This window comes from Glycine soja, chromosome 10 (genome assembly GCF_004193775.1).
Source record: "Glycine soja cultivar W05 chromosome 10, ASM419377v2, whole genome shotgun sequence".
NCBI lineage: Eukaryota > Viridiplantae > Streptophyta > Magnoliopsida > Fabales > Fabaceae > Glycine > Glycine soja.
Genome location: NC_041011.1, coordinates 31778774 through 31850477, shown reverse-complemented (window position 1 = coordinate 31850477; position 71704 = coordinate 31778774). Strand labels below are relative to the sequence as shown.

General features: G+C 33.5%; 3 protein-coding genes and 1 long non-coding RNA gene across 4 annotated transcripts; 3 read left to right on the top strand and 1 right to left on the bottom strand.

Annotated features, from left to right (window-relative positions):
- The first annotated feature begins 13535 nt into the window (after positions 1 to 13535).
- Positions 13536 to 18598, top strand: LOC114370722 (cucumisin-like). The gene is made up of 10 exons (XM_028328116.1): positions 13536 to 13659; positions 13854 to 13945; positions 14250 to 14344; positions 14441 to 14675; positions 15379 to 15898; positions 16412 to 16515; positions 16670 to 16891; positions 17046 to 17157; positions 17410 to 17623; positions 17889 to 18598. The coding sequence occupies exons 1-10, from the start codon at positions 13573 to 13575 to the stop codon at positions 18410 to 18412; spliced, it is 2205 nt and encodes a 734-aa protein (XP_028183917.1). The 5' UTR covers positions 13536 to 13572; the 3' UTR covers positions 18413 to 18598.
- A 3325-nt stretch (positions 18599 to 21923) lies between these two features.
- LOC114371633 lies at positions 21924 to 22828 on the top strand. Its single transcript, XM_028329007.1, has 2 exons — positions 21924 to 22237; positions 22633 to 22828. The coding sequence occupies exons 1-2, from the start codon at positions 21924 to 21926 to the stop codon at positions 22826 to 22828; spliced, it is 510 nt and encodes a 169-aa protein (XP_028184808.1).
- A 17818-nt stretch (positions 22829 to 40646) lies between these two features.
- LOC114370862 (cucumisin-like) lies at positions 40647 to 58082 on the top strand. Its single transcript, XM_028328263.1, has 10 exons — positions 40647 to 40790; positions 41545 to 41636; positions 47716 to 47810; positions 47908 to 48142; positions 49640 to 50162; positions 55838 to 55941; positions 56038 to 56259; positions 56467 to 56578; positions 56674 to 56887; positions 57471 to 58082. Exons 1-10 carry the CDS (start codon positions 40704 to 40706, stop codon positions 57995 to 57997), a joined length of 2211 nt encoding a protein of 736 aa, XP_028184064.1. The 5' UTR covers positions 40647 to 40703; the 3' UTR covers positions 57998 to 58082.
- LOC114370863 lies at positions 43384 to 46826 on the bottom strand. Its single transcript, XR_003657937.1, has 4 exons — positions 46668 to 46826; positions 46130 to 46334; positions 44321 to 44477; positions 43384 to 43510 (listed from the first exon to the last, which is right to left on the bottom strand). It is a non-coding gene; the product is annotated as an uncharacterized LOC114370863 (long non-coding RNA).
- Positions 58083 to 71704: the final 13622 nt, after the last annotated feature.

Sequence of the window (71704 nt, the reverse complement as noted above, 5' to 3'; positions counted from 1 at the left end):
AATAGTACTTTGATTCAATGTGACAATAATTCTACTATACAACTATCAAAGAATTCTGTTTTTCATGGCAGAAGCAAACATATTGATATAAGGTTTCATTTTCTTAGAGATTTGACCAGAGACAAAATTGTGGAGTTGAGTTACTGTAATTCTCAAGAACAAGTTGCAGACATAATGACAAAACCTCTCAAGTTAGAACAATTCTTGAAATTACGGAGTATGCTGGGAATGGTTGATGCGTCAGTTATAAACTAAATGTTTGTTTTTCTTTTTAGTTTAAGGGAGGGAATGTTGATGTGAATAGAAGTTAGTGGTAGTTTCTTGTAAATAGGAGTTATGTGGAGTAGTTATATGGAGTAGTTATATGGAGTAATTTTAAATATATTGTATCTGCAATAGTATATATATTGTAACTTTTTAACTGCAGTGGTTGAATTTGAAGATTAAGAAAAAGAACATTCTCTCTACAACTTGTATGTCATTGTTCTTTTTAACAATATGATCATGAAAATCTTATAAAAAATAATTGGACTATTCTTTTGAACTATTTAGATAGAAATTACATTACATAATATGAAAATGATAAATCCTAAAATTCTATAGCTTCAATTCAGAGGAGAAGAGAACGATCATGCACACTCGCATGTTCCTTATTTTGTTAGTAGTTAAACTACAAATATATGATCAAATAACTAATAAGACAATTTCCATTTTCGTGAAACTGGAGAATTATTATGCCTAGCAAACGAATATTGTCCTTTTTTTTTTTCTAATTAGAGGCAAGAAATTAAGATTAACAGAAAAAGAAAAAGGACATTATACATTATCTACTGTGTCTCTTGACGTGCACGCGAGGGGTGGGGATTGAATTCTGAAAATGGAATGGTGTGATGTTGTGGCCGCTAACATGATAAATGATAATGGCTCTTTTGAATCTGTGTTGCCAAGCTGCCTACAACTACAAGCAGGTTGGTTGGTTGCAAATGTGTGATTAACACTGGAGTATGAATTGCAATTTGCTTACTTTTTTTATCTGCTTCTAGGATTTAATAATTTCTGACTTGTTTTAATTTTAAATTTTTAGAATTGAAGTCTCATCTATTAACATAGGTATTTTTTTTAAAAGATTGATTTGGTCTTTTTAAGAGATTAATCCAACGTAAAATTTTATAAAAAGTTATTTTATGATTTTTTAAAAAATAAAAAAATTACCTCAAATAGTAAATAGTCTGACGAGTGTAAACTGGCATGTAAATTAGTGAGATTAAATCATTAGATATACTAATTTTTAAACTAATATAGTTTATAGGAGTTTAATTACTGTAGGTGTAAATTTTTTATATTAAAAACTAATTATAATGAATTATATATGACTATTATGGTAATATATATGATAAGACTCAATTTTTGTAAAGATTGATATTTTATGACTGGTTAATAATTTGCAAGAGAAATTTTTTACAAGAACGAAAAAAAAAAAAATATATTTTGAATAGTAAAATAATATTTTAAATAATAAAAAATATTATCTAAAATATTTTAAGAAAAAAAATATTTTTACAAGAAATAAAATAAAAAATTACAAAAACGAAAAATAAAAATACTACATTTTAAGAATGAAAAATGTATTTAATTTTTTATATTTTTAGAGAAAAAATTAGTTTTATCTTATTATTTAATTACAAATCACCACATAAAAATTATCATAATATTTATCTTAAAAATTATATAATAATAAATTATAATTAAATGATAATATAAATTAATTTATATTAATATAATTATTAAGCTCATATTTTATTATATAAATTTAATAATCTCTAGTAAGAGTCATGCAATTACAATTGTTTTTTTTTTTTTTGGAGGGACAGACAGAGCAAGTAGGGGATGAAAAGCAAGTGGATGGAGTAATTGGAACTTGAGCTTGTATAGGGACATAGTTAGACACCATAATCAACCTCGCTCGCTCGTACCTAAATTCAAAGGCATTGATTGAAGACTCAGTAGGCTATTTGTTGTCACTGTCACGTCTCATGGTCAATGGCTCAATGCTCATCTTCTCCCTCCCTCAAGACCCGCACGGAACTTGATTTATGGCCCTTCCACCCATTTTTAAATCTCATGTGAAATCAATTCCTCCACTCAAATTATGAAGTATATAGTCTGACAAGTGACAACTTATTTATTAATTAATATAAATAAAGCTATCATACATCTTATCCTAACTATAAGTTGACATCTTCTGAAATTTAATACCATGCCAGGTGTTATCATAAGGAACCGAAGTCAACCTTAGTCATATATGCTAATTATCATACATCTTATCACAACTAATTCAATCACAAGCTGTTAGATATATAAAAGTAGAAATGATAGAGTATATATGTATTAAGATTTTTTTATTTTTAATAATGATGACATATTAAGTTAATACTTACAAGACAAGCCTTTGCTTTCTGAAATTTATTTTTACGTATATTTGGATTTAGATAACTTTGCACGGTGCTATAACTTGTCACTGAATTTGTGCTGTTTGTATATATGTATCTCTTGCCTCATACGTTTCCATGTTACTTTACCGAGTATCCGCTCAAAAAGTTTTGATGTGTTATGGTTCTGACTTCTGAATGAGAAAGTTCTGAAAGTAGTACCATCAGATTGTACAGTAATTATGCTACACACGTGTCCTTTGAAGTGGGTCAGTCTCGTGAGCGCAATGGACTAGCTTGTAGCTTCAACTGAGATTATTATGCTATCAGATTGTCATTTGTTATATATTTTAATTTTTAAATAATGTCACTCTATTTAAATTTGGTGTAAACTAATAGTAAAAAATAATAAATAACTTTTGCAAAGTAAAAAGTTATTTAAAAAAACAGAAAGCTAAAGCACCTGATCATATCCTGCAAAATTCAGACTAATATGTAAATTTACCCATTATTATCATCCAATAATACAATGAATAATGGATCGTTAATTAGTAGGCGTTGCTCCCTTTTCTAACCCAAAAAATTCAAAGTTGTTTGCATGTGTTTTCTTTTAATTAAGAAACATATTTAATTAAAAATATGCTTAAAATTATAGTTTTTTTTTTTTAATTTTTAAACTAATAAAAAATCTAATTTTATATTAAGCTAAAAAAATCTTCTTAATTAGAAAACCTAAAAAATTCGAAATTATAAAAATATTTATATAACATAAAAAAAGCCATCATTAGTTAATAATAGTATATAGGTGCCGAGTAATAATGAGTTTTTGAGTGATTATGTATTCTGTGTTCCTTGAAATTTTTAGTTTTCTTAAAAGATGACTTCTCACTTATATATTTTTATATGAAACTAGTTTTTTTCGATAAGTTTTAACTGATGATTTAAAAAATCAATGTTCAAATCACTGTTCAACAAGGGAAAAAAGCAAAATCAAATACTATATAAGTGTGTTTGTACAACCTTTGTCTGAACGTAGCACGGCACGTGCATGGTTACAGAAAGTTTTTGCAGCTGAGATTAAACTTAACAAGCATGAATCCCAAGCACGAACCAGACACCAGACAAATTTTTTACCTTCTCATCGTTCATTCGCGATGGGAAAGGTATTTGGTCATAGACAAAAAACAATGATGATTAATTAGTTGTCTTAGTCACGTGATCAAACACATAACGGTAGAAAAAGGGAAGTAGCTACTTGGTTCTCACGGGCCACGGAGTAAAAATTCTAGTAAAACTTAATAGAAATCACAGTTTACTTCTAGTACTATTAGCTTAGAACAAAAAGAATTCTAGTACTATTAAAAAAATTCTGTTGGTTAAAGTTCACACACTATTAACTTGAACAAAAAAACAAACTTAAAAAATTTACTGTAAGTTGAAAAAAAAATTCTTCGGTGAATATTTTGACATATTTTGAGTACGTTGTGGAATTTGAGTTCGAGGTTGTAGAGGTGACAGATATGCCTGTCTGGGTAATTATAAGGTAGCAGAAGGCTTTGATAATTTGATTCTTTTGGTTAGAAACAAAGTTAGGGTACTAGAAATCAATTTTATGCCTGAGAAGGCTTTTATATATTTCACATGTGGTCATGGCCACTTAATGTGATGAAAGTTTAGTGAATGTGGCTAGGGATGAAAAATACTTATACAACAGTGGAAAGTGTGGAGTATGTGCTGAGGAGTGGAGTGATGTGGGCTTAGTACAGTGCAGTAAGGTGAAAGACAAACAGTATTGCCTCTGCTGGGACCTCTCTGGCCTGCAGAGTTAGTGTTGTGTGAAATAGTTTGGTGAACAAAAAGTTTTTTTTTTCTTGCTAGATAATTGTGTTCTATACACAGTTTATTTGATGACAGAATTTTTTTCTCTGCTGGAGTATTTGATGACATACTTTAAGCTAATTTATAATTTTTTAAAATTAATTATTTGAAGTTTCCTCTTTAATAACTTTTTAGCATTTTCCAATTAATTATTTTGTTTGAGTTGTTATTTTCAGTAGCTCAATACCGACTCGAGGAGTCCAATGAACTACATGAGCAGGTGGAGTTTTTCCTATAAATTTTTTGAATCGGACGTTGCTTTTTAAGAATGCAGCCAATTTAAGTGGCATATACAATTATTATTAGATTTTAGATGCTTGTCGAATGAGTGTAACTTTGTTGGCATCATATCTTAGTTTGTTGGGGAGAACATCTGTTCTATTATCTCAACATATACTGATATAGAGTGAGACGATAAATTTTAAATGTAATTTAATCTTGATCAGATGATTAATCTCAGACGGTTTAAAGAGTCGAAAATTATAAAAATATATTATAATTCCATTAAGAATTTAAATATCCTAATAGTTAAAAAATTTTAAATCCTTTTACAGAGTCAAAATATTATAGTTTTTCGCATATCAAAATGTTAAATCAGTTTGGACTTTTTCGCATTTGAGTCTTTTGGGTCCACAAACTAAATTTGGGTTGATGTGCCTTGGGCACCTCTGCTTTTAAGGAACACCCCAATAAAAAGGTGGCTGATGCTAGATGCACCCAATAATATTTTTTAAATATGTCAAAATTGTTTATGTGTTTCTTCGCATTTGTATTAGGTGTGCGTGAGGATGGTCCGTAAATCGTACAGATCAAGTTAATCTGTAAGATTAATACGAATAAAATTGATTCATATGTTGATATTAAGCATACAAATCAAGTTGATCCGTAAAAGACTTACGGACTGTAAGGTTTCTATGGATCAACTTGATCCGTAAACCTTTTACGGATCAACTTAAAAGGCTTACGGATCAGGGATATTTCTGTTGGAAATAAGACTTTTATGTTTAGGAAAATGTTTAGGAATATTGGAGACTTTGAATAGAAACTTGATAGGAAGGAGAATTCTTTATGGAGGAGAGAACTTTGTATTTTTGCTTGATACAAATGTGTAGGATTACATATCTATTTATACATACTCTAAGGAGAACTCTAGACACACTAATTCTAGAGAGTTCTCAACTCTAGAGATCCAAAGAATATCTAGAGAATATTACACCATAAGAAATACCTAGACACTCCAAACACTACAAGAATTCTCTAGAAACATGACCCATAATTACTTAAGCCCAAAATAACTAAGTCCAAGGAACCCAAATAATTAATTTAGGCCCAAATCAAGTTTATATTTCAACATCCCCCCTTAAACTTGATTTGTGACTCCAAGCATACTCCTTAGCTTCACGAAAGTTTCCAACTTGAGTGGCTTTGGTGAAAATGTCGGCAGCTTGATCTTGAGACATCACATACTTCAACTTTACCTCCTTCTTCTCAATGCATTCTCTTATGAAGTGGTAACGGGTGTCAATGTGCTTACTTCTTTCATGAAAGACTGGATTCTTTGCCAAAGCGAGTGCTGATTTATTGTCAATACATATTTCCGTAGGTTCTTCTTGTGGCATTTTTAACTCTTTCAACAAGTTCCTTAGCCAAATTGCATGACAAACACATGATGTGGCAGCGACATACTCGGCTTCACAAGTTGATAGTGTGACTATTGGTTGCTTCTTTGACATCCAAGTGAAACCAGTATCTCCCATAAAGAACACAAAACTAGTAGTGCTCTTTCTATCATCCAAGTCTCCACTCCAATCGCTATCACTATAGCCAACAATGTTATAATTGTCAGAAGAGTAATAGTGCAAGTCAAAGTTTGTTGTACCTTTGATGTATCGAAGGATTCTCTTTTGCCGCCTTGAAGTGAGTTGTGGTTGGAGCTTCCATGTAGCGACTTACTACTCTACAACATAGAGAATATCCGGCCTTGTACATGTCAAGTAACGTAAACTTCCAACCAAACTTTTGTAAAGAGTTGGATCAACATTCTCTCCTTTTTCATGCTTGCTCAACTTGCTGCCACATTCCATCGGGGTGCCAACTGGATTGGCGTCATCCATCTTGAACTTCTTAGGACTTCTTTGGCATAGCCTTCTTGGGTGATGAAAATTCCTTTGTCTTCTTGTTTTACTTCGATGCCGAGATAATATGCCATGAGCCCCATATCCGTCATCTCAAATTCATTTGACATATCTTTCTTGAACTCTTTGAACATGCTTGGATTGTTCCCTGTAAAGATTAAGTCATCTACATACAAACACACAATCAAAATATCACCACTTTGCGCTTGATATAGAGTGCATGCTCATATGGACACTTGATGAAGTTCTGTCTTGAAAGTACTTGTCGATTCGAACATTCCAAGCTCTCGGTGCTTGCTTGAGACCGTACAACGCCTTCTTCAACTTCAAGACTTTTCCTTCTTGCCCTTTTACTTCATAGCCCAGTGGTTGCTCAATATAGACTTCTTCTTCGAGAAAACCATTCAGAAGGCTGACTTCACATCCATTTGATAGATCTTCCATTTATTTTGGGCTGCCAAAGAAATGATCAGTCTAATAGTTTCAAGACGAGCAACAGGAGCAATACCTCATCATAGTCAATTCCTTGTCTTTGACTATAGCCTTTAGCCACCAATCTTGCTTTGTATCTCTCCACATCTCCTTTAGCATTCTTCTTTGCCTTGTACACCCATCTTATTCGATTGCTTAGTGTCCTCGGTGGAAGTGTAGTAAGTTGCCACGTATCATTCTTCGTGATTGACTTGATTTCTTCGTCCATGGCGTCTTTCCACTTTATGTTTTCCGCCGCTTCTTGATAGCTTAGAGGCTCACAATCACCAAAAAGACAAAAGAGGTTAATGTTGTTTAGGTTTTTGGTTACCTCATAAATCTCTTCAATGCTCCTTAGTCGCGGTGTCCTCTCACTTGAACTTGTTTCATCCAGCCTTGGTGTCAGTGAGGCAGGTGGTGTAATATGCTCCTCTATGATTGGTTGTTCAATTTCATCATCTTCTTCAAATAAGGAAGAAAATCATACTTATCTTCTGAACACTCCAATCCCAACAATTTTCTTCGTCGAACTCCACGTCGCGACTCATGACGATCTTTCTACTATTTGGATTATAGAGCTTGTACCCCTTGGATCTTGAGTCGTAACCCACAAACACGTACTTCTCCACTTTTATCATTGAGCTTTGTCCTCTTTTCGTCTGGAACATGGGTATAGGCAATGCTTCCAAACACTTTGAGGTGAGAGATCCCGGGCTTCCTTCCACTCCATGCTTCTTGTGGTGTCTTCTCATGCACGCTTCTTGTTGGGGAACGGTTTGTTAGGTAAACTGCACATGCCACTGCTTCAGCCCAAAACTCCTTCGACATCTTCTTGCTCTTGAGCATGCTTCGCACCATTTTAAGTATGGTCCGGTTCTTTCTCTCTGCTACTCCATTTTGTTGTGGCGATCTTGGCACTGTCAGTGGGCGACGGATTCCATGGTCTTCACAATATTTGTTGAACTTATTTGAAGTGAACTCTCCTCCTCGATCAGATCTCATGGCCTTGATGGAAATACCACTTTCTTTCTCCACGAGGGCTTTGAACTTCTTAAAGTTTTCAAACACTTCTGATTTCTCCTTCAAGAAATAAACCCAGATTTTCCTGGAATAATCATCAATAAAGAGGAGAAAGTACTTATTCTTACCAAATGAATTGGGTTTGATTGTCCATAGACATCGGTGTGTATGAGCTCTAGCGGCTTTGTTGCTCTTGTTGTTGATTCCTTTGGAAAACTTTTACGAAAATTGCTTCCCAATTAGACATCCTTCGCAAAGTTGGTCTGGGTGGTTAATGCTAGGCAAGCCTCTCACCATCTCCTTCTTCGCTAAACGTTCTAGACCGTCGAAGTTGAGGTGCCCGAATCGTAGATGCCATAGCCACGAAGAGTCGGTATAGCAAGCCTTGAGACACTTTGCCACATCATTTTGAATGTTCAAGAGGAACATTCTATTCTTTGACATAGGCACCTTAGCAATCAAGTTATGTCTACAATCTCTTAAGAAAAGACTACGTTCTTTCAAATGGATGTCATAGCCTTCTCTAATAATTGTCCCAAGCTCAAAATATTATTCTTCATGTTAGGCACATAGTAGACATTGGATATGAATTGATGACTCCCATTCTTCAAACGTATGAGAATTTTACCTTTGCCTTTGACTGGTATCTTTGAGTCGTCTCCAAATGAGACATCGCCAGTTGCCGCTTCATTGATCTCCACGAACATGCTTTGATCGCCGCACATGTGGTTGCTTGCTCCGGTGTCGAGGTACCACTTGTTTCTTTTCTCTTCAAATTTGTTTTGGCACGTGAGTAGCAAAGTTTCTTCTTCTCCGCCTTTTTCTTCTACAAAGTTAGCTTTCTCTTCAACCTTCTTCGAGAATCTACACTCGGATGCGTAGTGACCAATCTTGTTGCAATTGAAGCACTTGATTTGTGATTTGTCATACCTCGACCATGAATTTCCTCTTCCACGATCTCTTGTTACTTGTGGATTCCAACTTCTTTCTCCATTGTTGAATTTTGTTGGAGTGGTTGTTGAACCACTCTCCTTCTCCTCCATGTCCTCGTCCACGTCCACGATCTTGGCTGCGACCCTCGTCCTCTTTGGCTCTTGTAATTTGCATAGTTTGCTTCCTTTACGTTGAGTTGTAGTAGTTGCTTCGTAGCCTCCTTTTGTTTAATTTTTCCTCTTTTGTTTTTCTTCGCATGCTTGTAAGGAACCCATGAGTTGCTCAATAGTCATGGTCTTTAAATCCTTGTTTTCTTCAATGTTGGTAACAATGAAGTCAAAACTTGGATTTAAAGTTCGAAGTATTTTTTCCATGACCTTCACCTCATCAACATCTTCACCATTTCTTTTAAGTTGATTGACTACGGCCAATACTCCGAGAAAAATAATCAGAAATTGACTCGGACTCCTCCATAAACAAACGCTCAAAGTCACCTCTAAGAGTTTGAAGACGAATCTTTTTTACCTGCTCAACTCCTTTGTTTCAAGTTTGAAGCTTATCCCATGCTTCTTTGGCCGTCGTTGCGTTGGATATCTTCTCAAATGTATCTTCATCCACCGATTGATAAATGAGAAAGAGAGCTTTCTTGTCTCTCTTTCTTGACTCCTTCAACATCTCTTTTACACCTTGGCTTAGCGAGGCTTCATCTTGCTCCTCGAAGCCATTCTCTACGATATCCCACACATCTTGAGCTCCTAGTAGCGCCTTCATCTTGAAACTCCAATTATCAAGTTTGTTCTTTGTAAGCATTGGCATTTGGAAAGGAAAACCTCCATTCGCCATCTTTTGAGGATCTTGAAGCTCTGATACCACTTGTTGGAAATAAGGCTTTTTATGTTTAGGAAAAGTGTTTAGGAATATTGAAGACTTTGAATAGAAACTTGATAGGAAGGAGAATTCTTTATGGAGGAGAGAACTTTGTATTTTTGCTTGATACAAATGTGTAGGATTACATCTCTATTTATACTACTCTAAGGAGAACTCTAGACACACTAATTCTAGAGAGTTCTCAACTCTAGAGATCCAAAGAGTATTCTAGAGAATATTAAAACCATAAGAAATATCTAGACACTCCAAACACTACAAGAATTCTCTAGAAACATGACCCATAATTACTTAAGCCCAAAATAACTAAGTCCAAGGAACCAAATAATTAATTAGGCCCAAATCAAGTTTATATTTCAACAGGTTCTTTGTCATGTTTCTTTTCCAGTGGCTGGATAAGAGAAAAAGAACAAATGCCTTGCGGTTTCTTGAAGCAATTAATCAGTAAATCTCTCTACACATATTTGCTTCCCCGTTTCTAATTTTGTGTAAATGTAGTGTTAGTATGTGAAATGGAAAATTTATGTGCTACAACTTTGTTTTGCCAAATTGTAGGAGACCTGACATTTCAGATGGATTAATTGGTGCTATTAGGCTGCTATGAAGTGGCTTGATGTGCATGTTTATATATATTATATATATATATATATATATATATATATATATATATATATATATATATATATATATATATATATAATATATATATAATCTTAAAAATAGACAAAAAAATAATTAAGGAGAAGAAAGAGTAACTATTAGAAGTACTGAATACTTATTATTTTACTATGGCATTGCAGTTGAACCTGAATGGATCTGGAGCTGGAGTTTTAGCTCCTAATTCAGCCTTCTTTGGGAGCAGCTTGAAGAAGGTTATTGCCTCAAGGGTCCCCAACACCAAGATCCCCTACGATTACATTAGCACTGGACTTCGCCAGTAATCACTAGTCACATATTTACATATTTATGATCAATTTGTATAAACTTAAAATAAGTCATTTTAAAAATAAAGACGGCTTCTGCCTCTATATCCAACTATAAATTTGACGTACAGTAATCACTGAGTCGTTTTAACCTTCACATTAATTTGACGTACAGTAAAGTTTTATTTTCATATTTTACTTTATTTTCTTTAATTAGTTACAATGGGGGAAAACTCAAAATTATAAGGAAAAACTATCCATTCTAACAATTAAAATAAAACCAAATAAATTAAATTTAAGTAAAATTTACATGTACACAAGATAAATAAATAATAATTTAAAAATTATAAATTTCTAAATAGTTATTTTCATATATAAATTTTAAAAAGTACATACTATTGTATTTTACTACTATATGTTGACCTTGCGCTATAGTTGACCCTCATTTATTCATTTTTTTCCCAATAATAATAATAATAAACTATATGTTGACGAGAGGGATCTGTTGATACATATGTCATTATAACACCATCAGCCATACATTCAAAAAGGATAATTTAGGGAAGAATATGTTGGGAATTTTTGGATTAATATTAAATTATTGAAAATATTAATTATAGAAATAAATGTTATTTTAATTAAATAAATATTTTAGATTAGTTATTAGATTTTTATGTGAATAAGTTTATAACATATCAAGCTTTCAATTAATATTTAAACGAAGAGTCTCTGCTTTCATATATGCAAATTATAAAGTTATTATTCTAGTAAACGGTTTTGTACGAACAATATTGTAGGAAGCGTTACTTGGCATATAGATTGTTCCTCCATTATTTTCATTATTTGTGTTCAATCGAAGGAAAAAAAATGGATTCAGGCTCTTATTTAGATATACCTTTTCTAAATTTCTTGAGTTTGTGATATACTTGGATTGTGTCATAATCATAAACATGCAACATATTGCACATCATTATCATGTCAAATTAATTTATAATTGTAGGAGATTTCCTACTTTGACCGTTTTTTGAATTGGTACATACACAAGGGTAGATATTGTGAAAACTTTACACGGCATTGAAATCAAGAAGTTTCAAACTGAAGAAATTTTCAAATGAGACCTTTTCTTTTCTAGGAACTAGAAACAAAAAAGTAACCTTGCTATATGCTATATTATTAATTTCTACATCCTACACCTTCACACTTCACATCCCCGTATTAAGTGATAGGTAAATTAAGAATTAATAGGATACATGTAAAACTTCTTATATTTGATTTATTTTGTGGGTATAGCATTTTATATTAGAATAACATTAATATATATTTTTTATGTGAGTTATGGTTGGTTCATTGTAAAAATAAATAAAATATTTTAAAATTTTGTAAAAAAATAAAATTGGTTGGTCAAAAAGTACATTCAACATCGATTTTTTCAAAAAATGATATTATATATAACTTTTAACATCGGTTTTTATAGAACCGATGTAGAAAGTATTTTAGAATATATAATTAAATATTGATTTTTCGAAAAAATTGATGTTATTTTTTTGCATTACAACATCAATTTTTCTAAAAATAGATGTTGATTTTTGCATGATAACATTAGTTTTTAGAAACATCGATGTTGTGAGCCTCACAACATCGGTTTTGTTAAAAATCGATGTCGATTTTTGCATAATTTATATTTTTTTTAGTTTATTTCTTTTAATATAATATCAATTTTCTTAGAAACTGATGTCATATAATGTATATTAACATTGGTCATAACCGATGTTAATGTTCATACTTTTAAAGTTGATACTTTCAATATCACACGATTTGAAATCGGTGTTGAATGTTCAAAATAACCACTGTTAAAAGTGTTTTTTCTAGTACTGATGAGCTTGTTCAAAGCAAAAGAAGAAACAACACTCCAAGAAAGAATTTCAAAAGAACAAAACTATCTCTCATAAGAGATTTTTGAGTAGGAAATACTGGGACAAAACTTCAAGCCTGGTGGAAGGGAGCTGTTGAGAAAGGTCACGGTGACTTGAAAGACAAGCCATGGTGGCCTAATTAAGTTGAACACTTCCAAGCCTGGTGGAAGGAAGCTGTTGAGAAGGGTCACGATGACTTGAAAGACAAGCCATGGTGGCCTAATTAAGTTGAACACTTCCAAGCCTGGTGGAAGGAAGCTATTAAAAAGGATCACGGTTAGTGACAGATCTAAGATCCTCAGTTAATGGGAACAATTTTAAATATATAAGACAGTGAGTTCAAATATATAGAATTAAGAGGAAAAAAAACAACATTTAAAATAATTAATAATAATTTTACCAAATTAAGAGAATGCACCTCCACACTTGCTGCATTATTATATGGACTGCTTCAGCACTCCATGCAGCTGTGAATTTCGGACAAATATATATATATATATATATATATATATATATATATATATATATATATATATATATATATATATATATATATATGAAAAGTGGGTCAGAAATGGTCGAATGAGGTACAGTCAATGGAGCCGTTTATTCACTTAAATTTTTGGTACGAACCGTCTTTAGAGTCTAGACACCCACATTTTTGTAGAGGCACAATTTTTTTATTCATTAATATATGTAAATATATTTAAAAATTGAGCCGTCATCAGTCGATCAGAATGAATTGATCTTTTCTTATCATTTATACTTCAAAATAATGAAATATAACTAACGACAAGGTAAAGAAAAAACACGTGTTAGGAAGAAACCATCCAATTGTATGTTTTTATTTTATACGTATTCCCATAGTAGTGGCCAAGTCTCAATTCTTCATCACATTCTTCCCTTATAAATATACCCTAAAGAAAAACTTTGGAGAAACATAGATCATTTTCATCTAAATTCAATTCCACTGACAATAAAAAATATGATCTCTCTAAACTCGTGGCATCTCCTCCACATATTTGCATGCATTCTTCTTCTGACTCAGACATATTCTAAGGATGACAGAAAGGTAAATAATATATATCTATCTCCAACTTAATTAATTACTTTTGTTAAAAAATAGATAGTAATTGTGTTTAGTCAAGTTTATTTAAAAGAAATAATAAGCATGACCGACAGGTAAATAGTATATCTATCTCCTATTTTTTTAAGTAAATTTTTTTCTAATTCATTTTGCACCTTGAACATATGCTATGCATACAGACCTACATTGTTTACATGGGTGATCATCCCAAGGGAGTCGTCCAATCCACAGAATTACTTCACATTAGTATGGTTCAAAACATCCTCGGCAGGTTTGTTCATTTTCGTTTGAGTAAAAAGAAAACAATATAGTTTATTATATTAACCATATATATATATATATATATATATATATATGATATATCAATAATATAATTTATTTTCAATACTACAATGAAATTGTCTATAATGGTTACATTAGTAGACGTAAATACAATGTATATGTCCAACGATGTAATTATGATGATATTTCCGATTTGTCTTCAAAGGAGAAGATATGTAAAAAACAAAAGGAAAAAGAATTTCGGATCAAATAAAAAATATTTGCTTACCATATCAAATGGCTTCCATATCCAGCAAATTTGCCCCAGATGCTTTGCTACATAGCTACAAGAAGAGTTTTAATGGATTTGTTGCAAAGCTAACAGAAGAGGAAGCAGCGAGAATGGCAGGTATTGTGATCAGATGCATCTCTCTTTCTTTCTATCTTAATTTCAATCAATCCTTATGTGTATTTGTTTTGAGTTATGATATTTTTACATGCTTAGGATTGGATGGTGTGGTTTCGGTCTTCCAAAACAAAAAGAATAAGTTGCAAACAACAAAGTCTTGGGACTTCATAGGCTTTTCTCAGAATGTCAAAAGAACAAGTATAGAGAGCGACATAATTGTTGGAGTAATAGATTTCGGAATTTGGCCAGAGTCTGATAGTTTTAATGACAAAGGATTTGGTCCACCACCACAAAAATGGAAGGGCACTTGCCATAACTTTACCTGCAACAAGTAAATGATATTTGTTATACAAGTACTTTAATAGTTTATTTTTTTGTTAACATCGAACAATGATTTTAAGCAATTAAAAGTAGAAATCCTTCATTGAAATTAACATGCATTTATTATATTAAAAATATAAAAGTATAATAAATGTGTTTTCTATTCTCATAAAACTATTTGGGTCTTTTGCTAATCTACTCCTTTAATCAAGGAATTCGAAGGGAAAAACTTTTATTGAAAATCATATGAAAACAAATTTTAAAATGATAGAAGACATGTTTTTTAGCAGTTTAACAAAAAAATTATTCTTTTACTTCATTAACGAGTGTCCTATACAACATTTGCCAAGTTTAAGCCAACCCTATTTGAAATATAGTGGTTCCAAATGTGTTTTTAGTATTATACTACTGACATCTAAATTATAATTTTACCTCAATAATATATATATATATATATATAATAAATGTTTGTATCAAATGTTAAAATAAATAATTGAAGCAAGACTTCAATTTTGAATGGAGAACAACACGAAAAACACGTAATTAAGAATTACGTCATTACGTCCATGTTTTGCCAAAGTTTCTTTCTTCTAAATGTCAAAATATAAATTATTGCAAAACTTTAATTCTAAACGGAGAACAAGACCAAAAACTTTTTCTCAAAGATTTTATCTTCTAATTTATTTATAACAGTTATCATAACTTGATTGTAGCAAAATAATTGGAGCAAAATATTTCCGCATGGATGGTTCATTTGGAGAAGATGACATAATATCACCCAGGGATTCAAATGGCCATGGAACTCACTGTGCATCCACTGCTGCTGGAAACTCAGTTGAGTCCACAAGCTTCTTTGGCCTTGCCTCAGGGACAGCAAGAGGAGGAGTTCCATCGGCACGAATCGCGGTGTACAAACCTTGTTGGTCATCTGGCTGCGATGATGCCGACATCCTTCAAGCATTCGATGAAGCCATCGCAGATGATGTTGACGTCATTTCCATTTCCTTGGGACCTGTGAGTGTCGATCACCGCAACTATTTTGAAGATGTGTTCGCCATTGGGGCTTTCCATGCAATGAAGAAAGGAATATTAACGTCCCATTCTGCTGGTAATGAGGGTCCAGAGCTTTCTACAATGTCTGTTTATGCTCCATGGTTACTTTCTGTGGCTGCAAGCACTACAGACAGAAAGCTTTTTACCCTTGTTCAGTTGGGTGATGGCACAGTCTATGAGGTAATTTTTTTTAGATCCATAAAAGTTAATTATTAATTTTTATTTGTGGAGAATTTAAATTCATAACTTTTTTCTTTTTTTTTTCTTTATCATTAATTAAGTCAATCTTATATTTATTGTCTATAAGTCTATAAGATAATTAAGAGTAGTTTTTTTTTTTATCTCACAACATACTTATATAACATTTTCTTATAATTAAACTTTTTTCTTTTTCTTACCTTTTTTATCATATTATATTACCTATCTAGCTACAATTTAAATCAAGCTACTTTTTTAGCTGCATGTATTTCTTTTGTTTTTAATACAATTTCACAATTTTTAAATTACAAGTTTGATTTATTTTGGACATAGTTCATCGATAGAGTTGATGCTCTCCGTCTCCTTTTCCATTCTTTCTTTTCTTGTGAGGTTTCTGTTTTGACATCAGTGATGATTCTTCCTATATTATTTTTCTAATTAATGAAAAACCAACCAATTAATTAACCTTGCAAGTTTAATTTACTCAATTTTCAGGGAGTTTCAGTCAATACATTTGATCTTAAAAACGAAAGTTATCCATTAATTTATGCTGGAGATGCACCCAACATCACTGGTGGATTCAATAGATCCATATCCAGGTACCAACTAATAATAATTACTAGTTTCTATCTACCGAAAACAATTGCTGGTTTACCTCTCTGTCTCTATCTCAAACACACACACAGTTATATCATTATTTTGTATATTGAATTTCAAGACTGTATCCAAAATTCTAACATAATCACTCCTTAGGTCATGTATCCAAAATTCTTTGGATGAGGATTTGGTAAAGGGAAAGATTGTTCTGTGTGATGGTTTGATTGGTTCTAGATCTTTGGGATTGGCTTCTGGAGCAGCCGGTATTTTACTAAGAAGTTTGGCGTCAAAAGATGTTGCAAATACATTTGCATTACCAGCCGTCCACCTTAGCTCAAACGATGGGGCACTCATACACTCTTACATAAATTTAACAGGGTATATTTTTTTTTTTCGTTAATTAGGATCATATGTAATGCATAGAAACCATTTTCTTAATCAGTATATACGTCCTCTCATTAAAAAAAAATAAAAAATCGGTATAGACGTGACTAATTTATATGATATTAAATTATTAATTGTCTGACTACAGTAATCCAACTGCCACTATATTTAAGAGTAATGAAGGCAAAGACTCGTTAGCCCCTTACATAGCTTCATTCTCATCTAGAGGTCCAAATCCAATCACTCCAAACATTCTCAAGGTAACTTTATATAATCTTCATATATATATATAAAAGATAAACGTCTGATATTATATATTTTCTTAAACCTTTACTCTTTCTCACATTTATTTTGGACCATGTGTAGATTAAAATATACATAAAAATTGGTTTATATGAATTACCATCATTTTTTAGACTAAAATAATAGTATAATTAATATACATAAAAAATTAACAATTTGTATTTTCCAACATCTCCTTTTCTTATTTTAATTATTTCTTTATTTTGTAGCCTGATTTAGCTGCTCCTGGAGTTGACATTTTGGCTGCATGGTCTCCAATTAGTCCTGTTGCTGGGGTCAAAGGTGATGAGAGAAATGGAAACTACAATATAATATCAGGCACCTCAATGGCATGCCCTCATGTTACTGCAGCAGCTGCCTATATCAAATCATTTCATCCTGATTGGTCTCCTGCAACAATCAAATCAGCATTAATGACTACTGGTAATTAATGAATGAGTGTTCTCAATTTCTAAAATCACATAAATATAACTTCTTTTTCTTTTTAAATTAAGGAATAATATATAAAATCGTCAAATGAATGTTGGTTTTAGATTATTACAGGTTGACAAAAAAGTCTAACATCTAATGCTTTCTTTAAAAGTAAAAGATTTTCTTTTTAAATTGTATTTAAACTCCTCTTACCATTGGACCGATCTTGTTTATGCTTGTTTAATAATGACCAACATTGTTGCTTACTTATTTGCAGCTACCCCAATGAGCATTGCACTTAATCCTGAAGCTGAATTTGCTTATGGTGCTGGACAAATCAACCCCATCAAAGCATTGAATCCTGGCTTAGTATATGATGCCAATGAAATTGATTATGTCAAGTTTTTGTGTGGACAAGGTTATGATACTAAAAAGCTAAGGAGTATTACAGCTGATAATAGCAGTTGTACACAAGCCAATAATGGAACAGTTTGGGATCTAAATCTCCCATCCTTTGCACTCTCCATGAACACCCCAACATTTTTTAGTCGCGTTTTCCATAGAACTGTTACCAATGTTGGATCTGCTACATCAAAATATAAAGCTAGAGTAATTGCACCTCCATCTTTGTTAAACATTATAGTGGAGCCAGAAGTTTTGTCCTTCTCATTTGTGGGTCAAAAGAAGTCCTTCACTCTTAGGATTGAAGGGAGAATTAATGTGGGTATAGTTTCTTCTTCTTTGGTTTGGGATGATGGCACTTCACAAGTAAGGAGTCCTATTGTAGTGTACTCTGAATAAAAATAATTTTCATGTAAAGAGTCTACCTATTGTTGTGTATGCTGAATAAAAATGATTTGATGTTAGTAAAACTTTGAAGTATTCATAAAATCTTTTGGGGTGATTAGTGTGTGTAAGTTATTTAAAGTAAAGATTAAATATGTTTTCAATTTTCATAAATATAAATACAAGTTTTAATTTCTGTCTCAAAATTTTTTGTCTATTTTAATCTTATAAGTTTTAAGAAAAAAAATCATGTTATTAACTGATGATGAACAATTTTTTGTATCTATTTTTATGTTAAGTCATTCCTTCACATTGATAGAGATTATTTTAAAAAAAATAAATTAATGAATAATATTAAAACTATACATAAAAAATGAAGATTAAAACTAATATAAAAATTCAAAGACTAATAATAAATGAAGATATATTTATAGGTGTTGCAATCAAAATGAGATAAGAAGGAATGCCTTGTATTATCGCTTTGATGAGGACTTATCTCTCTGCTTGAGAAATGATATTTTTTTTCCATCCTTTAAGTTTCTTTCAAACTATCTCGATTAAATTGGAAAACTTGAATTTTGAACCTACCAATGATGGCACGAAGACCCAGATATCGAATTTCCCATTGCCTTAACACCAAGAAGCTATTGAAGCTTAATATTTCTGGTATAAAGCACATTTAGACTACATAAGAGCTCAAATTTGTTGAGATTGACATTTTAGCCTGAAGTTGCTTCGTAAGTCATAAGAATAGCATACATGATTAGCCTCCTCCATAGTAACTCTTGTAAAAATAATATTGCCATATGCAAAAAAAAAAAAAAAAGGTGAATATACAGATTCGGATTTATTAATCAAACAAATAATATGTTTTTTTATAAAAAAATTATATAATTATATAGAGTTTTTGAGTTTTTTTTTTTTTATAGGCATACAGTTTTTGAGTATGATGTATTAAGTTTGTGGATGGAATGGATTTTATCCATAGACTCACACACTATGTTTAATCTGCTTAAATCTAATGTATTGTTAATTTGTTATTTAAGATCTTAATCTTTAATTTAGGTTGATATTATTAATTTGTTATATATGTTTAAAATGATAGTATATTTTATTGTGATATATTTTAACTTAAAAAATGAACTTGATTTTTTAACTTTTAATTTTATACATTTTTCATTGGACTGTTTATTCATGAACTTTTACATACCGGATATGATTCTTAAAAAAATCTATTTATTTTGCAAACTAAACTTATTCAATCCATCTAAAACATTTTCACCATCGAACCTTAAATGAATCACACCTATTTATATGTACTCATTCCTAGCAAAAAGATAATATCATAATTGTTGATGTAAATGATTATGAATAAAAAAAATATCTACTACAGCCTGCAGATCCAGAACTCGTCAGCATTGTTACGTAAAGTCAATGGGATAGTTTATAGGAAGTTTTGGGGTGAAATGATAATAAGGGGGTAATTTTTTTTCCAAAATGACTAAATAAAATTTAAATTAATACTTAAAAAGGAAAAAAAAAATCGTTAGATATCTTATAACTTATGAGCATAAAGTTGTAAATTATATTATGATTTTAATTATTTTTTTTCATTGATCTCATAAAAAAGTTTACAATTTCAATTTTTTTCAATACAACTTTAAAGTTATATATAATTTTTTAAAAGTCGTAAATTATTTATGACTTCGAAGTCATAAACAACTTTTTTTATCATTAACAAATTTATGTTTTTTATTTTAATATTTTGATATTATTTTATTTAATATTTTCTATATTTTTGTATGTTGTTTTTTATTTAATATTTTCTATATTTTTATTTAATATTTAATTTAAATAAAAATATTAAAATGTACTACCATTAATTGTATACATAATGAGATAGATGAACTAATTTCAAATAGGTCTAAGAAATGTTCATTGTATAGAACTCTAGTAATTGTCCATACAAGCAAATTGATGACTAATATTATTTCTATTTTTTAATTTTATGCTTGTGTTTAATTTATATTATTTATTTTAATAATTATTTTTGTTACTAAATTATTTTTTGTTGTTAATATTAAAATCATTCATAAATTAAAATTAATTAATACTATTGTACGAAATTATTAATTTACTTAATGATAATCGTAAAAATTATTTTTTAAAAAAATTAATATTATTTGATAAATTATAAGTTAATATTATTTGATAATATTAGTAACAAAGCATTTTAATATTTTGTTAAATAAATATGTTTAGTACATTTTAATATTTTTATTTCAATTTAAGTCTTTTTATTATTTTTCAAATTTATAAAACAAATAATAATCCTTAACATTAGTAAAAAAGTATAGAAAATATATTAAGTAAAATCATATGCAAAATGTATTGTCTAGGACCCACAAAATACAGGTGACATCTTACTTGGCACCTAGAGACAAGTGTCAATCCTCCATATTAGCCATACTACATGAGGGTGGACGCTCAACCCTCAGCAGCCGGGCTCCCCAACAAACAGATTATCTTTAACTTATTAATATTCACATGTATTTGAATATTTTATTTATTGGAAGGTGATTAATTATCTATAAGGTCAGACATTATCTACAAGGTATAATTATCTTCTACTTTTTATCTATAAACAAATATTTATCTCTAGCATTATCTATAAGCTTCTGGCTATTATCTACAAGTTGGGAATTATCTACAAAGGCTACAACAGCTCATACAAACAAGGACCAACAGTCACGCTCAACTACTATAAATACAGGTTCCATTGAACCCTTTACACATTCCATCACACACTCAGCACAGGAGCAGCAAGCTTGTCCCTCTCTCTCGTTCGCTTATACGAACTTTACTTAAGCATATACTTGCTTGATTCTCCTAACTCATATTCTTACTTGAGCATTAGAGTCCTTTGTTTTGCAGGTCCTCCATTTGTCCTCTTAACAAAGTCACTCCTCCAAGCCAACATGTAAGGTCTGAAACCTCACACTCACTGCGTCAACCTTGACGTGTCATGGTTTCGGATTTTGGTAAGGACATTTGGCACCCACCATGGGGCCATGGTAAAGCATACCCCAACCTCTCGTTAACTCTCTCTCACATACACACATGGTTAGCACTCGATCTAGCCTTAGACATGAGACTTCTCTCGAAGACTCTCATCCTCATCTGGTATCTATGACAGACACAAATACTCTACAGTAACTCCAAAACCGCATCACGAAGATGGAGCGATACCATAAGGAGGAGTTGACAAAGATAAAGGCTGACCATGACCGGCTGGAGGCTTGTTTAAGACATTTCCAGGGTGACGAGCAATCCCCTCACACCTTGCCTAAACAGACCCAAGGGGAATCACACCTCTGACGCACAAGCTTTAACATTGCAAATGACTTAAGTCTCTTCCATAAGCATCGTCCAACAGGGCGAACTATCCGTTGACATTCTTTTGTCGACTGCATTATGGAGATAGGCATAACCTTGGGGTGGAAACCACTCAAAGTCGAGCGGTACGATGGGACAACAACATTTGGATGCCTTCCTAACACTGGTAAACCTCTACACCAATGATGACGCAATTCTATGTCATGTCTTCCCTACGTCCCTCAAGGGGATAGCATTGACCTGGTACTGTGCACTCCCACCTATGTCCATAGACAGCTTTGACACCCTTGTCGAACGATTCAATGTGCAAAACGCCACCAACAGGTCCCATCGCATGACCTCAACCACCTTGGTTAGTCTGCGACAAGCAAACGACGAGTCCCTTAAAAAAATCATGGGCAGATTTGGGCGCACAACCGTCCAGATCCGAAATCTTACCCCGAGGTAGTGTTCCATTCAATGCTCCTCACATTATTCCTCGACAAGTTCACAGATAGTTTGTGCAAAAGACCACTCAATTGCATGGACTAGCTGCACGAGTGAGCCAAGGGCTACATCCACATGGAAGCATTGTCCAGATTACAGAATGAAGTCCACTAAGCCAGATAGAAGCGTGACAAGTGCAAAATAAACACCAAGGCTGACTTGCACAAGCCGGACAAGAGGCACAAGCCAGACAAGCGCTAGCCTCTCTCCAAAAGGCCCAAGTATAAGCATGACACAACCCTAACGGTCAATCACGCCACGATTCTCAAGGAAGCATTCAACCTAAAGGTACCCATCCGGCTACCCCATATGAAATCTCCCAAGTAGGGGTTAGACGTAACCAAATACTGCAGATATCACCGCGGTATTGGTCACAACACCAAAGACTGTTGGGCCCTGAAGGACAAGATAGAAGAACTTATACAAGCTAGGTACTTAGCCAAGTTAGTTAAGAGACCAGGCAACCATCAAGTAGGAGCAAGACCTAGAGGGCATCAAGAAGAGCAGCACAGGAACCAAGACGTAGACAAAAGAAAAGCGAAAGACTGAGGTAGACAAAGACACCAACAACAACAGCGTAAGCAATAACCTACACAGGAATAGGAACCCGCCTAACACATCAGAGGTGTAATGAACACCACCGCTAGTAGCTTTTCCTATGGGGGACAATCTAGCCAGTCCCAAAAACGTCTTCTACACGTCATTCGAGACATCAACATTAATTTTGTCGATGCACCACTATAGTGAAGTCTCCCTCCCATCACCTTTACGAATAGGGACTTCAAGGGCATCAACCCCGCCAACCAGGACGACCTAGTGGTTGTCTCCATCATCATTGCAAACTTCATGGTGTTATCGACCAGGGCAGTTCTATTGATATATTGTACTAGAAAAACTTCCAGAGACTCGAGGTCTCCCCCGACACTGTCCACCCTCACGTCAGTCCATTCCTCGGCTTTGCAGGCGAAAGAGTCGAGACCAGAGGCTACATGGATTTTATGACCACCTTCGGTCTGGGTAATCTCTCCAGAAGTTTCACTATCAAATATCTATTGGTTGTCGCACACACATCATACTTTGACTTAATCGGCATAAAGACACTTAACAAATTGATGACCTTGGACGTAGGGTCTCAAATTCGAGCCCTGACTGTTTACCAACCTAGCCTAGGCAGTGAATTTGACATAGATCCGTGAGACGACACCTCTGACAAAGGCCTAAAACCCAATGAAGCGCTTGTCCAGCTGCAACTCGGACCTAAATCTGGGTAGTGCGCGCGACTCAGTAGGGACTTCATCAGTCACGAGCACTGGTGCATCAGCGACGTGCTACACAGAAACATGGATTTATTTTCCTGACACCCATCTGATATGGCGAGAATCCACCCCAGCATAATCTGCCACAAACTTGCTATCCGCCCCTAGGCCAAACCAATATCATAGAAGAAAAGAAAGATGGGAGAAGAACAACGTAAAGTCGTCAAAGAAGAAGTCAACAAGCTCCCCAATGACAAATGGCGAATGTCTAACGACTACACCGATCTGAACAAGGCATGCCCCAAAGATGCATATTGTCTGCCCAGCATCGATAGGCTAGTCGATGGATTGTCTGGGTTCCAAGTGTTAAGCTTCTTAGACACCTACTCCGGATACAACCAAATTAGAATGCATCCTTCAGACGAGGAGAAAACGACATTTATCACTGAAGATGCCAACTTTTGTTATATGGTCATGCCTTTCGGCCTAAAAAATGCAGACACAACATACCAACGACTGATGGACAAAATCTTCAAACAACAGATCACATGAAATGTTGAGGTATAGGTGGACGACATGGTTGTTAAGTCTCAAAGCATATCCCAACACGTGGCAGACCTGGAAGAAGTATTTGGGCAACTCCGCAAATACGAAATGCACCTTAACCCTAAAAAATGTACTTTTGGGGTAGGCAGGGGAAAGTTCCTCGGCTTCATGATCACACACTAGGGGATTGAAGCCAACCCCAACAAATGCACCATTATATTGGAGATGCGCATCCCCACCAACATTCAAGAAGTTCAGAAACTAAATGGTAGGCTAGCATCCCTGTCTAGGTTCCTCTTGAAGCTTGCCGAAAAGGCGAAGCAATTTTACAAAGTGCTCAAGAAAACTGAGTCCTTCCTTTGGGATGAAAATTGTGAACGAGCCTTCCTGGCTTTCAAGAAAATCATAGCCATACCGTCAGTTTTGAGTCAACCCAGGCCAGGAGCACCACTGCTCCTGTATCTCTCAATAGCTGACGAAGCCATTAGCTCTCATCCCTCGTACAAGAGGAAGGGAAGCACCAGTTCCCTATCTATTTCACCAATCACATGCTCCATGACACCAAGAAGCACTACCAAATGATCAAAAAGGTGGTGCTAACAGTCATCACCTCGGCCCGATGACTTAGGCCCTACTCCCAGAGTCATCAAGTGTTAGTCAAGACGAACTACCCCATCAAGCAGGTTTTGAGAAAGCCTGAACTCGTAGGAAGAATGGTGGCTTGGTCCGTCAAACTTTCAAAGTTCGACTTCTTGTATGAACCACGCAGCCCCATGAAGACATAATTCACGGCTAACATTCTGGCAAAATTCTCTAGAAATAACAAAACCACCCTAGACTGGTGGACCCTTTACGTTGGTGGTGCATCCAACGTAAAAGGAAGAGGGGCAGGGATCATCCTCAAAGGCCCTAACAATATCACACTAGAGCAAGTCCTCAAGCTTAAATTTAGAGCCTCAAACAACTAGGCAGAGTACGAAGCGTTCATTGCAGGTCTGAAGCTAGCAAGAAAAGTCAGAGCTAAGAAGCCGTGATACTACACACACTCGCAGCTTGTCCAAGGGCAGGTTGCCAACACTTATCAGACTAAAGAAATAGTACTACTCAAGTACTATCACATCGCGAAGTCTCTCGTAGAAAATTTTGAATGTTTCAAAATGTACTACACCCCCTGGGAAAGCAATACCAGAGCAGAGTTATTTTCCAAGCTGGTTAGCACCATCCTCCCTATCTGAAAGTTTGACAGACCAAGCCACCATCCTTCCTATGAGTTCAGGCTTTCTCAAAACCCTGCGGTCTCTACACAGAAGGACGCTCCCTGGCCACCAAAGTGGTGCGAGTTGGCTAATATTGGCCAACACTCAGGGCAAATGCCCTTGACTTTACGAGGAGGTGCAGATGATGCCAAGAGTTTGCAGACGTGTGACGCACTCTCCTTGACAACCTTCACAGTCTGAGCTCCCCTTAGCCCTTCGCCATGGGGGGAATGGACATTCTGAGACCACTGCCAAAGGCTACAGAAGCAGTCAAATACTTACTAGTTGTCATCAACTACTTCACCAAATGGATAGAAGCAAGACCACTCCGGGAAATTACGACCAGCGAGGTGGAAAAATTCACCTGGAAACACTTCATCTGCCAGTATGGCCTCCCATACGCAATTGTCACCAACAACGACACTCAATTCAAAGCTCAGACTTATGAAGACTTCTTGACAAGACTAGGCATCAAGCACCTAGTCACCTCTGTCGATCATCCTCAGACTAGCTGTCGTAACCTACCTTACAACGGGACAGTGAAAGAAAATAGATAAAAGCATGTTCGTCTCCTAGGGAGAAAACCAATGGGAGTCACCATCAATGTTTACTCGAGCAAAATATTAGAACACCAAAAGAGGTCTACGAATTTTGAAAAGAAGGGTTCGGAAGTTGTTTACGCATAAGGAAGGTATTAGCACCCTAGGCGCTTGTCACAAAGAAAGGCAGCCTTTAATCGAGTGTGCAATAAAAAATAACGACTATAAAATTAATTATTTTTCCAAGAGCGGTGAATTTCTTTTCTTTTACTATATTTTTTTTTAATTGACAAGGGTGTTGCCCTTGTTCCTACGTATCCTGAACTGCAATGAGGAAATCAAACCTACATAATTCTTTAAGTCTGAATGTTTGTGTGGTGAATTGATTTTATGTTTTTTAAAGGATTTATTTTAATTGCAAACAAAGAGTCATTAAGGCGTTGGACCTTGAAACAACATTTTAAATTTTGAAAAGTAGAAGAAGTCGTTAAGGCGTTGGACCTTGAAACAATCTCAAGTGATATTTGAGTAGAAAATATTACATATATAATATTAAGAGGGGTACATAAGGGTACAAAGATTACACCTGATCCTTAAGAAAAACTAACCGATCATTGCGCAGGTCATAAGGCTAACAAGAGAAATGGCAAAGGAAATGATCCACGGTCACAATTATGTAGTGCCTCGACTTTACTTTTCTTCTTCTCCTTTTCCTTCCGCATTTTTCCTCTATTTTCTTCAGTTCCAGGCCCTTAAACCCTTCCCCCTGCATGGCTATTTATAGAAAAAGCCATCTGGTGCAGGGGAAACTTGCCTAAGCGAGTTGCTTGCTTAGGATTGAAGTCATCAGCTCGCCCATGCGAGTAGCTTGCTAAAGGCTGAAGCTTTTTCTTGGCCCAGACGAGCTAGATGCTAGCCTGGGTGTTTAGGGTCAAAAAACTCTAGGAAATGATCATTTTTCCCCTTCCTTGTGGCTTTTGTTTCTGGAACTGACAAACAACCATCAAAACCCTACACAACCCATTGGCCTTGCACTGTAACCAATGCCAAACACCATAACTCAATTAGCAATGATCAAAACATCATACCTGAATGATAAAAACATAATACCCATATGAAATTAGGGTCTGACAGTTGCCCTTCTTTACTTATCTTTTAAAGATAATGACACTAATTTCATTCGAGCGATTTGGCTATTCAAAATCGGACGCCAGAGAAAACTAAAAAAGAAACCGAAAAAACAAAGGGACATTGAAGTTCTGTAACACCAAACAGAGGACCTTGAAGTCCTATAAAACATAAAGTGGAGGACATTGGAGTCCTATAGGGCATAAAAGCAGAGGATAATGACATTGAAGCCTTGTAAAGCGTAAAAATAGAAGATATTGAAGTCTTTGAAAAGCATAAAGACAAAGGGCGTTGAGTCCTATGGAAGATAAAGACAAAGGACATTGAGTCGTATGGAAGATAAAGACAGAGGACATTGAGTCCTATGAAAACATAAAGATAGAGGACATTGAGTCCTATGAAAGCATAAAGGATGAGTCTTACGAAAGCATAAAGACAAAGGACGTTGAATCCTATGAAACATAAAGGAGAGGACGTTGAGTCCTATGGAAACATAAAGACAGAGGACGTTGAGTCCTATGAAAAATAAAGGCAAGGATGTTGAGTCCTATGGAAACATAAAGGCGAGGACATTGAGTCCTGTGAAAGCAAAAAGACAAAGGACATTGAGTCTTATGAAAACATAAAGGCAAAGGACGTTGAGTCCTATGAAACATAAAGACGAGGACATCGAGTCCTATGCAAACACAAAGACAGAGGACGTTGAGTCCTATGAAACATAAAGGTAGAGGACATTGAGTCTTGTGAAATATAAAGGCAGGGGACGTTGAGTCCTGTGAAACATGCCAATAGGTACTAGAACCCAAGGGTTCAACCGTATAAGAAGGCAAAAGGTTGACTCTTTGAAAGGGGCACTCATCCCAAACTCAAAAGATAGGACATTGTATTTTGGAAACTGGTATATAAAGAGAAATCTATGCACTTATAGCCTGATATGGAGCATGAGATATGGAATGTAGAGGCGTGCAAATTTCGTCATGAAATGCAGTAAATTGTAGGCTTTGTGTCTAGTAATGCAATGCAAAAGGTTTTGAATCATGAAAACGGTGCAATGCTCACGACATTCTTTCCCTCTTTTGTGATTTTTTTTGTTTGTTTTTTTTTTTTTGTGAAAAACAAAGATTGACTATCTCTTTTTGAAGGACGTGATAATTCATGCAATCTCATCCTATCTTTTGCAGATCCTTTCGGAGACTCCCTCGGAGTGTATATTTTGTTTGACTTAATCACTTGACAATTTTGGATGACGACAGTGGAGCCATTTAACATTTAATCAATCAACTGAAATATTGATCCCAGGGTTCGTCCCTTTCTTTTTGTTTAAAAGCTTCAATTATTCTACACAACAAGGAGATATAAGGCTTTGGGACCGAATGCATGCACCATTGAAAGATGGCAATAGATTGTTACACTTTGGTATATGACCAAGTGAAACTTTCCTGATTTAAGATCATAGAGCGATGCCATAGGACTGTTATCCCGCTGAAACTTGATGACATGGACTAATCCCGAAAGAATTTATATAACAAAGGCCACCCTTGGATTCAAAAGTAATCCTAAGGAGTTTCCATGAGCGACTAACATCAAATATATCCTACTATCACAATTGTCTTTGGGCATTTTCCATGAGCTCCTGGTCGAATGAGTTTTCTTCCCAAATGTGCAAGTGCAAAACCTCGAGGATTTTTTCTTTATTTATTATTCTTATATTTATTTTTTTAACAATCACAAGCGTGTACGGGTTCCATTCATGAATCCAAACTTAAAAGCAAAATTAGTCATTCCTTGATCCACATAGGCTTTATTGGGCTTGTAACGTGGTCAGGGGTAAGAGGGCTATAAAAGGAAGTATCAGATAGGCTCAAAGAGTTTTTAAGGGTTATATTGAGTAAGAACCTTAAGAGTCTTGCTTGTACTTTTATTCATTTCAACTTTTTTGGGTTAGGCTCTACTCCTTTGTCTTATTCATTAATCTTTATTGCACTTTTGTGCCTTTCTTGTAAAATTTGGAGATCTTTTGTCTCTCTCTTTTTTTTACTCGCCCTTGGCGGATTTGCTTTCTGCTTTTTTTTTCTTAACATCATTGTTGCCTAACCTAGAGCTTGGTAAACCTCATGCATGTGTTGTTTGCATTGCTCTTTTCGCCAGTTTAGCGGTGGTTCCCACTTAGGGTTTTTTGGTTGTCTTTTTTTATATAAAAAAAAACAAATATTCTTTGGCTCGGAAGCGGTAGCAAGGGATAAATTAGTGTTTGGGATGAAGAAACACGACCATGTGTCATTTCAAATATTAACTAGAGACTTTTACAGTTTGGATTTTGGGGCAAAACCTTTAATAACATGCCCTTGATTGTTTTTCCTTTTTTATTTCCCTAACTTTTGCCTAGGCCACCCTTTTGGGTTTTCAACCTATCGGGTGAAGACTTCTTGTCTGTCCCTAGGTTCGCTTGAAGCTCATGCATGATGTCTGTCATTGCCCCGGTGTAGGGTTCAAAGGTATATGTTGTTGTCATTTGTCATGACCTTGTAGCAAGAAGAAATGAAATAAACTGTGAAGGTTCTCAAAAAAGAATTTTCAAGGACAATAAATATTTAAAGGATTTTTAATTGACAGATTAAGTCAAATGACTCTTGTTCTTAACAATTCATTTTTTTCTCGAGAAAGACAAGTTTTAAGAATGATAAGATGAGGTCACATGAATGTCTATACTTTTTATTTTTTATTTGGAAACAAAGTTAATCAAATGTTTATTCAACTTTACTCGTCGCTTACGGCACCCCCACCAAATGTGTAGAACGTGCAATTTCTGATTGGGTGGACTTGGAGATCAACTCAAGAGTACAAGTCACTGGAGCAAACAAACCAACAGTGTACATCCACATTCCAGTGAAAGTTAAATAAGCAAATATGTAATTGTGAGAGAATGAGAGACAACAACATCAAATTTATCCATATTATTAACATTGTAATTTTCGTTTAAAATAATAGCATAAACCTGAAAATCCTAATAAGTCACTGGAAACATCTAACAACAACCTTCAAATTGTCCCAAGCATCATGCATAGTATTACTTGACGACATCAGAATTCACAAGTGATTCTCCTCCTCAAATCTCTTCCAGCCTGCATCGATCAGACTTTGCACCTTAAGTTTTAGGGTCATACAATGCTCAATGGAATGCCCCGGAACACCCCCATGATAAGCACATGCCATATTGGAGTTGTATCCTGTGGGAAATGGAGGTTGAGGAATATTTGTTGGGCTTATGTCTACCATTGCATTATTAAGCAGATAAGGGAGTAAGTCAGCATATGACATCGGGATTGGGGTGAATTCTACAAGCTTCTTTTCTGGAAAGTTTCTTCCCTGGTTGGTGCTTTGATTGGTATTAGGGGTGATGTTTGGTCTTGGATGTGCATCAGGTGGATTTTGTGGCCGATTTAGGGGTGGCCTTTGTGGATGATTGGGCGTTCTTGGTTGGTAGGGTGGTGAGTAATGGGAAGGACTGATATTGGCTAAGTGTTGATATTGTTGGGGAGGATATTGGTACATGGGATTTAAAGGGGCTAGTGGGAAATTTGGTCATGTAGGAACGATAATCACAGCATGGGTTTCTCCCTTCTTCTTATTCCCTCCACTCATCCCAGGTCTTCTATTACTAGAACTCGCAGTAGCAGCATAATCAAATTTCCCTCTTCTTAGATCCACTTCGATCCTTATGCCAGCAAACACTAAATCTGCAAAACTTGAAGGCATGTAACCTATCATTTTCTCATAGTAAAACATCGGCAATGTGTCAACTATCCTTATTATCATTTCTCTCTCCATCATCGGGGGCGCTATTTGAGCAACCAAATCACTCCACCTTTGAGCATATTCTTTGAAAGATTCATTGTCTTTCTTGCACATATTATGTAGTTACATTCTATCTGGAGCCATATCAAAGTTATATTGATACTGCCTAATGAAAGCAACCATTAGGTCCTTCCAGGAATGGACTCGAGAACGTTCTAGGTTAGTATACAAGGTAATAACTTCCCCAGCAAGACTCTCCTGGAAGAAATGCCTCAATAACTTTTCATCTTTCGCATACGCCCCCATCTTCCTACAATATATTTTCAAGTGACTCTTGGGGCAAGTGGTTCCTTTGTACTTATCAAAATTTGGCACCTTGAACTTTGGAGGAATAACCATGTCGGGTACCAAGCACAACTCTGTCATGTCAGCAAAGACATAATTTCCTCCTCCTTCAATGGCGCATAGCCTCTCCTCCATATGCTCAATCCTTTCCTTCTCAAGTACCGTGGAAGGTCACTCTTCCCTTACAAAATGCAAGGGTTATGACAACAGGCAACATTGAGATATTCCAAAGCATTCAACACAAGGATGCCATAAAATGTCTACCCTTTAGTGGTATATCCTGGATAAACCCCGAACCCGGCCAGAGTGTGGTCTTGGGGGACTTCATGTGTTTCCCCCATGGGTTGAGAGACATGTGCATGATCAGATTGGGGTTGTTGATTCTGAATGAGTACGGGTGCAGAATTTTTTATATTCTAACCAGAAGCCTATACAACAGTGGGCAATGTATAATTAAGAGGCAACCCATATAGTAGGAAGGAATGTTTCCTCTGAATCTGAACATGATGAGGCCCACATGCATTTTTCGTTGTCTCGCCTCCTTGACCTACTACATCTGAGACTGGATGATTCACTTGATTGAAATCGACCGGGTGAATCGGGTCCATCTTGATAGCAGTACTCACAGCAACAACTGTAGCAGTGTTATCCTCTATCGTCTTCCTCATGCTCATCATTGCTTCCATCATCGTTGTCATTAGTTCCTTCATGATCTCCATATCGACCTTCATTTGTTCCTGTAGTTGTTGAATTTCACTCATTATTTTGGCCTTGGCACGCATCTGATAAGGGTATTGTAAAGCGTGTTCTTTCTCTTTGGTTACAATGACTACGATTTTGATTTCAAAGAAAAAATGCAATGAGCAACGCAACCAAAGTGGATAGACAAACAAGCATGAATGCATGTAAATGATACGTTGCTGAAGTATTGCGAATTTTACATAGGATATTTAGTAGAACATAGGGTCGAATCAACTCTAATTTTCATTAAATCTCGTCAGAGTCAAAGTGCAACTGGAAATAAAACATGGACACATCAATGGTTCCTAATTTTGTAAGTTATTAGCTCAATCATTTGTTGGCAGTATTCAAAGAAGCTATGTAAATTCGACCCATCTTCTGCCCAAACTTTTCCAAGCTGGTTACTTCCATACTTTGACAGGACTTGATAAAATCCTTTTCTTAAAGACTGTGCTTGGTTTGACCCTATGCTCACAGGAATAGAAATTTTGATCGCCAATATTTCAACAACCTATCATAGAGGAGATATGATGAATGATCAGGGCATAGTTATGCTATGCATGAAAAATGTATTTATCAAACCGACACAAGACGCTCGAAAGACCACCTTTTCCTTGTTAACAATGCATTGGGTACCATGTTCATGTAATTTCAATCATTTTCGGGAGAAAGGATTGTATAACCCCAACATGGTTTGTTTATAGCTATTACCATGGTACCCAACACATGAAACTAAAAATGCGGTGTAAACTTTCACACTTCATTGCGACTTTTGGCAACGAAGAAGGGAATACAAGGCATAAGCAACTATACGACAGGATTATGCATAACAAGCGAACGATGATAACAGAATGTATGCAATTGGCTGAACAAAAACATGCTAAATGAATATGTATAACAATGAATTGACTTACGCAAATGCAATCCATGAATATGATAAATGATAAATGCAGGAATGATATGTCCATTATGATGCCATGAAGAGATGCATTATGCGATCAAGGAAACCAGACATGGTGAGTTTGCTCCATGTCCTTAATTCAGGAACCTAATGGAAAGGATCCAAAAGTCCACTATCTAGTGACAACTCCCAAGGGTATTTTCATGTAACCTTACCGGCCTTTAGAGATATCATCCTCTTAGGTAATATACTGTGGTGATAGGGACTATCAGTGACAATGCATCACCAAAAGAGGAAAACTCTAGATGAGACTTCATTGTTATCAAGCGAGTTGGGGATCTAACATGACCACAAATCGAACTCCACTCCCTATGGCTAACACAGACCTGGGTATAGGGCCTAATATCTCAAAGTGTGTGCAAAAAGTGTGGGTGTCACGTGTGAACGGAGCAACCTAAGAATTACCCAACCCTATCTGTAAAACAACCAGAAAATTCCCAGGCAGATACAAGAAGTATAGCACATGTCGTCTATCCTAGGATTCAATGGCACAATTCATTTCTAACTACAAAGGTAATAGATACAAAGGTACACACCAAGAGGTCACAACATGGCAAAGGTTATATACAAGTATGAACAAAACAAAGAATAAAGGAAACAAGTTCGAAGCTAAACCGCAAAATGAACGGTAACGGAATAAAACTTTAACGAACATGAGCATAATGCAAGGATTAAAGAGAGAGGGAAAATAAATAAATAAAAGGTCACAATAAAATTGCACACTCGATCAAATAACTTAACTCTCTAACGCTCCCCAGCGGATTCGTCATCTGTCACAACCTACCTTACGATAGGACGACGAAAGAAAATAGATAAAAGCATGTTCGTCTCCTAGGGAGAAAACGAGTAGGAGTCGCCACCAATGTTGATTCGAGGAAAACGTTAGAAAAACCAAAAAAGGTCTGCGAATTTTGAAAAGAAGGATTCGAGAGTTGTTTACGCATATGGAAGGTATTAGCACCCCATGTGCTCGTCACGAAGAACGACAACCTTTAATCAAGTGTGCAATAAAAAATAATGTGATTACACAATTAATTATTTTTCCAAGAGCAGTGAATTTCTTTTCTTTTACTATATTATTTTTATTTAGTTAATTTTTTGTGGAATCGACAAGGCTGTTGCCCTTGCTCCTACATATCCTTAGGTGCAATGAGGAAATCAGACCTACATAATTCTTTAAGTCTGAATGTTTGTGTTCAATTGATTTTATTTTTGAAGGATTTATTTTAAATGCAAACAAAGATTCGTTAAGGCATTGGACCTTGAAACAATGTTTTAAATTTTGAAAAGCGGAGGGAGTCGTTAAGGCGTTGGATCTTGAAACGATCTCAAATGATATTTGAGTAAAAAAGATTACATTTATAATATTAAGAGGGGTACATAAGGGTACAAAGATTACACCCGATCCTTAAGAAAAACTAACCAATTGTTGCGTAGGTCATAAGGCTAACAAGAGAAATGGCGAAGGAAATGATCCGCGATCAAAATTCTACAGTTCCTCGACTTTACTTTTCTTTTTCTCCTTTTCCTTTCGTGTTTTTCCTCTGTTTTCTTCAGTTCCAGGCCCTTAAACCCTTCCCCCTGCATAGCTATTTATAGAAAAAGCCATCTAGTGTAGGGGAAGCTCGCCCAGGCGATCTACTTGCTTAGGATTAAAGTTATCAGCTTGCCCAAGCGAGTATCTTGCTTAGGGTTGGAGCTTTTTCTTGGCCCAAGCGAGCTAGATGCTATTCTGGGCGAGTTTAGGGTCAGAAAACTCTAGGAAATGACCATTTTTACCCTTCCTTGTGGCTTTTGTTTCAGGAACTGACACACAACCATCAAAACCCTGCACGACCCCTTGGCCTTGCGCTTTAACTGGTGTCAAACACCTTAATTCGATTAGCAATGATCAAAACATCATACTCAAATGATAAAAACATAATACCCGAATAAAATTAGGGTCTGACACTAGCGGACAAGTAGAGGCAACTAACAGAGTCATCCTCAGGGCCCTGCGTACTAGACTCGACAAGTCTAAGGGCCTATGGAAAGAAGAACTCTACAACATACTGTGGGCGTACCACTGTTCACCCCAGACAACAACCAACAAAACTCTTTACTGACTTGTATATGGCACAAACGCCATGATCCCCGTTGAAGTCGGGGAACCATTGACAAGGAGACTACTGTTCTAGCAACAACAAAATGAAGAAAATTTGAGGATGGAACTTAAAACCACCAAAGAAGGATTAGGGAAGAAGCTTCCAAACTAAGAGCAACCAGGAGATACAATACAAAGGTTCAACCATGAGCCTTTCAACCTAGCGACCTCGTATGGCGAGTCTGAGGTGATGCCAGAAAAGATCCCTGAGCGGGAAAGCTTGGCCCTAACTAGGAAGGCCCATTCGGGGTCACAACCAACCTCGACAATAGAGCGTACCGATTGCAAGAGCCGGATAGCAAAGCAATTCCAAGAACATGGAATACCACCCACCTGAAGTTCTACTTCAGCTAACCTATAGTCCAAACCCAATGTTGTACTTTTTTTCCTACTCGGGTCTTTTGTCCCAAAATTAGAAAAATCAGGGTTTTGGCTTGAGGGGTTTTAATAAGGCACATCTAGGGTAACGAAGGGAATTTATACTCAATCAAATATATTGAATAAAATTCTACATCTCTTCCTTTTCACATTTCTCTTATCAAGACAAGATCATCAATAATCGTAGCTTCGTGGCTCTTAAAATCCAAGGTCCGCCCTCGGTGAGCCCTTCTTTTAGTACTCAGCCTCCAATACGTGCCACTTTGTAAGAGGCACGCATGCAAGAGCATATCACTGTGACTCCAGTACGTGCCACCCACAACAAGTGGCATATGCACACGAGCACCCTAATAAGCCTCTAGTACACGCCACCCATGACATATACACACGAGCATCCTACTAAGCCTCGAGTGCATGTCACGCACAGCGAGTGACATGCGCACACAAGCACAACACCGCGTCTCCAGGACGTGTCACTTTGTAAGAGGTGTATATGCAAAAGCGTACCACTATGAATCCAATATATGCCACTCACGATAAGGGGATATATGCAAGAGCATACTACTAAGCCTCCAGTACATGTCACTCACGGCATGTGCGCACGAGCACCCTACTAAGTCTCCATTGTATGCCATCCACGATGAATGGCGTGCATGCAAGAGTGTACCAATATCATGACCCCAGTGTATGCCACCCACAGCGAGTAACATACATGCAAAAACATATTATCATCATGACTCAGTGTATACCACCCACAACGAGTGACATACATGTAAAAGCGTATCACCATCATGACTGTAGTATATGTCATGCATGGCGAGTGACATATATGCAAAAGCTTATCACCATGTCTCCAGTGCGTGCCAACCATGGCGAATGACACATATGCAAAAGCACGGTGCCCAAACCCAAGTCAAACAATTCCCTCATTCATACTCCAAAGGGCTTGCAAAACCCATGGTCCTCCATTGGTGAGTCCCACCGATTCCCACCACCATGCCTCTAGTACAGTAACTTTGTAAGAGTCACATATGCAAGAGCATGCCATTACGTCTCTAGTACATGCCACCCATGACGAGTGTCATGTATGCAAGAGCACAACTCTTATGTGGCACACAAAACTCAACAAAGCCAAGCTCCGCACTTATGTTGGTTTTAGATTACAGATTGACAAAAAAGTCTAACATCTAATTCTTTCTTTAAAAGTAAAAAAAATTCTTTTTAAATTTGATTTAAACTCCTCTTATCATTGGACTGATCTTGTTCATGCTTGTTTAATTACGACCAACATTGTTGCTAACTTATTTGCAGCTACCCCAATGAGCATTGCACTTAATCCTTCTCATTTGTGGGTCAAAAGAAGTCCTTCACTCTTACGATTAAAGGGAGAATTAATGTGGGTATAATTTCTTCTTCTTTGGTTTGGGATGATGGCACTTCACAAGTAAGGAGTCCTATTGTAGTGTACTCTGAATAAAAATAACTTTCATGTAAAGAGTCTACCTATTGTTGTGTACGTTGAATAAAAATAATTTGATGCTAATAAAACTTTGAAGTATTCATGAAATCTTTGGGGTGATTAGTGTGTGTAAGTTATTTAAAGTAAAGATTAAATATGTTTTCAATTTTCATAAATATAAATACAAGTTTTAATTTTTGTCTCTAAAATTTTTTGTGCCGATTTTAATCTTTTAAGTTTTAAGGAAAAAAAAAGTCAAGCTACTATTAACCAATGATGTATCCTGTGGATAATTATGCCACCTTGCATTACTGATGTGACATAATTATTTTTATGTTAAGTCATTCCTTCACGGTGGTAGAGATTATTTTTTTAAAAAAATTAATGAATATTAAAACTATACACAAAAAAATGAAGATTAAAACTAATATAAAAACTAAAACACTAATAATAAATGAATATATATTTATAGGTGTTGCAATCAAAATGAGACAAGAATGAATGCCTTGTATTATGGCTTTGATGAGGACTTCTCTAGTCTCTGCTTGAGAAATGATATTTTTTTTCCATCCTTCAAGTTTCTTCAAACTCTCTCGAATAAATTGGAAAACTTTGAATTTTGAACCTACCAATGATGGCACGAAGACCCAGATATCGAATTTCTCATTGCCTTAACACCAAGAAAGATATTGAAGCTTAATAATTCTGGTGTAAAGCACATTTAGACTACATTAAGAGTTCAAATTTGTTGAGATTGACATTTTAGCCTAAAGTTGCTTCATAAGTCATAAGAATATATAGCATCCTCCATAGTAATTGTAAAACTAATATTGCCCTCCATAGTAATTGTAAAAATAATATTGCCATATGCAAAAAATAGGGTGAATATACATATTCAGATTCACGAATCGGTTAAATAACAAGTCTACTTTTCAAAAATGTATATAATTATATAGAATTTTTTAGTATGATCTATTAAGTTTGTGGATGTAATGAATTTTATCCATAGACTCACATATTATCCGTTTAATCTGCCTAAATTTAATGTATAAATATTATTAATTTGTTATTTTAAGATCTTGATCTTTAATTTAGGTTATTATTATTGATTTGTTATGTTTAAAATGATGGCATATTTTAATTTAAAAAATAAAATCAATTTTTTTACTTTAAATTTTATGTATTTTTTATTTTTTAAAAATATTTTTTATAAAAAATATTTTTAATAATTAATACTTGAGTTCGCGAACTGGACCATTTATTCATGAACTTTCGTTTATTCATGAATTTTTGCAAATCGAATATAAATCTTAAAAAAATCTATTTATTTTGCAAATCTAACTTATTCCATTCATCTAAAATATAAGCTTCATAGGTCAAACCTTAAACGAATTAGACCAATCTATATATTCATTTCTAGCAAAACGATGATAGCTTAATTGTGGATGTAAATGAATATGAATTAAAAAAAAAAAATATCCACTGCTGCCAGCAGTTCCAGGACGGGTAAGAATTGTCACGTATAGTCACTGGGGTAGTTTATAGGAAGTTTTGGGGGTGAAAGGATCATAAGGGGTAATCTTTTTCAAAATTACTAAATGGAAATGGGATAGTTTATAGGAAGTTTTCGGGTGAAAGGATCATAAGGGGGTAATCTTTTTCAAAATTACTAAGTGAAAGTAAGATTTAAATTAATACCTAAAAAGAAAAATAAGTTATAAGATATCTTATGATTTATGAATATAAAGTCATAAATTGTATTATAACTTTAATTTTTTTCTTTTTCTTTTTCATTGATCTTATAAAAAAGTTTACTATTTCAATCTTTTTAATACCACTTTGAAGTTGTATATATTTTTTTAGAAGTAGTAAAGGATCTACTACATCGAAGTCCTAAATACCTTTTTATTTTAATTATTAAAAAATTTAAGTTTTTTTCTTTTTTAGTTTTGTTTAATATTTTTTACATTTTTTATATTATTTCATTTAATGTTTTCTATATTTTTCTGTTATTTTTTATTTAATATTTTCTATATTTTTATATTATTTTTATTTAATATTTTCAATATTTTTATTTAACATTTAATTTAAATAAAAATATTAAAATATACTACCACTAATTCTATATATAACCAGATGGATAAATCAATTCTAAATAGATCTAAAAAATACTCATTATATAAAATCATAGGAATTGTCTATACAAACAAATTGACAGTTAATATTATTATTACTTTTTAATTTTATATTTGTGTTTAATTTGTATTTTTTATTTTATATTTATTTTAATAAATACTTTTATTATTAAATTATTTTCTGTTGTTAATATTAAAATAATTCATAAAATAAAATTAATTAATACTATCATATGAAATTATTAATTTACTTAATGATAACTGTAAAAATTAATTAAAAATAAATATTATTTGATAAATTATAAGTTAATATTATTTAATGATATTAGTAATAAAACATTTTAATATTTTTTTAAACAAATATGTGTATAGTACATTTTAATATTTTTATTTCAATTTAATTCTTTTTATTATTTTTTAAATTTATAAAATAAATAATAATCCTTAACATTAGTAAAAAATTATATTAAATAAAATAATATATAAAAATATAGAAAGTATTAAATAAAACAATATAAAAAATATTAAAGAAAACAAAGATAAATATGTTAATAATTAAAATAAAAAAATTATTTATTACTTTAAAGTCATATGTTTACTGCTTCTAAAAAAAGTTAAAAATATTTACTACCTTAAAGTCGTATAAAAAAAATTGAAATCATAAGTTTTTTTATAACTTCAAATGGAAAAGAAAAAAATAAAGTCATAACATAGTTTACAAGTGTTTACTCAGAAGGAACCGTCAAGTATCCTAAAACTTATCATTTTCTGGATATTAATTTAAATTTTGCCCCATTTGATAATTTAAAAAAAAAATAAATAAAATTACCTCCTTAGGTGGTTTCCCCGAAGTTTTGGTAAGGACCGGCTTCAGACATCAGCCTGGGCATCGATTTTTATAATTAAAGATGTGAATGAACTTTATCATCTAAAGTAATTGTATTAAGTATATATGTTTGTCTTTATTTTGGAGGAGTTAAACAAAAGAAAATATTTTAGTTGCAAATTCGCTTTTCTTTATATTATTTGTTAGATTATCTGATAGTTTCTTTTCTTTAATAAAAGAAAAGGTATAGTACGTACGTACTTATGTATGAAATATTCAAGAAAGTATAACATCTTAGTCGATGGTTACTTAGAAAAAACGTCAGCCAACACCAATTTGATATATTTTATAATCTTATTCCTTCTCGACTCTAAGTGGACGTCATCTTCCGTTGTCAAAAAAAAAAAAAAAAATGGACGTCTTCTACGGATAATTAGAAATCGTGTGGTTTGACTAATTCATCTTTCTTCTCATGACTTTTTTTTTTTTTTTCATTCTCAAACCATGTTATCATTGGAAAGTACGATTTTATTAGTTATTAATCTCTAAAAAAATCCGACTAATTATATTTAATGAAATCTTTTCTTTTTAATTATTTTTATCTAAAAAATATCATTCGAGTGCGTGCTTAAAAAAATCTGAATCAAGTTGCACTTAAATCAAACACAATGTTAATTATTTTGACTTATTTTATAATAATAAAATATAAAAAAAATATATAAAAAAAAGAAGTTATCAGGAAGATAACATCCAATTAATTACATGTTTTTATTAGTATTCCCAATTAATGTGTGTGAAGTGACTAGCTGGTAGAGCCAAGTCTCTAGCAGTTCACATCATTCCCTTATATAAACCCTGGTACAAAACTTGGCTGTAATCAGAGCTTGGCAATTAATCATTTCATCTAATTAGAGAGATGATTTCTCTGAGCTTGTGGCATCTCCTCCTCGTACTTTCATGTGTTCTTCTTTTGACTCAGACATATTCTGAAGATGACCAAAAGGTAAGTTTAATGTCTTTCTCATTTTTAATTACTTAACTTCCAAAGTAGTAATATTGTATTTATTTGGTGCAGTTTATTTTAAAGCAATAATAATTTTTTTTTTTTCATTTTCCTTCTTAGAAGAGTTTTTATACAAGCGTATGTATTGCTTTTTAGAAAATAATCTTTCCCAAACAAGCATTTAAATGATATATATCTCTCTCGAAGAAATAATCTTTTGAAAATAAAAGACTTTACTTTGTCTTTTTTATTGTTTTCCCCTAACTTTTTCAATCCTTTCGATCTGAGAACTTTTATAAACATCTTCCAAAAAAAAATATAATCGCTATCTTTTAATTTTATCAATTCTTTTGGAAACCCCACTTTTATGTCCATAAATGTTATTAATGTTTAAGAAAAGTTTGGGTGATTTTCAAAACGAGTAAAAAAACTATCTTAAAATTGAGTTTAACCACTAAAATCATGATCGATAAGTATAACTTGTAAGTAGTTATTATTAAAATAAAATAAAAAAAAAAACTTATCATACATATTAATTTTCTTTGGATGCCAGTATATATAAAAACTATTTAAAAATTTAAGAGGCCGGCTGAAATATTTATTTTTCAATAATTAATATGCACCTAGGCCTGTTTTTATTTACTCGCTGATTACGTTCTGCATACCTGAATTATTGTGTCTGAATTCTTAATTTCTTTGATCGTATTATTTTCTAATTTTTCTCACACCTGATCATATGATATATTTTACGCAGACCTACATTGTCTACATGGGTGATCATCCAAAGGGAGTAATTCAATCCGCAGAATCACTTCACATCAGTATGGTTCAAAATATCCTCGGCAGGTTATTCAATTGCATATTCATTTATGTTTGAATGCATATAAATTCACCACAATATATATACATTGATAATATAAGTTATGTTTGAAAACACATTCGAGTTAATTTCTATTTTTTTATTTTGAAAAACTCTTTTGACTTAATAAACAAGTTTATTTTAATAATTTCTCAATATTTTTTTTATCTTTTTAAACAAATTACACTACAAGAAAAATGACCTATACCTACAGACAAAAACTGTCACTATAAGTAAAAAATCCGTAGGTAAATGTATAACAAACTTTGTCCTACAGACGTTTCTTTTGTCAACTTTGAGGGGGCGTATAATGACAGCTAATTGTCTGTCATTATAGGTTTTACCTACTATGTATAGTGTGTAGGTAAAAGTCATTAACTTCTACTTATATCTCCTAACTGTAGGTAAAAGTCTTTAACATGTATCTATCATCTTCAACTGTAGGTAAATGTTTAGATCTTAGAGAGAGCTTAAAACATACATAATTGAATGTGGGCAGTGCAGCAATCCAACGATCCTTCCAGCTCCAACTCCAACTAGCTTTGCCAAGTTCATAATTACCTAGGCCTTGGCTAGAGCTGGCCCTCCACTATTAGAGTGACAAGACATCAAGTCCATAATCTAGTACAAGGACCATAAAGATGTCTACAATATCTTCTGCATATATACACAGAGTTAGAGTGACAAGACATCAGAATAACTTCCACATAATTTTATAGTTGTGCTCTTAATTTTATTGATTTATATTTATAAGAAATAAATTTAAATCTAGAAGTATCAGCTAATCGCCATTTCCCTAATCAAATTAATCAAGAACAATTTTAGACCCATATAATTAGCATTCAAAATCCAAAATTAGACTACATAAACATAAAAGGAGATTCTACTGTGTGCGCATGTTCATACATAAACATAATTACAGTTCAAATCTGTCTTTCTTTTTGAGTTTTGAAAATAATAATAAACAGTTGTTAAACAAAATAGTTTAGTTTAATAGACATAACTAAAATGGGAGTATTTACAATTTGTTTAATGACATGATTTTTAAAAAATGATAGCATGGTGTAAGTCTGATTTTCATATTTAAAAAGAGTATACCATATCCTTGTAGGACAAGAGCACAAGTAACCACCTGTAAGTAACCTTCCACATGTGCAGATAAAGGTGCGACTTCAGACAAAATAAGATGTACTCTACCCCCTAAACCTTGTTTTACCTGATCAAGTAGTAAAATCATGATTAGTAAAAAATCATGTCATACCAAGGGTATGGGGAGTTACCAAAACCTTGCGTTTTCACAGTTACCATCTGGCCAAATAACAGAATCAATATCAAAGTCTAACTAAATACCTGAGGTAGCATATGTAGCCATAAAACAGACAGCAGAATGCCAAAACCAGTAAACATAAGAAGTTAAAAGCCATCATAATATGCAAGAAATGCATGATTAGAAGCACCAAACCTCTCAACTTAAAAGGGTAAAAAAAGCACTTGGACAATATCTATTGGAGGAAAGATGCTGAAAACTCTGAAAAGCACGAACTGAGAAACATAACAAAGCTTTGGTTTTGTATTCCATTCTCAAATATAGTTAAATAATATACAAAGCTCTTCACCACCCAAGCCCTTAAGTGCTCTGTCCATATGATTTTCAGCCACTCTCTTCCTGCAAAAATATTACTTAAGTGTATGCCAAAAAGATGCAGGCAACAAAATAAATTATCATTAACCTGCAAAGTTCTACAAATAGCTCAAAAAGCCTATGAGGCCTGCGCAGTTCAAATGCGATTTGGATTGCTTTAGTATAGTCAGCATCTGAGACAACATTCTCTAGCTCTTGACCTTTCACAACTCCCTCTTCCTGTATCAACATTAGACATTACAACATTTTTAACACAAAGGGCACTTGTGATTTGGAAGATAAGAGTATATAAGAAAATCCTAAAATTACACATATGGAACATGTAATGCTTTTTGCTTCAAATACTCCAATGTCACTAAGATAAAGGTAAATGTTATAAAAAAATTCCTGAATGAATTGTCCATTATGACCAGTAAAGGCATGACAACATAGGTAAGTGTATGGTTTCCTTCGGCTTCAATTATTCTTCGAATTCTTGCTTTTTCCACGACCAAAATGTTATAAAGAAAAAAATCAGCTACAGATAGCCTCATACCACAAGAAACAATTTGTGTTCCACGAGTAACAAACAATGCTCTTAACACACTTGAAGTGTGTCCTTTAAATGTCTTCAAACAAGAGCCATCAGATATAGCCCATATCCTTATTGTCTTATCACCAGATGCTGTTACTACACATTGATCAACAGGAGAAAATTCTACTGACCAAATTCCTCTTTTATGCCCTTTAAATACAACTACTGATACTAGATTTGGAAGTCTCCAAACACAAGTTGTATGATCCTGATGGGATACAAGTAAAACATAATAATAATGATAAAGTACAGTGAAAGCACTAATTTTCCAAAAATAAAACGAAAAGTATAGGAAGGAAGGCCAGTGAAGTATCTAGTGACTTTTCTTTCTTCACTCGGAAGTCAGATGAAAACAAGAAACATACAACAAAGGTGGCAGTCCTTTTTTCTACAAATAATTAGATTACTTGATTCAAAAGCCCAAAGAAAACTACAAGTCGGATATAGTTACCAACCTGAGAACCACTACATACTAAACTATCATTTGGAGCAACAGCTACAGAATTTATATCTTTATCATGAGCTGCAACAACAACTTTTGCTTTTAAATTAATTGGCATTGTCATATTGTCTGAGAGGCCATCCATACTCCACACCTTAAGAGTATGATCACTGAAAAAACATTGACAAAGATTGATGAGAAATAAATTTGAACAATACTATCTAAAAGTCTGCATGTTTAAAATCAATGCATTTAAGTTTCAACAATAAACTCGGTAACATTACAATATTCAGTTCATAGAGTAGAATGAACAGGAAGGCCAAATTGTAATGCTTGGGTTAAATGACCCATGACTAGCAGAATATATAAAATAAAGCATAAATGCAGCTGCCTTGCAGGATTCAATGAACTATAGTTTTCATATTAAAAAGTATATTGAAAAGAAACTAATGAGTTAGAGATTAAAAGAAGCAATGTAAGAAAAATTATTAGGACATGATGCTGCATTCAAACACTCACAAGTCACAACCCAATTTATCAACACTAGTTTGCAATTTTAACTTCATCATATAGATTCAAACATCACTCAATAATGCATTACAAACTACAGAACTTACAAACCGCAGTACCATCAGCTTATCCTAACGTTTCACACAAAAAACACCGAAAACAAACTATATTAATTAACTCTAGAAATACGATTGCTCTATGAATCAATCGGTCGAAGCATCACGAACAAAAAAAACAAAAGCCAATAACACACACTTTGTTTCCATCATTATCCTTATCATTAACCTTATATACTCAATCAATAGTTGAGATATGTACTTGGCAAAGAATACTGGAGAAATTTTGATGATCCTAAGCAGCAAACGAGTTCCTCTGTTTGTTTTTTCTCAGAAACAAAAAGCGAGGCAACAGAACAGAGTTTACGATAAGTTATTTTGGAGAAAAAAATGTAAAACGAAGTAGAAAACAAAAATTGAATCGAGATGCTGGTTGGACCAGCTAATGCTGATATATTTTACATTGTGGATTATCCTATTCCAAAGTCACAAATAATCATTTTTTTTCATCTTACCATTTAATTTTTATTAACTTTTTATATTTGGTTTATGTTATTAAGAACTTGATTATATCATTTAAAATTTAAGCAAAGATAGCAATCCATATGATCTATATTATAAAAATTAAGTTAACCCTTAATTTTCATCATATGTTAGACTGGTTTATTTTACAAGATAATTAGTAATTCCAAAAAATAGTTTCTCTCCTCTTCTGAAATTTTTTTCATTCCTAAACATGCATGCACGAAACTTTAGATATATAGAGATGTAGTGATGCATTATCATGACTTCTTTCTTTAAAAAAAAGAGAGTAATATATTAAAAAAATGGGAGAAAGCTGAATAGAAACACAAGGGATGTCGTGGTTCAGCATACATAGTCTCTTACATATATGTTCCCATAAAGAGACAAATAAAAAGTGATGGCCCAAATTTTTGGTATCTACAATGTAAAATATATCAGCATTAGCTGGTCCAACCAGCATCTCCCCTGCATTTAAAAATTGATGGCCCAAATTTTTGGTATCTACATGCTAATGTAACTATTAGAATTGATGGCACCTATAACTACATGCTAATGTAAAATATATAAAGAATTTAAGCTTCCAATAAATCTTGATATCTACAATGACGTACGAAATTCGAATCAATACCAAAATACCGGTAGTTATATTATCCACAAATCCACATCATCATTACTAGCCACAAACACATGTCACAAGTTCATGAGAAGAATACAACGGAATAGTAGCTAACCTTTCAAAGCAAGGATTCTGGAATTTGGATTCATAAGAGCAGAATCTGTCGTAATAGGCCTCCTCAAAGGCTGATTCGACATGTTCATATCAATGATAACCACACTATTCTGCGGAGCCGTTTCTCAAACGCATATATACTTATCAGACTCCATCGTCACATGCGTGAAAGTGATGAACTGCGGATTTATGTCAATGCTTGGCAACTGCAATCACAAATCACATCACTCTCACTTCACAACTCACGCTAACTCTACAGTTTAGGAAAAACACAAGAAACATCTAGATCTATGCAAACTGAAAAGCAAGAAAGTAAAGTAGTGCAGTGAATGAACTTCGTAACGGCACCGATCGAATCTATCACGGAATACTCAATTCGGGAGAGAGAGAAAAAAAATAGAATCTAGTAAAGCATGATAGTTATTATTCTACTGCTACTTATCACAAGATAGCAGGTTTTGTTGTAGTTAAGTAGCGAAGTGGAGTTGCGAATTGAGCTAAGGAAATAGGGAGAAAAGGGAAGAGTGCGGAGAACTCACGGTGAGAGCTTCTCTCATGGCGATCGGAGCGTTGGCAGCTGCCATGACGGCTTGGATCAGAGAGTGAGATCTGCGGCGGCAAATGAATTGGAAGAAGAAGAGTCAAAAGAGTGATCCAGATCGGTGCGAGATCTGGAAGCAAGTTGGACCCTCTAAAGAGAAAAGTGAGAGAGATCTACGGGGGAGAAATAAACTCTTAAAATAATTATTTTAATATATTTGTTTTATTGTATTTTACTTACACTATTATTTGTAGGTAGAAACTTTTTAAATTTTATTTACACTAATAGATTGTAGGTACAAGTTTGATAAGATTTTACCAACATTAAGTAATTGTAGGTGTAAGTTTTTTGAAATTTTACCAATACTAAGCATTTGTAAATAGAATATTTTGAGTTTTACCTACATCAAATGATAGTAAGTACAAACTTTTGAATTTACCTATAACAAACAATTGTAGGTATAAGCATTTTTTGACTTTTACCTACACTAATTTATATGTGTAGGCAAAAGTCTGTGTAGGCATATGCCATTTTTCTTGTAGTGTTATAATTTTATTATTTTTTAATTATTTTATATTTTTTAATTATTTCAACAAGTTAATTTAACTAAACACTTAGGATTTAATAAGTTAATTTTGTCAAAAATACCCATAATTTGTTTTCTATATGAACGGAGTTATCTGTTAGGATTAGTCTGTTATGTGTATTATTTATATTAATAATTTGATTTGTATTAAATAAAGTTATACGAAGTGGAGTAAATAGAATGTCCAACGATGAATTAGTACAATTTTTTCTATATTACAAAAAATAGCTCTCTAGTTGCTGGGGTGTAGTGGTTATCACGTTAGTCTTACACATTAAAGGTCCCAGTTCGATCCTGGACAAACAACAAAGGCTTTTTCATTTTTGTTTTTTTTTTAGGATTTCTTTTTTAGTTAGAATTCTATAGTAATTATAGTTTTATGAAAATGTTTTTATCAATTAAAAAAGTATTTTATTTTTATTATAATATTTACAATTTCAAATGGCATTTATCCATCCAGCAAATTTGCACCGGATGCTTTGCTACATAGCTACAAGAAGAGTTTTAATGGATTTGTTGTAAAGCTAACAGAAGAGGAAGCAGTGAGAATGGCAGGTATGCATTATCTCTCTCTCACTATATATTTATCTATATCACTTATAAATTCTTGCATGTGTTTATTTTGATGTGCAATTTTTTATGTGTTAATTAGAATTGGATGGTGTTGTTTCTGTTTTCCCAAACAAAAAGAACGAACTTCATACAACAAGGTCATGGGACTTCATAGGCTTATCTCAGAATGTCAAGAGAACAAGTATAGAGAGTGATATAATTGTTGGAGTAATAGATTCAGGAATTTGGCCGGAGTCTGATAGCTTTGATGACGAAGGATTTGGTCCACCACCACAAAAATGGAAAGGCACTTGCCATAACTTCACCTGCAACAAGTACATAAATATTTGTTACACGCTCATTTTAATAGCATTTTGTTAACTTCAAACCTTATAAACTGCTTTCTTTTTTAAAGAAAACCTTAAAACTGATTTTAAGCAATCAAAATTGAGATTTATTCATGTTGAAATTAATTAAAAGTATTTATTACATACAAAAATACAAAAGTATAATAAATGTTTTCTTTCTAGTAAATTAATATTTTCATATATTTTTTCGGTAAAAATATTTTCATGTTTAGTTGCTTAAAGTAAACTCCTTCACACATTTTAGAAAGGTTATAGACAAAAATTAGATTCATTCTTAGATACTTTTAGTGTTGTTTTTTCATAAAAATTGGAGCTTACCTTAGTAAAATTAGGGGTGATCATTGGTCTGAATCAATGGATACTCCAGTGATGCTGAACCAATTTAAACTAAATTAAAATTTGGATTGGTATGGTTCATTGGTTCGGATAGCAAATACACAATGAGTTTGGATTGAATCTCAGATTTTATTTTGTTGCTATCCTTTATCGTTTTTATAAAAAAAAATCTTTAGAATTTGGGCTTGATAACCCAGCCAAATTTATCCTATGTTTTCATTTTAAGACTATTGATCAATGATTACTGGATTGTAAATTAATACATTATTTAATTTTAACTGGGAATGGAATAGGTTTCATATTATAGTAGTCGTCGAAAATGAGATTTTGAGTTAATGGTATAAAACTGCACTCAGAGTTTCTACAATATGCCATTCATTTTTTCATTAATTTCAATATTGTACTTAGGTATGAGGTTTACAGATTGTAAATTCATAAGTTTTGTGATCTTCGTGTTATTAATACGATATTCTAACCAACTAAACTAATAGACTAATTATATTAAAAAATAATTAATGTTATTATATATAATACTAAAATTTATAATATATATTTAATATACATATAAATTTACATAATAAATTTTATAAAGATTATTTTTAATCTAATAATGTATTTTTTTATATATATTAATTTTAAATAAAAATCATAAGTTTATTAAAAATTTATATATGGAAAAAAATACATTATTAGATCAAAATTAATTATATAAATTTATATGTGTGTCAAATATATATTGGAAATTTTAGTGTTACATATAATAATATTAATTATTTTTAACAAAATTGACCTATTAATTCAGTTAGTTAGAGTGTTGAGCTAATAATGGAAAGATCACAAATTTTTTCATCTTAGTGCTGGGTGTATGAGAAAATATGTTGGGCTTAGAAAAAAAAATCCCTAAAAAAATACCTCAGCCAATTCAACCCAACTCATGTCCGCCCCTAAATACACATGATTAATAATGGTCAACATAGGTTATGGTGTTTACACCGCTAAAATCATATCTGACAAATCCCACGGAGAACAACAATATCAGCATTAAGAAATTGTATTTAAATTTATTAAAAGATTATTTTTAGCAATTTATTTATATATGAATGCTTCCGCAACTTGTTTAATTTTCAGTAAAATCATTGGAGCAAAATATTTTCGCATGGATGGTTCATATGAAAAGAATGACATCATATCTCCAAGGGATACAATTGGGCATGGAACTCACTGTGCATCCACTGCTGCTGGAAACTCAGTTATTGAGTCCACAAGTTTCTTTGGCCTTGCCTCAGGGACTGCAAGAGGAGGAGTTCCATCAGCACGCATTGCTGTATACAAATCTTGTTGGTCAAGTGGTTGTGATGATGCTGACATCCTTCAAGCATTTGATGAAGCAATTGAAGATGGTGTTGATATCATTTCCATTTCACTTGGACCTAGAGAAGTTGAATATAGTGACTATTTCAATGATGTGTTCGCCATAGGGGCTTTCCATGCAATGAAGAAAGGAATACTAACCTCCATTTCTGCTGGTAATAGTGGTCCAGAGTTTTATACAATATCTAAAAATGCACCATGGTCACTTTCTGTAGCTGCTAGCACTATAGACAGAAAGTTTTTTACCCGTGTTCAATTGGGTGATGGCACAATCTATGAGGTAATTTAGACAATAATTATGTTTAATCTTACACCATAGTTATATAATGTTTTCTTATAATTTACTTTGTTTTTCTATAATTTTGTATTGCATCTCTAATCTTTTCTTATAGTTTATCTCTTTAGAGTCATTATTTTGTATGAACATTTTGCTATAGAAATGATAAGTTCATTATTTAAACTCATCATAATAAAATTCATTAGAATTAAATGATGATGCATTAATAATACTATAAAATAATTTTACATTGTCGTCAAATCATAAAGCATCATTGATACGACTTTTAAGATAGGTAAAAGTCAACAAATTTTTCATAATTAAATAAATTAGTTAAATGATAATATAAAATTATTTTATGTTTTCAATGCTTAAGTCTTTTTCTCCATTCATTATGTATGTACATAAAAATTTAATATTTCTTTACTAAGTATTTTTTTTCTTCATAATCTCCCCTAAACAATTTTGAGGTTGACCCTTTCTTAAAATATATAGGAGTATAGTTACTCGGTCTACTTGTCTTTTTCTTTTTAATCGATCTATAAAGGCTAAACTACAGTTAGCAGTTAGTCTATAGTTAGTTAGTTAATCTATTAGGACAGTTGTGTGACAGTTGTCACTAACTAATTCAAGTCAGTCGATAGTTACCGTTGTGTAACTGTCTATATATATTGAGGTTTAACTGATTTCTCTTTACGTTGAATAATATCTCACTTCACCTCAATTCTATTTGTGATATTTTATCTTTCTCTTTGAGATTTCTATATGGTATCATAGAGCTTTATTTCGACTTCCATGGCTTCCGCTTCTGTTCCTCCTCCTCCCCCTCTTCTGCCTAGGAATAATGGTTCTCCGCTAGGTTCTTTAATTGTTATCACTGCAAAGGAGTTTTCGCATTTCATTTCACAGAAGCTTACCAATTCCAATTATCTCCTTCGGTGTCAGCAGGTTAAACTTGTTCTCAAAGGACATCGTCTTTTTCATCTCCTCATTGAACTACATATTCCGCCTCGATATCTCATCGTTGCCGATCATGATGTCAGTGTTGTTTTGTCTGATTTTCTGCTTTGGGAGCAACAGGATCAACTTCTTTTGTCGTGGCTTCAATAAACTATTTCTACCGAGGTACTTTAATTTGCAGCTTGTTGGTTGCAAAGCTGCGTGGCATCTTTTGGATAAGCTTCACACACACTTTCATTCCGTTGTTCATGCGAAAAAGAGACAGCTCCGTAATGACTTAACGCAATATTTTTCTAAACAATAGTTCTATTTATGACTATTTGTTTCGCATTCAAACCATTATTGATTCTCTTTCAATGATTGGAGAGCGTGTGTCTGAATCCGATCATGTTGACATAGTTCTTAACGGTTTACCGAATGAATTTGAGTTGCTCGTCACTTTTGTGAGTGGCAAGTTTGAGTCGCTCTCTATTGATGAAGTCTCGACTCTTCTATTGGCTCATGAGACTCGTATGACTCGCAAGAAATCACTTGCCTCATTCGTTACTTCGATTAATCTCGTTGAAGAAGCAAAACCTAATTCCAACCCTAATTTGGTGCACCAGGATTCTCATCCTCGGGCTTATGTTGCTCAAGGTTTTGGCTCATCCTTGCACTCTGCAATGCTGCCATGAACTATAATAATCATAATCAGACCACTAATTCACATCATACACAACAGTCTCATCAATCTTAATACAATCAATATTCTCAGCACACTAATTTTCCTCAAGCTAATTTGACAAGTGTTCCTTCAGCCCCTTCTTCGAGTTGGTATCCCAATTTAGGGGCCTCTCACTATGTCACAGATGTTTCTCAAAATATTCATCGAACCACTCCCTTTGAAGGACCAGACCAAATTACAATTGGTAATTGTCAAGGTTTGAATATCAACTCTTCAAATTTATCCTCCTTCTCATCTCTTTTCAATCCCAAAATTCCATTTGTTCTTAATAACCTCTTATTTGTTCCTTCCTTTACAAAAAATTTAAGAAGTGTCAATCAATTCTGTAGGGATAATTTTGTACTTTTTGAGTTTCATTCTGAATTTTGTTTGGTCAAATCTCAAGTCTCTAAAAAGGTGCTCCTTAAAGGGATGGTAGGTTGAAATGGCCTTTATCAATTCCCTAATTTGCTTCAGTCAACTAGAGAACAACTCAAGCTCTCTATCACTGTCAATACCATTTTTGTTGTTAGCTCAATACCTGTGCCAACTGCTTTTTCTCAAGATTTTGTTTCACCTAGTGTAAATAGAATCAATCCTACTGTGTCTCATGTAAATAATCTTTCTAATAGTCCTCTTTCCTTGGCCACTTGCCAATCCAGATTAGGTCACCATAGTGGTGACACTATGAAACTTGAATCTAGATTATGTAATATTCCTATTATGAATAAAACAGGTTCTGATTTTTGTTTTCACTGTTGCATTGGAAAATCTCATTGTCTTCCATCTTCCCCTTCTCTCATTGTATATTTTAGTCCTTTTGACCTCATTTATACTGATTTGTGAGGTCCTTCACCTGTCTTGTCCAATAATGGTTACATCCATTATGTAACCTTTGTTGATGCTCACACTCGTTTCACTTGGCTTTATCTGTTGAGAAATAAATTTGAGACTCTTGATCTATTCAAACAGTTTCACACTTTAGTTAAAACTCAATTTAATTTACCTATAAAAGCTATTGAGTCTAACTAGGAGGGGGGAGTACATACCCTTTACTAAATTTCTTGTAGAACTTAGTGTGCAACACAAATTGATTTGTCCCCACACTCATCATCAGAATGGAGTTGTGGAAAGGAAGCACAAACATGTAGTTGAAATTGCCCTCACTATGTTATCTCAAGCCTTTATGTCTCTTGAGTATTGGGACCATGTTGTTACTTCTGTTGTGTATCTTATCAATTGTCTTCCATCATCCTCTGATCAAGAGGTGCCTTATCAAAAATTGTTCAACAGAATCCTAAATTATAAGTTCCTAAAAGTGTTTGGATGTGCTTGTTATCCTCTCCTACGACCCTACAATCAGAATAAGCTTCAACCAAGGTCTCAAGAGTGCTTTTTTCTAGGCTATTCTCTCTCTCTCTCACAAGGGTAACAAGTGTCGGGCTGAAGATGGAAGGATGTATATTTCAAAGGATGTGATATTTATGAGTTGGCTTTTCCTTTTTCTAAGTTGTTTGGAGAAGAAAACTCAGTATCCTCCACTACTGCTATTGTTTCTTCCTTTCAACAGCTCTTACTTATTTTTTCTACACATCCACCAGGTGTCACTCCTTCCATTCTTGACAACCATACTCCTATAGGTCAAATGGATAATGATTCCTCATGCACTATTTCAACTTCAGTGGGAGCAGATTTTGTTTCTGATGTTGACTCTCAATCAACTTCAACATCAACACCCACTGTAGTTTCTCCCACTCCAACAGTTCTTGTCAAACCTGTTAACACTCATCTTATGTGCACTCAAGCCAAGGATGGTGTAGTTAAACCCAGGTTGCAGCCCACTATTTTTTTAGCTCATGTTAAGCCCAAATCTACAAAGTCTGCTATTTCTAGTCCACAATGGCTGGCAGCTATGAAAATTGAATATGAGGCCTTGATGAAAAATGGTACTTGGTCCCTCCAGGTCTTCCTTCTAATAGATCTCCTGTGGGTTGCAAATGAGTTTTTCGAGTCAAGGAAAATCTTGATGGCATTGTCAATAAATACAAAGCTAGACTAGTGGCTAAAGGTTTTCACTAGCAACTTGGTTTTGATTACAATGAGACATTGTCTTCTATCATCAAACCAATTGTTTTCAGAATTCTTCTTTCCCTTGTTGTAACTCATAAGGGGGGTCTTCAGCAATTAGATGTCAATATGCTTTTCTCACTGGTGTTCTTGAATAATATATCTACATGAGTCAACCCCCAGGATTTGAAGATTCCAACAAACAACTTGTTTGTAAGTTGAATAAGGTGATTTATGGTCTCAAACAAGCTCTTTGAGCTTGGTTTGATAAACTAAAGGCCACTTTTCTTTTGGTTTCAGTTCAGGTCCAACAAGTGTGATCCCTCACTTTTTGTTTACATTGATTCCAAAAAATATTGTTATTTTCATGCTTGTGTGTGTATATGACATTATTGTCATTGGGAATAATCCTATATTCATCAAGTTTGTAGTCACCAAAATCAACACTGAGTTTTCACTCAAAGACCTAGGGAGTCTTAACTATTTTCTGGGAATTGAAGTCAGACCTCAGTCCAATGGTGATTTAATTCTGACTCAGTCTAAGTACATTATAGAGTTTTTGGGAAAAACAAAAATGGATGAGACCAATCTTGTTTCTTCTCCAATGGTTGGAGGCTGCAAGTTAACTAAGTCAAGGTATGAGCCTTTCTTTGACCCCACTTTATATAGGTCTATTGTGGGAGCCTTGTAGTATGCCACCATCACTCGACCTGAAATCAGTTTCTATGTTAACAAAGTCTGCCGGTACATGTCAAATCCATCAGAATAGCATTGGGGAGCAATAAAACAAATTCTTAGATATCTAGCCGGTACTACCAACTTTGGTTTGAAGTTTCTCCCTCCCTCTACTAGACCTTCCTTTACAATTCATGCCTATTATGATGCTAACTGGGCATTTGATCTTGACGATAGAAGATCTACTTTTGGTGCAACCATTTTCTTTGGCTCCAATTTAGTTTCTTAGTGGTCAAAGAAACAATTTGTTGTTACAAGGTCCAATACATAGGCTAAGTATCACAGTCTAGCCTTAGCTACTGCAAAAGTCGCATGTATTAGGTCCTTGTTGTCAGAATTGCGCATTCCTCATCACTCACTAGTCATTTTTTGAGAAAATCTGAGCATTATTGCTCTTGCTCACAATCATGCTATGCACTCTCAAACCAAGCACATGAAATTGGATTTGTTCTTTGTTAGGAAAAAAGTTTTGGAGAAGCAACTTCAAGTGGTTCAAGTTCCTGCCATTTATTAGAAAGCTGATATTTTGACAAAGGCTTTGACTCCTTCAAACTTTTCTACTTACAGGTCCAAGCTCAAAGTGGTTGAAAAGCATTCTGCCAACCCCTCATGAGCTTGTAGGGGTATATAAGAGTATACTTGTCTTTTTGCTTTTAATAAATTTGTAAAGGTATAAACTACGGCTACTAGTTAGTCTATAATTAGTTAGTTAACATGTTAAAACAGATGTATGACACTTGTTACTAACTAACTCAGGTTAATTGACAGTTACAAATATGTAACTGTCTATATATACTGAGGTGTAAGTGATTTTTCCTTGGGCTGCATAATATCTCACTTCACCTCAATGTTGATTGTTATATTCTCTCTCTATGAGATTTCTATAAAATATGATATGTTTTAAGTTAAATTAAAGATAAATATATTTTTATTTGTTTTAGAGACAACTCGATTTAATTTGTCTAAATCAATCAAGCATCTTAATTAATATTTTAATTAAACTATTTTTTTAGGTGCACACAATTCATTTTTTTAATACAATAATTTCATAATTTTTAAATATACTATTTTTAGATTTCCTTTAAATATAGTTCATTAGTAGAGTTGATGCTTTTTGTCGCTTTTTCCATTCTTTCATTTCATGTGAGTCTTCCTGATTGACATCGTGAATTTTTTTAATTAACCCCAGAAGCTTAATTTACTCAATATTCAGGGAGTTTCAGTAAATACGTTTGATCTAAAAAATGAGAGTTATCCTTTAATTTATGGTGGAGATGCACCCAATATCACTGGTGGATACAATAGTTCCATATCGAGGTAACAACTAAATATAGTTACTAGTATCTCTCTTACAAAAGTTATTCTTTTATTTACTGAATTTCAAGACTTCATTCTAACATTATAACTACTTAGGTTATGCCTGCAAGATTCTTTGGATGAGGATTTGGTGAAAGGAAAGATTGTTTTGTGTGATGGTTTTCGAGGTCCTACATCTGTGGGATTGGTTTCTGGAGCAGCTGGTATTTTACTAAGAAGTTCAAGGTCAAAAGATGTGGCTTATACATTTGCATTGCCAGCAGTTCACCTTGGCCTAAATTATGGGGCACTTATACAATCTTACATAAATCTAACAAGGTATATTTTACTCTTTCTCTTGTTAGGATCATATATAATGCATGTCATTTGGGAGTCATGAGGTGGTTAATTTGGTGGTAGAGTGATATGGAGGTTTGAATCTTTCTATATGAATAATATTTATTAATAAAAATAAATTAAAATAAAATACTGCATGTCGTTTTCTTTAGTCTATATGTTATATGATATTAAATTCTATGACTACAGTGATCCAACTGCCACTATATTTAAGAGTAATGAAGGCAAAGACTCATTTGCACCTTACATAGCTTCATTCTCATCTAGAGGACCAAATGCAATCACTCCAAACATTCTTAAGGTAACTTTATATAATATATATAATACTATAATATCCACAATAATTTGTATTTTCCAATATCGTTTTCTTAATCTAATTATTTCTTGATTTTGTAGCCTGATTTAGCTGCTCCAGGAGTTGAAATTTTAGCAGCATGGTCAACAATTGTCCCTCCTTCTAATGTTAAAGGTGATAAGAGAATAGCAAACTATACCATACAATCTGGAACTTCAATGGCATGCCCTCATGCTACTGCGGCAGCTGCCTATATCAAATCCTTTCATCCTAATTGGTCACCTGCCGCAATCAAATCAGCATTAATGACTACTGGTAATGAGTTCTCAACTTCTAAATCACATAAATATTGCTAAAGAACTTTTTTCTTTCAATTTATTTTTTCAGATAAGGAAAAAACAATCAATGTAAAAAAAAATTATTAGACTTTAGTAAAATTAATTTGGGAAAAAATAATGTAAAACAAATGATCATGCAGCTGAGAATGATATTTTTTTAAAAATAGTAAAACTGATTTATCTTTGATAATTAAATAAAATCATTTATATATATATATATATATATATATATATATTAATATGTTTTACTTTAATAATCCAATATTTTAAAAAAATTTACACGATAAATATAACTCAGTTGACAACACACGCTGAGTTTATATGGAATGACCTGTGTTCAATTTTCACGAAATACACTCTTGAAGAGAGGTGAGAAGTCTTAAATATGATTAAGTCTCGAACTAAGTAATTGCGTGGTTGTTAATTAAAAAAAAAAGCTAAAATGATTGCATTTTATTAGTATCAATTAGTCATGCTATCAAATTTTCCTCCTCGTGAATGTATTTTAATATGATGGTTATGATTGACATTAATTGTTGTTCTTTCTTATTTGCACATAGCTACCCCAATGAGTGTTGCACTTGACCCTGAAGCCGAATTTGCTTATGGTGCGGGGCAAATTCATCCCATCAAGGCATTGAATCCTGGCTTAGTATATGATGCCAGTGAAATCGATTACGTCAACTTTCTAGGTGAACAAGGTTACGATACCAAAAAGCTAAGAAGTATTACAAATGATAATAGTAGTTGTACACAACCCAGTGATGGAATAGGTTGGGATTTAAATCTCCCATCTTTTGCTGTAGCAGTGAACACCTCAACATCTTTTAGTGGTGTTGTTTTTCATAGAACCGTTACAAATGTTGGATTTGCTACATCAACATATAAAGCTAGAGTAACTATACCTTCATCTTTTTTGAAGTTCAAAGTGGAGCCAGATGTTTTGTCCTTCTCATTTGTGGGTCAAAAGAAGTCCTTCACCCTTAGGATTGAAGGGAGGCTTAATTTTGATATAGTTTCTTCTTCTTTGATTTGGGATGATGGAACTTTTATAGTAAGGAGTCCTATTGTCATGTTTGCTGCATAAAAATAATTCCCATGTAAGGAGCCTATTGTTGTGTATGTTGAATAAAAAATAATTGTAGTTAATAAATTAAAATTTGTAGTACGTATTTATGGAATTTTTACTGTGGTCAATTAGTATGGGTTATTTAAAGTTAGATTTAAATATATTTTTAGCCTCTATAAGGATAAATTCTTATTACTTTGGTCCTTAATTTTTTTATTTCTAATTCTCACAAATTTTAAAAGTTTTAAAAATGATTCACAATATCACTATTAAGTGACAATATGTCGGGCATGAGGATAAAGAGCATTGCTACGAGAAGATATGGGACGAAAATTTGATGAAAAATATGCCAATATTTGATTAGTTAATTAATAATTTCTTTTAGAGAAGTTAATTAATAAGTTAAAATAAATAAAAAAATCAAGATTTTACAGAAATGACAGTATTGGTGTGTTGCTTTAACATTTTCGCACTCTACAAATTTATACTATTAAGCCTTATCCGAGGATAATTATGCAGCTTCACATTGTTGACCTGACATAATTATTTGTAGACTTTTTTTTAGAAGAAATTATTCGTATACTAGTCAATATTGAATTATTATGCTACAACGCAAATTAATATTTTTTTGTTTTAGAAAATGAAAGTGGACAAATTGTGTCTCATCTAATCAACTCCTTTGCAGCATATAATAATTCATTATCTATTTTTTTCTTCTAAAAAATGATGATTGCTAAACGAATAACATCATATCTTGTGAGAAGAATGAAAATTCAGATCACGCTCTCCTAACCATTTCCCTTCCCCTTTATCACGCTTCCCTAGGGTTTAACAATGCCTAGTAAGGGTATACATTCAAGGCCACTCCTTGATTTGTCATGCACTTCGAGACTTGGGGAGGCTTCTAACCTCAGAGGTTCCAAGGCCAACCTCATTTTTTAAACTAGGAAGTCAGACTCGTTTGCATAACCCTACAAGTACAGTCTTTGTCCTATAATAATTGTTGTGTGAGAAGAAAAAACTTATCTAAAGATAATTATTATTTTAATTTTTTAATACAATAATAATTAGTTTTTTTCATTTATATCACTCATAATATTAACGGTAAGGGCTATAAAAACAAAAAAATTAATTAATGATCATAAAGTTAATTTTGTAAAATTATTTTTATCTTTTATTCATTTACTCTTTCCGTTCCTAATTATATTAATTAAGATCATTTTTAGAAATTCGTTTGTCTCATTTTATAATTTTTTAAAAAATTTCTAAATGTATTAATTATTTTTTTCTACATATTCTTACTTAATTATTTTTTTTATAAATATTAATGAGAAACAATTAAGTAGATAGATTTAAAAAAAATTAAAATAATAATACACATAATTGATATATTTAATATGATTAATTAAATTAATTATTTTTTAAGCGACATATATTAATCGAAAAAGTCTTATAATTAGAATTGAAAAAAAATATATTATTTTTTCTTGATTTATATTAAAATAACCTAAATGACAATTATCGTGAGGAAGAAAGTACACAGGATGATCAGTCAAAATTGCAACCTGTTACACCATGATGTTGTATAAAATTCCGGAATAATAAAACCAAATTAGATCACAATTACAAAAAAGATAGGACATGAAACAATTGAATAAAAACTTAACATCAAATCAACTGGATAGTTGTCAAGGTAAAGTGATAAGCAACACAAGATTGCACTATTAAATCAAAATTTTGAATCATCAATTCATTAGCATCGCAGTTTGATGCATTTATCTACTGTGCCCAATTCTGAATACTACTGCTTTCACCCAGGTAGTGCTCATTTCCCATCAATATTGTCCAACAGTGTTTCAAAAGAAAACCTGCTCCACATGCACGTAACAAATAATGTTATTGTAATATATTAGGCATAATTTTCTAGAATCAAGTAAAGAGTATTTCTAACTGATATTTTCTATATTTTAAGGTCTAATTTCATTTAAGAAGAAAGCAACAAGTTGATGAAGCTTCATACCAATGAAGTAATCACGGGAAGATGATGATTTTGTAAAATCTCGTCTTCTTTATAATGCGGGAAGAAGCTGTTTCTGGTCATCTTCATTTTGACTATCAGACCCTCCAATTCCTCTGGATTGTGACTCAATATCAGAGATTTGAGTAATAAATTCCCATTTAAAAACTTTGTTTCTACTATTACTGACTAGCTTCAACCCTGATGCAATGGCATATGCAGGGAAGACCCCATAGTCTTTAATTTTATATATCCTACCTTGGTCGGGTTCATAGTAATCTAATTCAAATATAAGTGTTACGTTGCTAAAATGATCATAGGAAGCACTTGTTCCATCAAATTGGCTGACATCAAGATACGAAAACATGTGATCTGAAATTATATTGCTCACACATTCTATATCTATCCTTAATTTTTTTGGCAGACATGTATGTCATCTTCATAGATATTAATTAAAATTGTATCATTCCCACCATGATACTCCCAATAATCATCATCATTATCGCAACCTAATATTACGATGGGATGGCGAAAGAAAATAAAAGAGATTCATTTTCTAAAAAGAAACTAGAGGGAGCCGCCACCAACACTTATTTGAAGAAAACATTAAAAAAAATCAAAAAGAAGGTTTGCGAATTTTGAAAAGAAGGAATATGGGAGTTATTTACGCATAGGGAAGGTGCTAGCACTCCACGCGCCCATCACAAAGGACAACATCCTTTAATCGAGTGAGCAATAAAAATAACGTGGTTTCAAAATATTTATTTTCTCGAGAGCAGTGAATTTTTTATTATTTATTATTTTTATTTTTTTTTTAATCGACAAGGGTGTTGTCGTTGCTCCTATGTATCCCCAGGTGTAATGAGGACATCAAACCTACGTAGTTCTTTAAGTATGAATGTTTGTGTGTTGAATTGATTTTATATTTTTGAAAGATTTATTTTAATTGCAAATAAAGAGTCGTTAAGGCGTTAGACCTTAAAACGACGTTTGAAATTTTGAAGAGTGGAGGGAGTCGTTAAGGTGTTGGATCTTGAAATGATCTCAATTGATATTTGACGAAAAGAAGTTTGGTTGTGAATTGATTTTTTTTATTTGGTTTTGTTTATTAGTCGGATATCTATCGTATCCACCTATTACGAATAGGAAGAATATCCTAAAGCGCATGAGGCGAGTCTGGGACCCAGCCTCGTGCACTACGGAAACAAAGTGCCCGAGGAGAATTACTTGGCAAGTCCGAGATTTAGCGCGGCTATCCCCGACAATGATGCAAGAAACTTGAGAAGGAAATACGAAAATTGTGATAGTAAAGTAAAAGAAATAGTAAAAATACGGAGAATAACGGAATCACGGGAACAACGAAAAATACGTAAATTACGAAATCACAGAACATACGAAAATAATGGAATTTAGTAAGCCGGAAAAACGTAAATTACGAAAATGACTTAAATTAATAAAAAAATGAACATAGGATTGGATTTCATCGCTCATACCCTTAGTATCCTAATAAGATCAACATATATAAATCATTTTTTAACATTAATAATGCATAAATGAGTAGAAAAGATTAACACATATATAATATCAAGAGGAATACATAAGGGTACAAAGATTACTCCTGATTCTTAAGAAAAAAACTAACTGATCATTGAGCAGAGCACAAGACTAATAAGAGAAATGACGAAGGAAGTGATTCACGATCATAACTTTTCACCGCCTCAGCTCCACTTTTCCTTTTTTTCCTACTTCTTCTGCATTTTCTCTAGTGTCTTCAAAGCTTTGGACCTCCTTTCCCTCTTCCCCTGCATAGCTAATTATAGGAAAAGTCATTTAGTGTAGAGGAAACTCGCCCAGGCAAGCTGGAGTTTACCCAAGCGAGCTACTTGCTTAGGGTTGAAGGCACTAACTCATCCAAGCGAGTGGCTTGCTTAGGGCTGAAGTTTCCTCTTAGCCCAGGCAAGCTAAATGCTAGCCTAAGCGAATTTAGGGTCAGAAAAGTTTATGAAAAGATCATTTTGCCCCTTCCTGTGGCTTTGTTTCTGGATCTAACAAACAACCCTCAAAACCCTGAGCGGCCCCTTGGCCTTGCACTGTAATCGATGTCAAACACCGTAATTCGATTGGGAATGATAAAAGCATTATACCTAGATGATAAAAGCATTATACCCAGATGAAATTAGGGTCTAACAATCATCATATCATCTTGGTGGTTTGTAAGAAATAATGATCTAAGAAATGAAATTGAACAGATCAAATTTTGGAAGATAAGGAATATTGATTAACCTCACTCCTGTATGAAACCCACACCCTTCATTAACATAGACTTCTGAAAAGAAGAAGCAATCATTGTCTTCAAACACTACTAAAAATGTAGTTTTTTACGATGTGCTTTCTAAGACAGTTCCCAAAAGTCATCTTAATATATAAAATAGTGAAAATTTTGTAAATAACTGAAGATGTATGATGACGGTTTTATAAAAGTCATCTTAGAATTTGAGTGTTCAAATTAAAAATCAAGTACTCAAAGACTATTTTCTTAAAATCATTTTTGAAATTAGTGTCATTCTCGTGCATCCTAGCCTTATCGTCATTCTAACGCTCAACCTTCCCTTCTCCTCTTACATCCTTTCTTTGTGCCCTCACCGAAAAAATCTAATTTTGTTTGCCTCTTCTCCTTCAGATCTATTCCTCCCTCAAATCTAAAATCACTCCCACTCTTTTTTTCCTTCACACAAAACCGCGACAATGTCAAGCGACAGTGACAAAGATGGGCTCCTCTAATTCCCAAAAGCCGATGGTGAACTACATCTAGCCGTTGAAGAAACCCCCTCCTCCACCGAAACAGTCGCAGAGAAAAGGCAGAGTTATCGCCAACAACGATAATTCCAAAATCGAGATGCTCAGCATCTCTAGCGATGACGAGAACAACGTCCAAGATTCGGTTGCCACCTCCAGGACCAAAGCTTTCGCAGTCGAAAGAGCGATGCGTGAAGACGACCACACCTGGGATGACGAGGAGCCTACTCACTAAAAGCACGTTGACGAGGCTGAGGTACACAATAATCGCATATTCTAGTGCTTTGCATGTGATAGCTTGCTCATAGGGTTGGTGAAATGAGGGAAACAAGATCAGCAACTGCGGCTCAAAAAATTTTGGCTCCAATTTTTTTTTTTTTTAAAAAAAAGGTTATGCAGTGGGTAGAAAGCGGATTACCTTCCTACTGTCATTCCCTCATGGCATGGAATGTGTTGATCCACTGGGGTTGGGGTAAAGTTCATTTTGCTGCTTATCTTGCATTGCTTTTGCATTGTTTTCCTATTTGTTATGTTAGTCTTTGGCTCTATTGTTGGTGTTATTTCCATATTTCTTCAATTCGTTGAGGGATTAAATATGTTTTTATCTTTGTATGTTTCATGTCATTTACCTGTAGTATATATTTTATATACTTTGACTCTTACCTTCTGTAACAATTTTTGTATGAATATTCAATATGTTTTTTATTGGCTTTTCCATTTTGTTGCAGTCGCTCCTCTACTGGCTCTAGTGAATGAATGGTAGAACACACCAACTAATTGGGTGGGTTCAGATCCTTATGTTGTTTGTTGGGATGGCATTAAGTGTACCATTTCATGCATTATCTCTATGTACTTTGAAGTTTTAATTTCTTTCAAAATTGATACATTTTCCTGAATTGTCTTCTTTGAGATTAACTTGGTTGCTAGTATTTCAGATCATTAGCAAGCACAGATTTATCTAGCCAACTTACTTCAAGTATTGGATCACTATCTGAACTGCTGATTTTGTAATTTTTTTACTTTGGTCCTTGTAAATGATCAAATATCTTAATTTGTTTGCTGAACTTGTGGAATATATATTAAAATAGTGTTAAGGACTAAGCATCATGAAAACTAATTATGTTTGGCCACTATCTATAGTATTGCATGAAGTCTTCATTTCATTTTCATTTACAAAATCCCTAATGTGAGCATATGAAACTATTTTTCTTAAAGCGGTGACTTTGTGCTTTGTTGTTGATTTTTTCCTTTGTAGGGATCTGTCTTACAATAAGAAATTAATAGGACCACTTCTAGTGACATAGGAAACTTGAGAAAACTGAGAAACTTGCAAGGCATTATTAAATGTTGTTAAGAATTTTTAAGATCATAATTCAATTGTGATTAAGTATAAGTGTTTGACCAAACAACTTTAACAGTTCAATTTATTATTTTATTTTGCAAACTTCTTATCAATTGTGGTTTCACCGGTCCTATCCCAATTACAATTGGAAATTTAGAACGACTTGTTTTCCTGTAAGAGTTGTTTGCTTCATTTAGTCTAACCAGGACCTTTTCTACCCCCCATTTGGACTATGTTTTGAGTATCATATGTTCATATATTTTTGCAGTCCCTATATTTTGATTGCTACCGATATCTTGTAACATAATAAAGTTGGTTTCAATTCCAGATCTTTAAATTCTAATGGCTTCACTGGGCCAATTCCAGCTGCCATTGGTAATCTCTCAAATTTTAATAACCTTCCTAAATTGCAGCATTTTGTTATTAAACTTGTTTGATAAATAGAACAATGTATTTGGTTAATTAAGTTAATTTTCTTAAAAGGATGCTATATAGTGTTTATTTGTTTACTTCTATTTGAATTTCTTCATACCTCAAACACTCATGTTTATACTTTATACTACAAAGTTTATATCCTTTTATTCCTTACCTTTAGGAACTTGCATGGCTCATTAAACTGTCAATATACTCCAGCTTTAGTCTATTTGAATGTTGTAAAGTTGTTATTGGCTCTAAAGCACTTGATCTTGGGAATGGCATGTTTTTTTCCTTTAGTCTATCTGAAACTTCAAGGAGCATGGGGGTCCTTCTTGTCTTCTCCAACACCAACAAATTAATTAACAAGTGGAAGTGCTTCTATTCTTGTTCAAACCTATTTCATCTTAGCAATCCAAAAACACATATATGGTAAATTAATTAAGTTCAGTAATTTGTTTCTGTAGATTTTGTGGCTATTCGTGGGGTCAAACTGAGTGAGGAAAAATGAGTGGCAATTTGATGGAAAAAGTCAACGCTTTGGGGGAGTAACTCAAAATTAGTGGGGCTAAGGTGGACCGGAAGATGAGTGTTGGCATGAGTTCTGTGAGCTTCATGGTCAAGGAATTTTTCCAAGATTCAAGCCATATATGCTTCCGATCATATCTATGAGCTTCCGGTCATATCTGCTTGATTGGTGCAAACCAATCAGCGGGCATCAAAAACTGAAAAGTCAAACTTCCAATCATCATCAAGTGTACCTTCAAACGCTACACCATCATTGGATAACTGGGCGAGTTTAAAGAAAAGGGACTAGTTTATGACCATATTAATCCCATATACCTCGGAAATCAAGGAATCTTCTTAAATTTCTAAGTTAGAATAAAAGGCTCTAACTAATTCAAGATAAAAAGGAAGTTTCATGGAAATAAATTGGATTAATCCCGGATTTTGAAATGCTTGAAAACAATCAAACACTTCATCATCAAAGAAAGCTAAGTCTACAAACTTAGGGTCGATAATGGAACGAGAAGAGAAAAGGGAATTGTACCGGATACGTTGTTCTTCCGCGAAAAACAACGTAGGAGATTATATGGAGGGAGTAATTTGTGTTGTCTGTGCTTTGGATGCTCCGTGGCTTCGAGTTCCTATGATTGCGGATGAAGTCGAAACACCATTTTTGCTTCTTCGATGGTTCTGCCATTTGAGGGAGTTTTTGGAAGTTTTGATCGGTGGAGATGAAATAGAATGAAAAATGATGAATTTTGGGCTTTGTGGGACATGATTTGGTCAAGAATTGAGGGAGAAATCAAGTTCTGAAGTTTATGGATTTTAGGATCGCATTGTTGCACAAATCGTGTCTTAGCAGTTTCTGAAAATTTCAAATTTATAGGCAAGACACTCTGTAATCGATTACAGGAATATTGTAATCGATTACGTAATCAATTACAGGAATGTTGTAATCGATTACACTTATCCTAATTTCCTGTAATCGATTACATGTGAAGGTAATCGATTACCAGATACTATTTCCTAAGACTAAGTGCTAATTAACTATCAACACTTACCAAGATGAATTTTTGTTAACATAGAAGATTTTATCATATCAAAATAATTTTATTTGAAATAAAATATAATAATTTTGAAAAGCATAAAAAAATATTTTGAACAATCAATCAAGTAATTCAAACATATCAAACATGAATTATACAAGGATTGAAGGATATAGAACACAAACATCATCAAACATTTAGATTTGTTAAAGGTAATTTTAAACTTGGAAAGTTTAAAGAAAACAATAAATCATTTTAAAAGCAATTGCAAACCAATAAAAAACATGTAGTCATCATGTTAACAATTTAATTCAAAATTAATGAACTGAACCACTTAATTTGAGTAATTGGATAAGATAATACCTTTTTCGTGATTGGAGTGTTTGATCTTCATCATTGGAATGAAATGGAAATCAGATTGTCATCTTGATTTTAGTCCCTTTGAGTGATGTCCTCTTCACTCTCATAGTCTTTTGTTAGAAGGTTGATTTCCTCCTTTTTAGATCCTTCTAATGAATCATTGTCTTCCCAAGCGATGTAAGCCTTCTTGGTCCTTCTTTCTTCATGCCTTTTCTTATCACTCTTCTTAGGCCATTGCTTGTTTGAGTGGCAATTTGCTTTGATGTGACCAAGTTGGTTGCACTTGTAGCATCTAAGAGTTTGAAATCCTTCATGGGATCTTTTTCCATGGTTAAAATTTTGACGCCTCTCGATTCCTCTATTCTTGACAAATTTGTGAAACTTCTTCACAAAGAGTGAGAAGTCTTCTTCATCTTCTGATTCTTCATCTTCTTTTTCCTCTTGCATTGATGAGGAGGCTTTTAGTGCTATGCTTCATTTCCTCTTGTCGGTTTCTTCATTTTGATTTAGCCGTTGGAGTTCCATCTCATGTTCCTGTAATATGCCAAAAAGGGTGGCAAGAGACATAGAAGAAAGATTTTTACTTTCAGAAATAGGAGTTACCTTGGGCTGTCATTCCCTACTTAAGCATCTCAAAACTTTATTAATTAAATCTTCATCAGGAAAGGTTTTTCCTAAGGAGGCAAGGTGATTAACTATGTGTGTGAATCTTTTCTGCATGCTTTGGATGTTCTCATTTGTGTTCATCCTAAATAATTCATATTCATGTGTAAGGGTGTTAACTCTAGATCTTTTCACATCAGTGGTGCCTTCATGTGTGAGTTGTAGTGTATCCCACATCTCCTTGGCATTTAAACAGTTTGAAACTCCAAAATATTCATCTATTCCTAGGGCAGAAGTAATAATGTTTTTGGCTTTAAGATCTTATTGGACTTTTCTTCTATCTTCTTCAGACCATTTATCTCTAGGTTTTTCTATTGTTGTGGTTGTTGATGTGCTTCCATCTATTATAGAGGGAACATAAGGTCCTATTTTTATGGCTTCCCAAATGTTGTAGTTTATGGCTTCAATAAAGATTTGCATTCGAGTTTTCCAGTAGTGGTAACCCTCACCATTAAAGATAGGTGGCCTATGGATGGAGTTTCCTTCAAGGAACAAAAAATTTGAGGAGGCCATTTATCTTGAAGTTGTGAAACTTTTCTCAAGAAACCTGCTCTGATACCACTTGTTGGATCAAGTGGCCTCGGAATAATTAAGAAGATAGGGTTGAATTAATTATTAATGTGTCTTGACTAATTAAAATTTATCCTTCTTAATATTACTAGATTCAATTAGGCTTTACTACTAAGTTATGAGAAGGTAAAGAACAGAAACAATAACTTAGACAAAAGTAAAGCGAAAATAAAAAGTGCACAGCGGAAAAGTAAAGAGTGTAGGGAAGAAGAAAGCAAACACAAGATTTATATTGGTTCGTCCACAATCCGTGCCTACGTTCAGTCCCCAAGCAACCCATGGTTCTTGAGATTTCCAATAACCTTGTAAAATCCTTTACAAGAAAAGGGCCACAAAGGATGTACCCTCCCTTGTTCTCTTTGAACAACCAAGTAGATGTACCCTCTACTTGAAGCGAACCATAAAGGATGTATCCTCCCTTGTGTTCACTATTACAACCAAGAAGCTACCCGCTTCTTACACAGAAATCTCATACGGTTAGTTCTTCGAATTCAGTGTTTGGGCAAAGAATTCTCAGACGGTTAGTTCTTTGAATTCTTTTGGCAAGAGGGAGAAGGAAAGAATCAAAAGAATTCTCAGACGGTCAGTTCTTTGAATTCTTTTGGCAGGAGGGAGAAGGAATGAATCAAAAGAATAACACAAGTTTTTTGACCAATGAACTTTTCTTGACAAAGAAAGTATTGAACAAAAAACTCTTAGAAAGATGTTGAGAAATGGATCAGAAAGTTCTTTCTAAATTCGTGCCATGGTTACATATTTATAGTCATTTGATGGCTCTTGAAAAACCAAGTTAAAAGTTGTGACTCTTGGCAATTTCTTCAAAACTAGTCACTTTAAAAGTTGTGACTCTTTTGAAAATTAGTCACTTTAAAAGTTGTGACTCTTGAAAAAATCTTCAGAAACTAGTCACTTTAAAAATTATGACTTTTGGCAATTTATTTTTCAAAATCAGTCATTGGTAATCGATTACCATTATAGTGTAATCGATTACACATCAACAGATGTGACTCTTCATGTTTAAATTTGAAAACTAATGTTTAGAAAAGCTGGTAATCAATTATAAATGTTGTATAATCGATTACACAAGTTTAAAAATGTTTTATCACAAGTTGTGACTTTTGAAATTTGAAATCTAACGTTTAAAAACATTGGTAATCGATTACATGTCCATGGTAATCGATTACTACTTTGTAAAACAGTTATAAAACTGTTTGGGCTTCTAGTAATCGATTACCAGAGAGTAAAAACTCTCGTAAAATATTTTTCTTTGAAAAATTCTTTTGGACAAATTGTACTATTCAATCTTGTTTTTTGAAAAAAAAAAACTCTTTTTATACTTACCTTGATGTTTTTCTTGAAGTTCTTGCATATCTTGAGTCTTCTCTTGAATCTTGATTCTTGATTGAACGACTCTTTGATTCTTAAAACTTGTTTTGACTCTTGATTCTTGACTTGAGGCTTTGGCATCATCAAAATAAACTTGGAAAGCTTTGTTTCCACATCAACCATTGAGGAATTAGATCACTTTAATTAATGGGATTCCTAGGCTTGCTAATTAACAATTATATTAATGTGATATTTAATTTTTCCTTTTGAACTTTCCTTTTCTATCACTTTTTTTCATGAATCAACTCTACCTTATTAACTTAAGATGTTAGGAATGGACAAGAATTGAGGCAGCCATGATGGTATCATAGATTACTTAGTCATAACTCATAAAAGCTCTAATGGTTTTTTTATCCAACGCTACTTTTCTGGTCCAGAGTTTGAAATCAAGGGGTATTCGATTCCTTGGTCGTGATGATGAAAGCTTGGCTCCTATATTTACTCCTCCTCACTCTACCACTACTCCAGAGGCTGCTGTCAGTTTTGTAAATCTTATTTAGTATAATATTCATGGGAAAATTTTAACCTCTATTACTCCTCCTCGCTCTGTCACTACTCTAGAGGCTGATGTCAATCTTGCACATCTTATGCAACATGATATTCATGTGCAAAGTTTTACGTCTAAACAAATAAAGGAAACATTTGATGTCGCAAGAAATAGCATTAAGCTTCTTTCTACCGTGTTGTCTTAAGACAACGCGGTAGGATTGTGTTGAAGGTAATTTACTTTTTGTTGTGTTCTACTACTGCATGCTAGTTGCATTTGTATGTTCCTTTTTGGTTGCTCTTATTTGAGTTGACATCGATAAATTTTGAACTAAAATATTTTATTTATGGATACAATTTCATTTGTTTTAGCCATGTCAATAACTTAGTTGTTGCGTGTCAATTTTTACTCTATAAGTTATAATGTTAAAATTATTTTTTTTGTGATGTTACTTATATGCACATCCTTTTGTTTCTGACGATATTTGCAAGATGAGTTGACCACCACATTAGTACAACAATATCGTCAATCCCAGACTAGTGTCCATAAAATCGTTGAGACTGCTTGGGATAATGAAGCAATGGTTTTTGAGGCCTTAAATGTTAATGATGAGATTTAGAAGGTTCTCACTAAATATGAAGAGTTGAAGAAGAAGTAGAAGCAACCTATAGTTTTTCCACTTGAACCTGAAGATAAATATACATTAGATCACATTTCCTATAAGTTCTATTTTACTTATTTCAATAAGCTTCATGCATGAGCATCCTCACTTAATTAACATCACATTAATATGTTCATGTATTTTAAAACAATAAAGCTATAATATGTAGTTCAGTTGTTTATGACATTATTCACTTGATTTGCTTAAGATTTTGTGTCATGGTTCATGCATGAGCAATGAGTGTCCTCCAACACATTTAACTATTCATCACCCTTTTTGTGTTTTGTGTTTTATGATTTTTTTTTCTCTTTATTTCTAAAGGGTGTTTGTGAATCAGGCATGGGTGGACTGGGAGATATGAAGCTCATCTTTGGGACAACAGTTGTAAGAAAGAGGGGCAAAGCAGGAAAGGAAGATAAGGTATTAAGAAATGGACTATATTATCAATCTTTTTTCTTTTGTCAACTCTCTTGTGCATTTTTTCGGTCAAACATATCTATCTATTTTAGTTTTTAAAATTCTGGTTGAAATTCAGTGGATTCTCAAGAGGGGCTTCCATGTACAAAGGAGTAACAAGGTCTCATAGGCCAACAACCACTCAGTGTATCATTACAATTTGATTAGAAATATACTAATATTTTTTATATCTAAAAATGAAATTTATATTTACTTGGTAGCAGACATCACCAACATGGAAGGTGGCAATTATGAGAAGACTATCTATTTATTTGTCTTTGACATTCAATTAGTGACAATTATGAGAAATTGTATTTTTAATTGTACTTAATCTTTGTACTCATAGCTTTAGTCATTTTTTCACTTTTGTCTTAGTTTTAAATATAAATATTCATAATTTCTACTAACATATACTTTATAGTAAATGAAATATATTGTTGGGTTTCTTTATAATTTTTTCCTCCCTTTACATAATATTTTTTAAGCTCTTTTATTAGGAGAATCCGACAAAATGAAATATACTATCGGGTTTATGACATTGGCATCTTCACTGCCAAACAGGTACTTGCACATTCCGTATTTTTTTATGGATAAATGTTAATTTTCTAATTTTATTAGAAATATTAGTTGGTAAATTCAAACTCACAATCTCTTGTCCCTTCATCTATTCACAATCACCGAGTCATTATTATATCTCCAGGTACTTAAGTACTTATGTACTTACTTTGTTTTCTCTTTATTTTTAAAATTTTAAATTATTAGAAAAATGGACAATGAATGTTTGCGTGCATGTAGATGCTTGCTTCCTTAGTAGTCAACTTTTTGTTCAATGTGTAGCATAGCTTCTGTTTTCAAACACTAGAAAGATGATTGAAGGTACGTGGACGAGTGAGATATTGGTCAATGTTTTACTTAATGAACTCTAGTTCAAATTGGTAAGTTTCATTAAATAAACTTCATAACAAATAAATTTTCATAAGGCAAGGTTAAATTTCATAATTTTTAAACATGCTAAACTTT

What these genes read in the sequence shown, in the direction of transcription:
- LOC114370862 (XM_028328263.1), top strand. Translation starts at nt 40,704, where the DNA reads ATGATTTCTCTGAGCTTGTGGCATCTCCTCCTCGTACTTTCATGTGTT. An exon ending in GTGATGGCACAATCTATGAG is followed by an intron (nt 50,163 to 55,837) that starts GTAATTTAGACA and finishes CTCAATATTCAG; the next exon opens with GGAGTTTCAGTAAATACGTT. An exon ending in TCACTCCAAACATTCTTAAG is followed by an intron (nt 56,579 to 56,673) that starts GTAACTTTATAT and finishes TTGATTTTGTAG; the next exon opens with CCTGATTTAGCTGCTCCAGG.
- LOC114370722 (XM_028328116.1), top strand. Translation starts at nt 13,573, where the DNA reads ATGATCTCTCTAAACTCGTGGCATCTCCTCCACATATTTGCATGCATT. An exon ending in ATTCTAAGGATGACAGAAAG is followed by an intron (nt 13,660 to 13,853) that starts GTAAATAATATA and finishes CTATGCATACAG; the next exon opens with ACCTACATTGTTTACATGGG. An exon ending in TCTTACATAAATTTAACAGG is followed by an intron (nt 16,892 to 17,045) that starts GTATATTTTTTT and finishes GTCTGACTACAG; the next exon opens with TAATCCAACTGCCACTATAT.
- LOC114371633 (XM_028329007.1), top strand. Translation starts at nt 21,924, where the DNA reads ATGGGACAACAACATTTGGATGCCTTCCTAACACTGGTAAACCTCTAC. An exon ending in ATCCGAAATCTTACCCCGAG is followed by an intron (nt 22,238 to 22,632) that starts GTAGTGTTCCAT and finishes CAAATACTGCAG; the next exon opens with ATATCACCGCGGTATTGGTC.